The sequence below is a fragment of the Nicotiana tabacum genome, chromosome 12 (genome assembly GCF_000715075.1).
Source record: "Nicotiana tabacum cultivar K326 chromosome 12, ASM71507v2, whole genome shotgun sequence".
Classification (NCBI taxonomy): domain Eukaryota; kingdom Viridiplantae; phylum Streptophyta; class Magnoliopsida; order Solanales; family Solanaceae; genus Nicotiana; species Nicotiana tabacum.
Window position 1 is genome coordinate 110,290,171 of NC_134091.1, and position 72,089 is coordinate 110,362,259.

Sequence of the window (72,089 nt, forward strand, 5' to 3'; positions counted from 1 at the left end):
GAGGGTATGTATGGACTACAGAAAGTTGAACAAAGTGACCCGCAAAGACCACTTTCCATTGCCCTTTTTGGATGGGTACTCAGGGTACAACCATATTCTCATTGCATCGGAAGACCAAGAGAAAACCACCTTCACATGTCTGTATGGCACATTTGTATTCTCACGGATGCCGTTTGGTTTGTGTAATGCACCGGCTACCTTTCAGCGGTGTATGATGGCAATATTTATGGATATGGTGGAGAACTTCCTCGAAGTGTTCATGGATAATTTTAGTGTTGTGGGGGACTCATTTGAAGAATGCTTGGATAATCTTCACAAAGTGCTGGCCCGATGTGAAGAGACAAACCTAGTGCTTAGTTGGGAAAAATTTCAATTTATGGTCGAGGAGGGCATTGTCCTCGGCCATAAGATCTCAAAGAATGGTATTGAAGTGGACAAAGTGAAGATTGAAGTTATTTTAAAACTCCCTCCTCCTACTTCTGTCAAGGAAGTTAGGAGCTTTCTTGGGTACGCGGGGTTCTACCGGAGGTTCATCAAGGATTTCTCAAAAGTGGTGAACCCCTTGTGCAAGTTGCTAGAAAAGGATGCAAAGTTTGTGTTCAATGAAGATTGCATGAAAGCTTTTGAGATTCTCAAGTATAAATTGACAACCACTCCCATCATTACCACACCCAATTGGAGCTTACCATTGGAGCTCATGTGCGATGCTAGCAAAGTTGCGGTAGGAGCGGTTTTGGGGCAAAGGGTCAACAAGATATTTCATTCGATCTATTATGCAAGCAAAACGATGAATGACGGCCAAGCCAATTATACGGTGACTGAGAAAGAGTTATTAGCCATTGTCTTCACTATGGAAAAGTTCAGGCCATATCTCAAGGGTGCCAAAGTGATTATGCACATCGATCACGCGACACTCCGTTACTTGATGGCCAAAAGCGACTCGAAGGCTAGGTTGATGAGATGGGTTCTTCTGTTTCAAGAGTTTGACTATGAAATCATTGATAGAAAAGGAAGTGATAATCATGTAGAGTACCACTTGTCCAGCTTAAAAGAGGAGGGGAGGCCCCACGATGGCCTCAAAATTAATGATTTGTTCCCAGATGAACAACTCCTCTCCTTGTCTTTGAATGGTATGCCTTGGTTCATCGATGTGGCTAACTTTCTTATGACCGACATTATCCCGAGTGAGCTCTCTTCTAACCAAAGGAAGAAACTCAAATGGGACAGCTTGGATTATTATTGGGACGAGCCCTATTTTTTCTAGATTTGCAATGATGGTGTGATCCGGAGATGTGTCCCATAAGAGGAGCAAATGAATATTCTTGATGCTTGCCATTCCTCGCCCAATGGTGGTCATCATGGTGGGGCGAGAACTACTTCAAAGGTTCTTAGCTGTGAATTTTATTAGCCTACCCTGTATAAAGATGCAAGTGAGCTTGTTAAGAGGTGTGATGAAAGCCAAAGAGCTAGTGGAATTTCCAAGAAGGATGAAATGCCTCTCACCACTATTCTTGAGATCGATATTTTTGACGTGTGGGGCATAAACTTCATGGGGCCATTTGTAAGTTCCTGTGGCAACACTTACATTTTGGTTGATGTTGATTATGTTTCCAAGTGGGTTGAAGCTGTAGCTTTGCCCAATAATGAGGAACAGAGTATGGTGGAATTCTTAACGAAAAATATCTTCACAAGGTTTGGCACTCCTAGGGCGATCGTCAGTGATGGGGGTTCTCATTTTTGCAACAAGGCCTTCGACACTTTACTTTCCAAGTATGGTGTCAATCATAAGGTGTCAACCCCTTATCATCCCCAGGCTAGTGGACAAGGTGAGGTCTCCAACAGGGAGATAAAGAGCATATTATCAAAAACTGTCAATGCAAATCGGACGGATTGGTCAAGGAAACTTGACGATGTTTTGTGGGCTTATAGAACTGCGTACAAGACTCCAATTGGTATGTCTCCGTACCGGTTGGTATTTGGGAAAGCATGCCATCTTCCGGTTGAGTTAGAGCACAAGGCCATGTGGGCGCTCAAGAAATTAAACCTTGAATGAGATGTAGAAGCCAATCTCCGGGTAGAGCAACTCAATGAACTTGATGAATTCCGATTTCATGCCTATTCCAGCTCGTCCTTGTATAAGGACGAGACGAAGTACCTACAATACAAATATGCCCAAAATAAAGAATTCAATGAGGGTGACTTAGTTCTTCTATTCAACTCTCGGTTACGACTATTTTCGGGAAATCTCATGTCAAAATGGAGTGGCCCTTTTGAAGTGGTGCATGTAACTTCGTTTGGTGCTATTGATTTGAAAAACAAAAATGGTGAAATCTTCAGAGTTAATGGGCACCGAGTGAAGCATTACCTCGGAAAGTTTGATGACAGCCACGTGGTGGCCTTGATCAATTTCACATGATGATGGTAACATGCATCGTGCCGCGATGTTAAATCAGGCGCTTCTTGGGAGGCAACCCATGTTGTTCATTGTTTTGGACTAACTGGTTGTGAAGTTTGTGTAGGAATTGGTTTGACTAAGTGTGGGAATTTTGCGGACCACGCTCAAAATTTCGCGGTCCGCATTAGCATTTCACGGCGGCACATTTTATCCGTGGACGCGTACTTGAAGAGCCCAAAATATCAACTCTCTGAAGTTGAGTTCGCGTCCGCGTTCATAATTTGGCGGACCGCGGTGACATTCGCGGCCATGCCTAGTTTTCCGCGGACCGCACCAAGGATTTTGCAGCAGCTCTTCGAAAGGTAAAAAGCACGGACCGCGGTAGAATTCCACGGACCGCGCTAAGGTAAGTCGGTGGGTCCCCATCGGTTTGGTATAAATAGAAAGTCCTTAGGACTTTTACACTTTTCGAACCAAAAACATTCACCACATTAGAGCACTGTTCATCTTCCTCTTCTTTGACTGTCAATCTCATTTCATATCAATCAAGAATCCATTTTCCTCTACAATTTCACAACTGGTATGCTCAAATTTTTGCATTGATTTTATCTCTTTCTTTTCTTTTCTTCTAGTTTTAATTTATCTTTTTGGTTAGGGTTTAATACATGCCACAATCCCAAAATAATGCTTAATTGATGCTTAAATTCATGTCGGTAATTGTTTTACATGCCTAATGGGGGATAAGGTTATTAACTATGCATGTTAATTGCATTAATTTTTGCAGTTAGTGAAAACCCTAGGTTTCAAATGTGCCAGTGCCCGTTTTGTTTGAACTTCGCGGACCGTGGTCCATTTTACGCGGTCCGCATTCTTTAATTTCTGAGAGCTGAGTATGGTTGCATGATCGCGGATGCGGTGATTTTTGCGTCATCCGCGTCCTAAATTCGCGGTCTGTGCTCATGAGTTTCAGAGAGTTTGGCTATTGCTTCCACGGCTGCGTCCATTTTTACGCGGTCTGCGTTTGATCTTTCGCGGCCGCGTCCCAAATTTCATGGTCCGCGGAAGACCATGATCAGAGAGTTAGTAGTCTGAGTCCAACCTCCGCGTGGCCGGACCCATTTTTATGCGGTCCGCGGTGGCCCTTCCGTGGTCGCGCCCATTTTTTCGCGGTCCGCGGTGCACTATTTTGGGAAGCACTGTTTCATTTCATCTGCATTTCTTTAAGGATTCATTGAACCACAATACTAATGATCTTTCACTAAGTGTGTGTGTGTGCAGATAATGGTGACATCTCATGGTGGTCCCGACAAATCAAAAGGGAGGGGAGAATCCTCCCGAGGCCGAGGCAAAGGGAAGCAGACTGCACCCTTAGCACCTCAGAAGATTATTAGCAAAAAGTCCCCACCTGTGAGACCTCAGGCTGACTCCTCGGACACTAGTGAATACCTCCCTTCCCGGGAAATTTCCGAGGGCGAATCTGCACAATAACCCGAGGCTCAATCTCAACCTTTCCATCTCGTCAATCAACCCACCTCCTCATCTGAGTCGTCTGATGGCTCAGAAGGAGGTAGTGAGACTTCAGCACCATCTCCCCCACCTGCTGAAACTCCGGCCTCAACACCTGCTCTTATTGATATTGATTATGTAGAAGAGGTTCTGGATGATGCGAGAGGAGGCGATACCCATGGGGGGGTTGATTAGATCAAGGAAGATGGCAGTGTGGCAAGATAGGTTCGTGAGTGAGAAGGCCTGCCACAAATTCAGGGAATGGTGGCCACAAAGGTCTCTTACCCTTTAGCGACATTTCATAGAAAGAGACCTCCCTCACAACTCGAATGTGAATTTTTGCCTCTGTTGTTGAAAAGACAGGACCCGTTGGGGAATCTATTCTAGACCCGCCTGCCGGCCCTAAATCTATCTTACTCTTCCTTGGTCTCTTCCACGGATCGGTGGATATGAAATAGAATGAATTCAAGGACAACGTCCTAGGCGTAGGGGAGATCGGAGCAACAGGGAACGCCGAGACAATTTGATGAAAGAGTGGGGTGGAAATTCTTCACTAGCAAGTTTCCGGAAGCAAATGAGTACCTAGTCAAGGAATTCTACGCCAATGTTGCCCACATCAAAAAGGGTACCTATGTGACTAAGGTACGGAATAAGAAGATCCGGTTCGATGGAAAAACTTTGAATACATATGCCGGGTTTGATGATGTAGACACCGCTATATACATACAGAAGTTGGCATTAGATGAAGAAGCCCGTCCATGGATAGCAGAGATGATAGCCATACCAGGGACAACACCGGCCTGGCTTACACCGGGAGTCTCAATTGCCAAAAACACCCTTAGCTTTGAAGCCAAAGGGTGGTGCACCTTTGTCTGCAGCCGCCTTGATCTGTGCCAGCATGGCAGTGACATTCCGCTATCACGGGTGATCCTCACAGCGTCCATCATGGCGGGGTACACAATAAATATGGGGAACCTCATGGACCAGAACATATCTAAGGCAACCGGGAAGGAAGAAAGGTCCTACCCTTACCCCAATTTTATCACTATGTACCTAGAGGACTATGGGGTTGAGGGGAGACACTTTGACACAAAGGTGAAGCCGAAAAGGCCCTTCTCTTGGTACATCCTTCAGGGAGAAGACAACCCAAAGTCCAAAGGCAAAGCCACTACCTCCACTGGCCAGTCTGAAGAGCCAAGGGTAGTGGCCACTGGTTCCGAGCCTTCCACAGCGGAGGGTTCTTCGGCTGCTATGCCACCTCCCTCATCCGGGCCATCTGTCACAACCCCATTATTTATGCCCTCATCTTCCTCATATCCTCAGACTTCACTGCGGGTCTCTCAGATGTTATCCAGTGTCAACAACTGGTTGCAGGTAGCTACATCAAAGTTGTCTGTCTTATCCAGTGCAGTCGCAGCACAGGTAGCCCCAACACAGCTTCAGGTACCTCTATCAGTGGAGGATTCATTGAAGGAGCTTCTGGACAACCAGAAGAAGCTCCTGGACAACCAAAAGAAAATCCTGGAGATATTAGATACTCATAGGAAGGTGATCAAGGAGCTGGGCAAGCCGGTCAAAAAGATGAAGAAGACCTAAGCTTCAAAAGAGTCAGTGGAGCTGCTGAAGAAGGAGATAGAGAAGTTCACTTCTATCAGAGATATTCCACTGGACCTGCTTATGGAGGATACTGCCCCTGCAGCACAGACAGCACAGGCATCAGAGCAGGAGGCTGATAGAGAGTCGGTGAGAGGATTTGTGGTGCCCCAATCAGAGGACCTGGAGATACAGTTGGAGGACCCGGAAGGAGTTGATGATCCTATGCAGTCCGAGGTCCCTACTAGTGAGCCTGACCCCATGCATACAGAGACCACATAGGGAGTTTTCTTTACTCTTTATCCCTTCCCTAATCTTATTTTTGCTTTTAGCATTGGGGATAATGCTATCTTTTATTTGTGGGGTGGTCTTATTTTGATTTTATGACTAGCATGTAATAATTATGATACTATTTTTATTTATTTTTACTTATCGTTATTTTTACTTTTGGTATATATATAACTTTACATTCCATGTATATATTCATCTCCATTTTGTATATATTCGGTTCACTCCATTATTGTACATATTCATTTTACTTTCTATAGTTTACTTTATAACTTCTTTTGCATTTTTCCTTAATAACTTAGCTTCTTATTTCCTTTAGTAGCTTCTTTTGAGTTTTTAGCTTGTTTTCACATTTTTTGCGTGATCAATAAGCCTTTGGTTTTCTTAATGCCACGGTTCTTTTCAAAGGTGGATATTGTGTGAACCGGGTGGCTCTTCCCAACGGTGGATGGCGTGACAACCTTCTTAAGGGATTAAGTCTGTTTTTCCTTTTGCTCTGATATGTAGTAGTAATGAATAAAAGTGTCTCAAGCAGGCTTCACTTGTTACTAACACATTTACCTTCGACCTCATGGTTAGAAACAAGTTGATTGAAAAAGAATAGCTCTAGTTTTGACGTTTAGACTCTTGAGTTGACTAAAACTATCATCAAGTGGTTTCTTTGAGCCATCTGTGATCTTCAATCTTAGCTAGGGTTGTTGTGGGCCCTCGACTCTGTTCTCTTTAACAATCGATTAGCTTGAGATAGAGGTGAGGTATTGAGTTGCAAGTCCAAGTCCCGTGCCAATAAGTCTAGAACTTGCCCTAAATGTTTGTCTAGGCAAAATTCTAAGTGTAGCTCGACTTGAGAAGTGAGTGTAGGCTCTCCTTGGTCCCATTTGAACTGTGAAAGCTTTAGTAGCCTACCAATATGATATCCCTAGTCAACCCCTTTGAGCCTAAGCCTTTTTTCATTCAATAGCCACATTACAAGCCTTCATTCGTTTTATAATGACCCTCTCTTGGCACCCAATCTTTCCTTAGCATTCATGATGAGCAATTAGCAAAAATATAAGTTTGGGGGAGAGACGAGGAATTTCAAAGTGATGAAAGGTACAAAGAACAAAAAGAATTGATGAAAAGGAAAGGCAAAGAAAAGGATGCAGAGTTAAAAAGAAATATGTCAAAAAGAAAGAAAAGGTTGAAGGGATTCAAAGAAAACAATGTTGAAAGGCATGGAATGATGAGAAAAGGAGAAAAATCATTGTCATGAACAAGAAAGAGTGACAATGTGTCTCTCTAGTTCCCCTGAGAAAGAAGAAAATGACTCAAAGAGTCGAGATAGTATGAACCGAAATGAGAAAATGGAGTGCTTAAGGAAAGATGAAACCATTATAGTTCATTATGTCCTACCTTGATCCAAAAAGCCTTCATTACATCCCGCTAAAGCCCTATATGATTTCAAGTTGAGTGAGATTACATTAGTGATGATTTACATAAGGGGCAAGCTTATGGTACTTAGAGCCGTACTTGTGGCCTTCTTTTGAGAGTGATGAGCGCACTTCTTTACAATCCTTGTTTTGAGTGTCACATTCTATAAAGTGAGATTTGCTCATGGAGGGTAGAGGAGGAGGAGTTTGGGATCCAGAATGACCTACATGAGAGAGCGAGCTTCGTTGATGAATTGAGTTTACTCTTGATGCTTTTGTGTCACATTAGAACTATGGAACTCAAAACGTCATAGCATGATGTTGTTGATAATGCATTTGTGTTGAGGGTAATTGTTAGTCCCAATTGATGCTTGATGAAGTCACCTTAGGACAACTGAAATTTTCATTTATTTTTCTTGTGGAGGTGGGAATTACCTTGTTTGCTTGAGGACAAGCAAAAGCTTAAGTTTGGGGGAGTTGATAAGTAGGGATTTTAGCCTATTATTTGCTCTCTTTTAGTTAGGTTTTGGGCCAAAAATGCGTGAAGGTATTCCCAGAAACTAACTTAATGTGCTTGCTTGCAGGGTTTTGTTCAAAATGAGCCAAATAAGCCATAACCAACTCATAAAGGAGTCAAACTTGAACATAAACCAAGTCTGGACCAATACTATGGAACGTGGATCGCGATAGAAAAGGGCGGCCACAAAATTATCATCGCTGAGGCGGCCATTACTCCGTTGACAACAAAATAGAGATTCAGAGAGGCTATTTTGAGAACTAAAATTGAGCGCTGACAGCGACAGAAAGACGCGACCGCGAAGTAACTGGCGCGGCCGCGGTTGGAATTTAGCGGACAACGTTTGTCGAGGTTCAGAGAATTTGTAAGATGGGCATAAATGAAGAAGGCGGTCCGCGTCCAAATAGCGCGGCCACGAAAGAATCTCACGCGGACACGGTGAACATTACGCGATCCGCGAAACGAAGATCTACCCAGGCCCAAATATGAAGAAACGCGGACTGCGCTCACTATTACGCGGCCGCGAAAGCCCAAGCACGGACGCGGTCAAAATTATGCGTCCGCGAAACCTCTACAAGGGCATTTTTGTCCGAAATTTTCAGCCTAGTATAAATAGACCCTTTTATCAATTTTAGGTTAAGTTTTGTTTAGCAGAGCACGTGAACGGCTGGTTTTTCTCTTTTTGGGAAAATTTAGAGTAGATTTACCTTCAAACATTAGATTTTCATTCTGTACTCTAATATTATGGCTTATATTGCATCTTTATCTTTGATTTCTATTGATATTATGAGTAGCTAGACCCCATAGTTAGGGTTGTGACCCAACCCTAGTGTGGTTATTTAATGGATCTTGAAATTTAGGGCTTAATTGTTTATGGGTTAGTGATATTTAGCCTAATTCATGCTAAAATTGTAGAATTAATGGTTGCAAACACTGACTCATGCCTTTATGACTTAGGATCTTCTTGAGAAAGAGGGACTAAGTGTAGGAAAATTAGGCTAACAAGGAAGTGGGGTGAACTCAAGAGATTGATAGCCCCAATTAAAGGTTTAAACCTAGAGATAGTAATACCCGACTTGAGCCAATTTCACTTGTATTGTATGAACACCCATTTGGGCTTGAGAAAGCCAAATCGGGCAAAGTCACTCAAACTACTGAGAGGTATAGAATGAGCACTTATGTGTGATGGTTACATCACGACCCCAATCATAACAAGCTTGTCCTAGATTCTTGATACCCATTAGATACTCCCCTAGGCGGAAGTCACTTCCCTAGTGCCTTTTAACACTTGAAAACTTTCACCAAAAATTTTGTACTTAGCTTACACTTAGCATAAAATAGTATAAAATTAGAATAGAATCATTCGCAACAATGTTTGGAAGCGCAATTAGGAATAACACGTATATCTAGATTAGATAGATACCCAACTCCAAGCCAAATTAAATCTCTGTGGAAATCGATCCCGACCTCGTTGGGTAAACCTGCATCGACCATCCTCGCTACTCTATAGTGGTGTAGGTTTGGCCTCGATCAGCGTTCGCAGCGTTGTCTTTCCTGATACCACTCATATCATCCATCTTAGCTTTTCCTTTTTTCTTGGGATCACTTGGAGGAGGAGGAGGTGGAGGACCTCTAGATCTGGTATGATATGCTGATGATGACAGTATGCACGAACCAATCTTAGGGGATGGGAATAAACAAAGAAAAGAATAAAAACAAAAGGTAAACAAGTCAGTAAGGGGTATTAAAAAGATATTTACGATATTTAAACACGTATTGCGGAATTATAAATTCGCGTCCTAATTTGGGGACCTCATCATGCCCAAGGTAGGCCTAGCAACATATAGCTTTAGAGAAAACTCAATACCGATAACTGCATCATTTCATTAATATGATAAATACACCAAATCTCTACTAAAACGATAATAATTATAAATAGTCATTAGTGGCATTTGCCTTATTACAATCAAATTCTAAAATGAATCTAGAAAACATCATTCCTAATCTACTCGGTCTCAGAGGGACCTTCTCCAAGCTTGGCCTTCTTAGCCCCGTCAATCAGACTCCCCAGGTCGAGCATGTCCAACAGCAGATACACCCTTGCTAGATGTCCTCCTTCATTGCTCTCTGCGTTCTGACAATCTGAGACCCTTTTCCTCATCTTTCCCTAAAGTTCCATCAAACCCCGCTCCAAATACTCCAACCTTTCTGTTGATTTAGTAGCGATTCCCCTCCATTCATTGATTGCTTCCATGTCTACTTTATGTTATTCCAAATGCCTGGCCTCAGATTATAAGACCCTTTGCGCAACCTCCTGTATTTGACTTGTGCTTCAGGAGCATAGTCTATGACCATATTTCTCAAATCAACCCCTGGCTTGGCCTCTCCTGCTATGTCATCGACCAACCATAATGGGTAGAAGTACACATGGACGACATGATACCTGTCTGGCTCGATTGTATCTTTCTGCACAATAATATTTTGATGCCACATGTGCTGTGCCTCAAACTTGAATGGAATGGAATTCCCTTGGAAGTCTGCTTTGTAATGAACCATTTTGGAAACTCGTGGTATAATCTATTTTCTCCCAGCTTGCCTCATGACTCTGATAAGAGCATAAGGATAGATTCTCCTTAATCCGATTAGTACTAGATGAGGAACATTTCTCGACCTGATAATGAATTCACTTCTAGGGAACCAGTCGAACATCCAATGTACCTTGTCATCAGTCAAATTGCTAAAGAAATGTAACCAGCTCACAGTGTTTCCCGGATGTGCAAACCTATCTGGGATAAAAGTCATTCTCTTCGAATCGTGATAAGCTATGTGTTCATTCCATGGTCGTCACGGAAATTCTTGATGGTATTGTCCTCTATGAAGGTGTTCCAACAACCATATTTGCAGCAACAGATTGCAACCCTCGAAATGCCAATATCCCTTTTTGCAATGGTCTAAAGCTCGGTACATCTCAACCACGATCATTGGAACAATAGTGTAATTTTGCCCCTCAATTCCTTCCATTAGGGTCTTAGTGAACATAGCTAGGCGAGTGTTGATCCTTTCTCCTTGTATCGGGAATATCAGCATCCCCAGAAAATAGACAATGAATATAAAAACTGGGCGATGAGTCCAACCCAAAGAAGTGATGGAAAATACATCATGGTAAAGACGATATGACTTGTTGTGGCCATAACGCTCGTAAAGGAAGTCGAATGGTATGTAAGATTTCTTCAGACAGACTAACTCATCATTTTTCCTGAAACCTATCATTTTTAGGAAACCTTGAGAAGTACGGTTTTCCGGTACCAACAAGCCAGGGCTATCCCACGGGAGCTCAGCGAAGCCTCCTATTTCCTCTAGAAGGGGAGTCATTTCTATATCACCAAAACGGAAGACGACCCTCTTCTCATCCCGGAACATGGTGGCAACCTCAATTAACACATTGTTAGGCTGAATATCTAACAAAGAAGGAAAATTCCCGAGAACTCTTTTCACATGGTTTTTGTCACTTGGCGAGAGATTTTCCCACCAATCTAGCAACAAAGGTGGGATACTTCGAACCATGCCGAACCTGGGGACTTCGTGCCTCATTTCTACAAAATAAATGAAGTTAGCCCTTTCCCCCTACGGATTCGACTATTTACATATTAATGATTAGCATATCGGCACGTTTTCTCCAAATAATGCACATATCATGATTGTACCCATTGGGATTTAAGGAAATCCCGACGGGCTTTGGACAAGGCTTACCTTAGAGAGTTATTACACGGACAGTGTTCTAACCCATACTAGGTTTAGACATGATGCATGCACAGTGGGTTTCTAAAAGAGTCTAGATCGGTACCCTCAAGTGGCAACTTGAGAGGGGAAGTCACGGAACCGTCGATTTCACCACTGATTAGACTAGTTTTACCTCAAATAAGCCTTACCAAATTTAAAAGGGTGATTTAGGAAGAGAGCGGACACTCATCAAGCGCCGCTATGGTATTAATTACGCACAAGTGGAATATGGTGTGGATCATGCTTTATTTAAAAATAAAACAATGCGTTGTCAACTATTGTGCATGATGAAGACAATAAACGCAGTATTAAATGGAGCGTAAAGACATAAAAAGAAAGGAAAACAAGGAAGAAGTTAGTTCGCGCAATGTGAAAGAATTGCAATAAAGCAATCAAGGGGGTAGGGGTAAGGAGAGACATGATGTAGCAAATTTAAAAAAGATTCGGAGCAAGTGAACATGACTAGAAAGGAAAACACATATTGTAACCAAATTAAGCAAAGATTTGCATATTAATACAAATTCAGAATAGAGGGAAATAGGGGAAAGGGTGTGTATGTAGCAATAAAAGGGAAACGGGAGCGGGATATTCATGTAACAGCAAAATAACAAAGACACGCTTATCAGAGAACACTAATTCATATAGACCAAGTTCGTTATGGTAAGAGCCTAAAAAATATCCCCAGCAGAGTCGACATATTGTCGCGCCCCTCTTTCTCACGAAGTCGGGTTTCGACATATGACAACTCTTTTAAAGGAAGGGGTTAAAAGAGAGAGAGTCGCCACCTAACGGGTTTGAGGTGCGTTAGGGCACCTATTTGCAAGTAATTCTGGTTTATCCAGTTTGCGTCACCAAAGATCGGGTAAGGGCTCAAATTACCTCGAGGAGAAGCTGTTAGGCATTCCTCGAGGTCCACAACTGTGGGTCCCAGTCGAACTCGAATTATATGAATTAGTCAAAAACAAGAGGGAAAGACAAGAAGTTTGCAATTATTATCATAAGTCTACAAAGAAACACAAATAATTGAATTTAAGACAAGATTGGGGGTCCAAAGTTTTCTAGCCTAAAGGATTACCCCGTGCAATATAAATAATACTTCGTAACTCTCTCGAGGTGGGGTGTTACTCGTATTATTCAGCGGGCATAGACTATCATCTCCTGCTATCCGATTACTATCTTTATGTTTTTACCTAAAGCGCACTAGTTGATTCTAAATCGTGCCCTATGCGTATGCTACCTATCCCATGCCTATGGCCTAGGAGGTGTTTGGACCTCTATTTTGGATGGTTTCTAGACTTAGCTTAGGCTGCTCAGAAATGATAAAACTAGGCAACATACAAAACAAATTGGACTTCATGTGAAAACAATTAAGGGCTCAAGTTAGCCTCCACACTTAGATAACAAATGCACGCGAACAAATTTTTACATTAAACGTTAGACAATTTCAGGATTGAGGCAAATTAAAGCCATCAGGCCCTATAGGCATGGTTTCTATGTGACCTGGATTCAAACGTGCAGGCAGTTTCAGAGCAAGATGCCATTTTAGATACAATTTCTAAGCGACTACACAGTCTGCCTGTTGATTACAGATTATAAGTGATTAAACCTATAGGCATGATATCTAGGTGATTTACACAGTAGTTGGCAGTGATAACTATTGAAGATACTAAGAATTACTCAGTTTGATCCTATAGGCATGCTTTCTAATTGTGGCAACGAAACAATGTTGAAAGTTCAATATTAACACGTAAAAGCGAGTGGTATTACCCTATAGGCAGAATTTCTAACGATTAACGATTGAAATTAAATTTTTATACTTAGCTCCTACATGCATGTCTCCTAGGTGGGCAGTATAACAGCGAATTAACAAATTTAAACCCTATAGGCATAATTTCTAAATGCAGATTTTGTAGAACATAAGCTAACATATCCCTATAGTCATAGTATCTAATGAATATGCTGCAGTTATGTAAATTGAAAGATTGGTCATTTTTATTTCCTATGGGCATGGTATCTAATAACACATAGGAGCAGAACATGTTGAGTAAATTAAACACCTATAGGCAGGATTTCTACCCATTCATGCAAATATTAGAATAAACCCATTTTTCCAATTTTACTAACACCCCAATTATTATTACATCATTATTACAGGCCCAATGAATGAATCAAATTAAAAAGTTACAAAATCACTACAGTGGGCCTAAGACAGGCCCAAAGTACACCCAGCCTGGCCAATCCTTCAAATTTCGTATCCATACAGGTTTCACCACAGCCCATAAGTCATAGCCAGTCAAACCTAGAAAACAATCTTCATTTACACAAAATAGCCAAAACCCAATAACCACAGCTGATCAACAACCATTTACACAAACCAATTGGTTCATTCAGTAGGTGAAAAGGGAGGCAGAATTGAGTAATTGGGACAAAGTGGCCATAGAACCTTATACCCTAGTGTGTTAGGGTTCCCAAGGGTTTCAAGAACCCGGGGCAGTGCTCACACTAGGGAGGTTAATATAGAAGATTTAGGGGGCCTTGGCTTTCAGCCGACCCAAAATTAGACTCATAACAAGAAACAATCAAAGAAATAGTAATAAAGTAATAGGTTTGGAAAAGCATTTGCAGACACTTTAAGACAATCACATAATGAACATGAACTCAAGAAGTAAACTAATACGTCGGGGCAGAGTTACATATGATAAGAAATAAGGAGCCTGGGATTGCAAAGTTAACAGGCAGGGAGATTAGACTAGTAAAACCAATTAATACAACCAGTTTAGAACTTAAAGGATCAGATTATACCAAACTCAGGATTAAACAAGATAATACAAACAGGATCAGGTACCATAGAGGGCCTCAGTCAAGGAAGAAAGGATAACAGGTTATTAGAGGAACATAATTAGATATGGAAAGAACACATAGAGTGACAATCATAGTCGTAGGGGCACACTATACATTTAGAATGAAGGTCTTAAACAAGCTGAGTCATATTAATGACAAAAACTGATCACTAGAGATTCAGAATTAGGCAGAACACATGGATTAAGCCATATGATCAAGGCAGAACATTCAAATTATCAGCAATCACCAAGGTAAACATGCTTCAATCTTTCCAAATTGACTAAGCTAGGTGCAAAGGCATTATTAGGCTAGTAATTATAGGCAGAATTAGACAGGAAAAAAGTCAAGGGAATACATGAAGTTATGCAGTTTTATAAAACATGCTAACATAATGGAATAAACATTGTGAAGGTTTAGAAACTAACCAATGATTGTTCAATAAGCAAGAAAGAACAACAAGGACCCAGAGTCTCAATTGTGTCAAGTTCCCAAGGGTTTCAAGAACTCAGGGTAGTGCTCACACCCAAGAGAGGTCGAAAAAATAGAAATCTAGTGGCCTTGGCTTTCAGCCTGCCAAGAGCCCAAAACAGAATAAGATACTCAACGAGCACAGTGTTAAGCTTCAATTTTAGTGGAAAAATAGTGATTGAAATTCTCCAAAAAGGGGAAGGGGAATGGTTTTTTATAGTAGTAGGAATTAAACAAACAAACAAGGAAATATAATCAATCAGACATAAAAATAAGGAAAGAAGAGCATGCAGAATCAATTAGAACCAATCTAGGAGAAAATCAGGCCAAACCCTAGTTTTTAGGGAAAATAAATATCAACGGAATATACACAAAAACAGTACCATAGGAAGAATATAGATATAATAACACTTAAAATCAGAGAATCGAACCAATTTTGGTTCGATTTGAAGAGATCTGAAAACCCTAGCTTTAGGGTAAGTAAGAATCAACAGAATATAAACAAATATTTGGACTCATAGTAACATAGCATGTACATAGACGGAATAACATTCAAAAATCAGGGATTTGAACCATTTTTGGTTCTATTTTGATGAGATCTGCTTGCCAAGTTTAGGCAAGTACTATAGGAGAGTAGCCAGTACCAGAAGGGGGTCGAGTATGGTAAGTAATAGCCATTGAATCCCATATTAGGTGGGATTATGAGAAGATTTAGGGGGCGGTCGGCTAAGGTTCTTTAGGAGGGAGAAGGGAGGTGAGGGGATGCAGAGGCGGCGGATGAGGGGGAATGAGATTAGGGTTATGGGTTTTGGTAGTTAAATGGGAGGGTTTGATATGGGTCGTTGATCTCAGAGATCAACGGCCATGATTAAAGGAGAGTTAGGTCGGGTTATTAGAAATGGGTCATGACCGGGTTGTGGGTAATGGGGTTATAGGTTTGGGCTGGGGGTTATTTAGGCTAGTGTATTAGATGCTATGGGCCAATATTTGGTCCGAAAAATAGGTTTAGGAATTTAGGCTAGTTTTTAAATGTACAATAGGTAACAAAATAATTTATAAAAGTAATTAGTAAATAACAAAAATGTTGTTTGTGCACTAAAATGATTAATAATAATTAATTAACATTATAAAAATATAAAAAGTTATTTTTTGCATAAATAATATAATTATACATGAATATAGGCTATTATTGCAAAATATGCGATTAGCCTAAAAATGCAAATATAATTATGAAAAATACAGTAAAAATATTTAAAAACATACATGTTGGTATAAATGATAAGTTTGGATGATTAAATCATCATAAAAAATAATTTGAAGGATAATTATTGGATATTTACACAATAAAATGCAGAAAGATAGTAATTTAAAGCTTTTAAAAATTATGAAAAATTATGAAAAATGCTTGTATAGGTTTATAAACTAAATGATGATGCAAATATACTATTTTGAAAGTATATATATACATTTTAAAAAAAATGAGGGAAATATTGGGTATCAATAGCTGCCCCTCTTTACTCGGGAATGATGAAAGAGTTGTCGGGTAAAGAAATGATGACCGATTTTGACCGAATGGGATGATTTGAGAAATAGGGGCCGAACTCTAGACTGGGAGATCACATAAGCCAATACTCGACTCGGCTCAGAAACATCCAATCTAACAAACTGGCTAGCTAAGGCCTGAACATCTAATGTCAATGGCCTCTCTGCTACTGGAAGATATGCTAAGCTCCCCAAACTCTCCGCCCGACAACTCAAGGCATCGGTCACCACATTGGCCTTCCCGGGATGGTACAAAATGGTGATATCATAGTCCATAAGAAGATCCAACCGCCTCCGCTGATGCAAGTTAAGATCCTTCTGTTTGAACAGATGCTGCAAACTCCGATTATCAATGTAAATCTCACAATAGACACCATACAAATAGTGTCGCCAAATCTTCAAGGAGTGAAAAATAGTTGCTAATTCAAGGTCATGGACAAGATAGTTCTTCTCATGAGGCTTCAACTGGCCCGAAGCATAAGTAATCACTCTACCCTCCTGCATCAGAACACACCCAATACCGATTTGCGAGGCATCACAATACATTGTGTAAGAACCAGAAGCTGATGGTAGAACTAGAACTAGAGTCGTGGTCAAAGCAGTCTTGAGCTTCTGAAAGCTCTCTTCGCACTCATCCGACCACCTGAAAGGAGCAACCTTCAGGGTTAATTTAGTCAAGGGCGATGCAATAGATGAGAAACCCTCCACAAAACGACGGTAATAGCCCGCCAACCCAAGAAAGCTTTGAATCTTCATTGTCTAAGGATGGTCTGGGCCAACTCCGCATCCCTTCTATCTTCTTCGGATCCACCTGGATACCCTCACTGGACACACGTGCCTCAAGAACGTCACTGAACTGAGCCAAAACTCACACTTAGAGAACTTTGCATAAAGCTTCTCCTCCCTCAATCGCTGTAACACAATCCTCAGATGCTGAGCATGCTCTTCCTGGCTATGAGAGTACACCAGGATGTCATCAATTAATACAATAACGAACGAGTCAAGATAAGGCTGAAACACACTGTTCATCGGATGCATGAATGTTGCTGGGGCGTTGGTCAGCCCAAAAGACATCACAAGGAACTCATAATGGCCATATCGGGTCCTGAAAGTTGTCTTAAGAATATCTGAGTCCCGAATCTTCAGGTGGTGATACCCTGACCTCAAATCAATCTTGGAGAACACCATCGCTCCCTGAATCTGGTCAAACAAATCCTCAATACGCGGCAAAGGATACTTGTTCTTGATTGTGACCTTGTTCAACTATTTGTAATCAATGCACATTCTCATAGTACCATCCTTCTTCTTCACAATTAGTACTGGTGCACCCCAAGGTGACACGCTAGGCCGAATAAACCCCTTATCAAGGAGTTACTGAAGTTTCTCCTTTAACTCCATCAACTCAGCCGGTGCCATACGGTACGATGGAATAGAAATAGGCTGAGTGCCCGACACCAAATCAATACCAAAATCAATATCCCTGTCAGGCGGCATACCCGACAAGTCTGTAGGAAACACATCCATGAAATCACACACCACAAGAACATAATCAATAGTAGGGACCTCTGCACTAACATCCCTCATAAAATCCAAATAGGATAGACAACCCTTCTCAATAATCCGCTGAACCTTCAAGTATGAAATCACTCTGCTGGAAACATGGTCTATAAACCGCTCCACTCAACCCTCGCAACCTCGGCATCGCCAACGTCATGGTCTTAGCGTGACAGTCTAGAACAGCATGACATGGAGACAACCAATCCATACCCAAAATCACGTCAAACTCGACCATACTAAGCAACAAGAGATCCACTCTAGTCTCCAAACTCTCAATAGTCACCACACATGACCGATATACATGGTCCACAATAATAGTATCGCCCACCGTAGTAGATACATGAATAGATGAAACTAGAGACTCATGGGGCATATCCAAAAAATGAGCAAAATATGATGATACATATGAATAAGTAGAACCAGGGTTAAATAATACAGAGGCATCTCTGTGGCAAACTGAGACAATACCTATAATCACAGCATCTGAAGCAATGGCATCTGGTCTGGCAGGGAGATCATAGAAACGGGCATGGCCACCCCCTGATCGGCCTCCCCCTCTTGCGCGACCCCTAGCTGACTGAGCCCCACCTCGAGTTAGCTGGACGGGTGGTGGAGCTGTTAGTGCTGGTGCCATCGACCGAGTACTCTGCTGCGGAGCCCCACTCAACAACCTAGGGCAATCTCTTTTAATGTGTCCAAAATCTCTACACTCGAAACAACCCCTCCTCTGACGGAACTGCTGCTCCTGATGCCTAGAGGAACTACCCGTGGAAACCTGAGCTGACGAGGCATGGTGAGAATTCTGCGCTGGTAGTGCACTGAACGACGACTAGCCCTATTGATGACTGTGTGACCCGTGGCCAGATGATGCACCACGGTGGACTGGGCGAGCCGTTTGAGCATGTCTGAAAGGACGACCCCTACCGTGGTGGAACTGCCCCCAGAAAGAACACCGCTAAATCCACCCTGTTCACGAGGCCTCTTGGCCTCTCTCTCAACACACTCCTGGCTGCGAAACATCTCAATCTGATGAGCAATGTCGACAACCTCATCAAAAGTAGCACCAGACACTCTCTCTGTAGTCATAAGCAATCGCAGCTGAAAAGTGAGGCCATCTATGAACCTCCTAACCCTCTCTCTGTCTGTGGGAACCAACCAGATAGCATGACGGGCTAACTAAGAAAATATCATCTCATACTGCGTCACGGACATATCACCTTGATGAAGCTGTTCAAACTGCCTGCGCAACTCCTATCTGTAAGATTGAGGCACGAATTTCTCCAGGAAATGAACGGAGAACTGCTGCAATGTAAGGGGTGCTGCATCGAACGGCCTACACCTCTCGTAAACCTCCCACCAACTGAAGGCAGCCTCAGAGAACTGAAAAGTACTGAACGAGACCCCACTGGTCTCCAGAATACCTGCCATACGGAGTATCCTCTGACACATGTCCAAGAAACCCTGTTCATCCTCTCCCTATGCACCACTGAAAGATGGAGGTTGGAGTCTCCCAAACCTCTCCAATCGACGTTACTCATCATCAGGCATGACAGGAATCACATAGTCCTGAGAAGCTGCAACCGACTGGGATGGTGGTGCCCCCGGTGTCTGGAATCCCTATACCACCTGCTCTGGTGTGCGGGCAGAAGGAGTCTGAGCACCTCCCCTGGCCTGAGAAGTGGTTGCTGCGGCCGGAACAGAGACCGCCTGAGAAAACTGGTACACGCGGTCAGAATCTGAGCTAAGGCCTCCTGAAGGCGTGGAATCACAATAGGCACATGTGGTGCCTGAGCTGGTCCCACAGGCTCATCCACAACTGGTGACTGCTCTTGAACTAGGGCAACTGGTGGGTCTGCATGTACTGCCCCAGCTATTGTGCGGGCTGCACCTCTTCCCCTACCGCGACCTCGGCCTCTCGCGGCCCTGACTGATGGTACTGGTGGCAGTCCATCCTGCCCCGTAGTATGCATCCTCACTATCTGTGAGAGAATTAGAACAACATAAGTTTAGTTACCAGAATCAAAAGATTCGCACGATAAGAATTCAAGAATGTGAAGTTTCCTAATGGTTCGGTAGCCTCTCGAAGATAAGTACATACGTCTCTGTACCAATCCGCAAGACTACTAAACATGCTCAAGACTCGTGAGACCTATGTAACCTAGGCTCTGATACCAACTTGTCACGACTCAAAACCTAACCCGTCGTGATGGTGCCTATTGTGATACTAGGCAAGTCGACATCTCCAAAACACTTTAAACATTAAACAGAAATGAATTAATATATTTAAAATAATCAGAGTCTTTCTTAAAAACAGGGTCAAACCCAAAGCATAAGTGCAAAAAAATAGCCTGACATCGGGGTGTCACTAGTATCTAGATATCCAGTCTAATACAAACAGTGTCTGAGTATCAATACTGAAAAGAAAGAAAACATAGAAGGAGAGACAAGGTCTGCGGACGTCAGCAGCTACCTCATAGTCTCCGGTACTCGATCGCGCATGAACTCAAAGACATCCGTGATCAAACACACCTGGATCTGTACATGAAGTGTAGGGTGTAGCATGAGTACAACCAACTCAGCAAATAATAGAAATAAATAAGGAACTGAGAAGGTAGTGACGAGCTATACAAATATAGTTCATTTTCAATAATTCCAGCAAGGAATAGACATGCTTTCAAATCCGACAGTTCAAATCAAATCAGTTTATACAGTTACAGTGCAGGTAATCCGGATATAGAATCTTTCAAAAATTTCACAACAATGACAGATAGCAACTAAGTGCATCAACAAATGAAAAACAAGTACAAACTCTCAGGCCAACAGACATCCAACTCGTCACAACAGCTTCATCACTCGGCTCTCAGCCCTCAGTACTTACACTCAATAGATACCTGCACTCACTGGGGGTGTGCAGACTCCGGAAGGGGCTTCTTTCATCCCAAGCGCTATAATCCGCATGGACAACTCACGTGCTACACGGACAACCCACGTGCTATCGTACCAACAATGATAACATATGGCCTAAGCATGGTTTCTAACATGAATGGCAGTCAAATTTCTAGGAAACAGAGGGAACATGTAATTAACAATAAGCTATTCGACTTTACAGTCTCACGGGACGGACCAAGTCCCAATCCCCCACGGTGCACGCCCACATGCCCGTCACCTAGCATGTGCATCACCTCCAAAATAATCACATCATACCAACACCCGGGGTTTCATACTCTTAGGGCCAGATTTAAAACTGTTACTTACCTCAAACCGCGCAAAATCATACTTCGCAATGCCCTTTCCCCTCGAATCAATATCCAAACACCCCGAATCTAGCCACAAGCAGTACGATGTAATTAATATAAGCTGAAAGAATTAATTCCACAAGAAAAATATAAAATTATAAGCCAAAAATCCGAAATAGGCTCAACCCGGCCCCCAAGGCCCACGTCTCAAAATCCGACAAAAGTCACAAAATACGAAAGCCCATTCACTCACGAGCCTAACCATACCAAAGTTATTCAAATCCGATAACAAAATCCTATTCAAAACCTTAAAATTCTAACTCAAGAGTTCTTTCTCTTTTCCCAATTTCTCACCCCAAATCACAAATTAGATGATAAAATTAAAGATGAAATCATGGGATTTAACCAAAACCAAGTACGAATCACTTACCCTAATTAACTTCACAAAACTCCATTCAATAATAGCCCAATTCCGTGTTCTCTAGCTCAAAATATGAAAAATGGGTCCAAACCCTCATTTTTGAAATTAATACTACCTACCCAGATTTCCTTCTTCGCGAACGCGACAGTCCTCTCGCGTTCGCGTAGGCCAACTCAGATTGCCTCCTAGTTTACTCTTCGCGAACGCGATCAACGCTTCACGAACGCGAAGCTTTACAAGCTCAACTCATCGCGAACGCGGCCCATACCTCGCGAACGCGTAGACCAAAGACTTGGGGTCCCCAGCTGCCTCACTTCTCTTCGCGAACGCAACACCACTCACGCGTTCGCGATGCACACGCAGACTACACCTTCACATTCGCGTCCTCTTCTTCGCAAACGCGAAGAACAAAATCTTCCCAGCTCACATTAACCCTTCGTGAACGCGAGGCTCCTCTCGCGAACGCGTAAGAGGAAACCAGAAAATATACACCAGCAAATATCAGCCATCAACCAAATTCCAAAAATGATCTGTTAACCATTTGAAACTCACCCGAGGCCTCCGGGACCTCAACCAAACATACCATCAAGTCCCAAAATACTATATGAATTTAGTCGTATCCTCAAACTACCTCAAATAATATCAAAAACACAAATCACTCTCCAATCCAAATTTAATGAATATCGAAATTTTCAAATTCTACAAAGGATGCCGAATCATACCAAACCACGTCTGATTGACCTCTAATTTTGCACACAAGTCATATTCAACATTACGGACCTAGTCCAACTTCCAAAATCGGAATCGAAATCCGACCCGATATCAAAAAGTCAACCCCCGGTCAAACTTCCTAAAAATTCGACTTTCGCCATTTCAAGCCTAAATTAGCTACAGACCTCAAATTCATAATTCGGATGCGCTCCCATGTCCAAAATCACCCAACGGAGCTAATGGAACCAACGAAACTCCATTCCGGAGTCGTCTTTACACACTTCCGACTATAATCAAAATTCTAAGACTTAAGTTTTCGTTTTAAGAACTAAGTGTCCCAAAACACTCCGAAACCAAAAACAAGACCTCCGGCCGGCAAGTCACATAAGCAGAAACATATACGGGGAAAACAGTAAATAGGGGATCGGGGCTAATACAATCAAAATGACCGGCCGGACCGTTACAACAATGTTGGCACGGTCCATCCCTACCTAGTACATTAGATATGAACATTGCACCAAAACTTGTAGGTCAAATAGAATTGTGACCGTTAAGATCATTTTAAGTCTTAATTCCCTTGTTGATAAATACTGAGGAATCTTTTCGTTGATTAGAATATGATGAAATCAAAGTTTGTTTGTTGCGTGAAATATCAAATTATTTTACACCAGTTGCGTCTCGCCTTTTTAAACTTTAGATGAGGATAGGCTGTTAGATTCTATTTTTGGGCTTTGGCAGAAGTATATATAACAGACCAACAACCCAACAAAATGATAAAAGAAGAATTGGGGAAAAGTATAGATGATATGGTTTGTTATATTTTTTTTCCTCAAAATGCTAATAGTTTGCTATATAACACGGTTTGTTTTGTCACTTTTCTTAATAATCGCTTGTATTTGTCTTTCTTCATGTGGATTGAGATCAATGCAAAAAAAAACCTCAGAAAACGAAAAGGTACTAGGAGTTCGTCTACTCTGTTAATGGTGCTGTTCATCCGTACCAGGGTTCAATTCTTGCAAAATATAAGAGTGTGATATTCCAAGAAAAGATAAGTTTTATACGAAAAGACTAAAAAATAAATTTGAAAAGGAAAATAATCTACAATTTTGTAAATATTATATAAGTACAAAATAAACATGAAAATATACCCTAATGACGCTAACGGAAAATTATAGAGGCAGATTCGAGATTTAAGGACCTACGAGTGCCACTATTTTTAATGTAGGCCTACCATTAGTAAAGGAGGCTGAATTATAGTATACTAGAAAATTTGCCGTGCTTCGCGCCGGTTGTAAAACATCCATTTATGTAGAAATAATATTTTTATAAATTTTGTGGAGATAGAATAGATACTTTTTTCAGTATATATATATATATATGCATATGCCTAAAAACTGAAATCACAAATATACATGCATTTAGTAAAGTTAGAGCTCAAATAAACCAGTACATATATTATTATCAAAAATCTTGTAAAACGAAAAAGGGAAAAAATCTTGTAAAGCGAAAAAGGGGAAATTTTTACTTGTGTGTGTGTGAGGGGGGGCCTTTTCATTTTTATTCCTTAATCTTCCTCTAAATAAAACCCTATTGCTGACTTTGCCTTGGTCGTCTATTATTATTATTATTATTATTATTATTATTATTATTATTATTATTATTATTTTCATTCTTTTCCTACTGCTATTTCTTATATGACATTTTTTTGTTCCCTTTCTTTTATTCTCTTTTTAAAAAGAAAAATATTTTCCCCCTTCTTTATGCTTAGGAATCTCTATTCTCTTTTGTCAATGTTATACACGAATTAAATTAATTGTTGCTTTCTTTTTTAATATTTCTTGAACTCATCTTATCTTAAACAGAAACGATAAATTAAGAGAGTAGGCAGAAAAATATAACACATCGAATTTGATAATGCAAGAATAATGTTAAGATATGCCTGATCAATAAATGTGTTCATATGACCAACACCAAAAAATGAAGAGCAACTTGAATTTTAATTGGGTATAGTTTTTTGAAAAACGAACCAATATTGCTCAATAACTATTAAGATAGACAAACCGAAACAACTATTTTGTCAACTTTCTCTACTTTTCGCAGTAAATGTATCATTCTAAACTCTTCTTCGCACTAAAATATTTCTTTGAGATTGGGAGCAAATGGAGAGATCTTAGGTGAAAATATAAAGTTTTACAAAATAATTATGCAGAACTTGAAATAAAGATGAAGGAAAGTCAAATGAAAATAACAAATCATGGCACCAATTTCGCGCACTAAGAGCTTGTTTGGATGGTTGTTACGTATCGTTTCATAATGTATCGTATCGTACTATATTGTATTGCACTGTATCGTTTGATAAATACAATATTTGAATAGATTGTGTCATTGCCATCGTTTCATGATATCACGCACCAGCAATATGAAGAATAAACTTGCAATATTATAAAGAACAATTATGATGCATGATAAAATTATTATATAAAAAGGTAGGGTAAATGATAAAATAAAATTATTTAATAATAATGAAGGGTGAGATTTAAAGAAAAAGACAAGGTAACGACGCGACCACACCAAATCGATCGTTACATAAAGTGGCACATTTCGTCTTATGTAACGACGGATTTAACGATACGATACAATAAAATTTAAGTAATAATCAAAATAAATATCGTATTTAAAGTAACAATACGATACAATACAATGGGTAACAACCATCCAAACAAGCTGTAATATTCGATGATGGAATCAAATTGCAATTTTTGTCACTATTTTTCTTATTTATTTTTCTCTTTCCCTTCTTTCTTCTTTTCTTCGTTTCTTTCTTTTGTTTTCTAAAACACATCTGGCCTCTAATCTAACTAAAATATTCCTTTTTCACTTTTCTCCCAGGTTAGTAGGATATGAAAGCCCTTCTTCGCATCAGAAAGAGAATATTCCCCTCAATTAAGCACTATTATCTCAATTAAGCAGTATTATCTACATAAAAATACATGACCACTATTACGCGTGCCAAAAATAAAAAGGAAAACAAAACGCTTGTCCAATACAATAAAATTACTACAAGAGAAATAAAAAAAGAGTTAAATGAAAATGGATTCAAACACTATACGAAATTAACACACTTCATGCCGACCATTGTCTCCTCGTCCTCGCTAATATATATGCAGTAAATTGCATCTAAGCAGAAAATTTTCTGATATCATATTTTTGCAAAATCAAAAGCATAGATACATGCAAAAGACAAAGGGTAATGCAAGTGTTTTTTTTTTTTTTTTTGGTTGAAAGAACCATGTTACAATTTTATTCATTAGTGAAATATAAAAAGACATCAAACAACATCAAAAGATTCGATCTTCACTTGCCTTTCAAAGAGTTATTTGTCATGAAAGCAAGCCGAATTTTATTAATCTGTGTCTTTCTTTGGGAAAATATCCGGACCAAAGTGAACTTAAGCTATGATTTTACAGCGGTTTACCAAGAAGATTAGTGACGGGCATCCAGTGCATAAAGCTTGAATGTTGCAGTCCGATCAAAGTGTTTGATTATGATTTTCATCTCTCACTTTTGGCAGAGGAGTTAGTTGATATGATTGTAAAAGCCCTAACTCCTTTAATAGGAGGGAACCACCGCTTTCTTTACGGTTTCTTTTGAAACATCGCTTAGCCACCTCCGATAAAATAGGACAGGATCTTTTAAATGACTGTTAATTAAAATAGGAGTAGAAAGCAAAAAAAGGACAAAAAAGATAAATAGGATTCCTAGTTGATGGACGCTGCCACATCACTGCCTAATGCCCCTCAATTATATAAATATATAGATATATAGATGTTTGGTTGGTTGGACCCATTTGACTTAACTCGGTTCAGTTCGATCCTTTTTGAAATAATTCAATTCGAGTTACAAGACTTTTATGCATAAATAAATATATTACACCCCTTCTATATGTAGCTATTAACGTTTTGTCTATTGATGCCAAGATTCCAAAAAAAAATTGAATAATAATATTAGATTGTACAAAGAGAGGAAATACATAGATGAAGAAATAAAGGATTAAGAAAACGTACAAAAAGCAAAAGAAAGAAAATGAAAAATTGACTTAGGACTCGAGTATTGATCGGGAAGATGAGAATTTAATTAATTTTCTTAGGACTGAGATTTTTGGTGAACCCAAAGAGATTTAATCTGTTTGGCCAAGCTTCTCAAGAGGCTACAAGTGTTTTTTTCCCAAAAGCACATGTTTTCCTAACTTGAAGTGTTTGGCCAAGCTTTTTTGGGGAAAAAAGTGATTTTGGGAAGAAGCAGAAGCAGCTTCTGAGAAACAGAAAAAAGTAGCTTCTTTCCAAAAGCATAAGCAGAATCAGTTTTGACTTTTCTTATTACTAAAAATACCCTTAACAAAATATAGTATATACTAAAATAACCCACAAACTAATACTTAGGATATTAAGGTATAAATATTTCTTATTATTTTTAGGGTAGCTTTTGAATATATAATGACTTTAGGGGTGAATGCTTTTATATTTGTTGAATGATTTTTAATATATTTAACTTATATTAAAATAATTAAGTACTTTTAAATTTTATTTTCATATTGTACTTAAATAAAATGAAAAAATTTAATTATTGCATGTAATAACAAAATTTTAAAATTATTTATTTACTCATAATATTAACTATTAAGTAAATCTATTCATGGCATTATTCGTAATTTGATACTTAAAAGCACTTTTTGAAAAGTTTGGCCAAACACAAATTATTGCTCAAGAGTGATTTTCAGAGTGATTAGCCAAACACAAATTGCTTCTTTCCAAAAGTACTTTTTTCAAAAACACTTTTAAAAAAAATATTTCTCAAAATAAGCTGATTACTCCAGCTTGGCCAAACAGGCTATTAGTGTGAAAAGAAAGAGATTTTATATTATATATATGCACTAAATTTTATACTATTGTAAAACATGCGTACAGAGAGGGTGATACTGAAGCAGTATCAGATTACAACGACTACAACAGTTACGACTAAAGGATAAAGCAGGGACTACACCCTGTGCGAGTTCGTTACAAAATGAAGATTCTTTAGCAGTTTCATCATCTTTCTTCTTAGTTTTTTTTTTGGGGGGGGGGGGGGTGGGGGAGAGAGGGTCATGTCAGCATTTTGTGTCTAATATGCATATTTTGAATGGAAATCGGGTGCTCAATATGTTAGGAGTTCAGTAGAAGTGTGTAAATAACATTTTTGATAATGTTTTGTTGGGTTTTTAGTTAAAAAATAATGCGCATGGGAATGAAGGGGAAAAAAATGAAAATTTGAATTTTCAAACATTGTCCCATATTGAAGGAGGAAAGATCACTTGTTGGCTATATATAATTGCACTTCTTCTAACTCTTAAAGAGTTGAGAAGACGTCAAGCCTCGCGACATAGTCGCTCACTTGGTTCGGCTTCGTCAATTAAGTGATTTGATTAATTTAATTTTTTGGACCATTTTTATTTGTTAAATATAAAATTATATTAATATTTTTAATCCAAATAATAAACTGTGTATGTAACGGTAATTTAACTTTCCCTCCGATAATTTTATTTTCCCTTTTTATTTTGCGTAAATAGCAATTTGTGTTATAGTCGTTTTACGTGAAAGGCCATCTAAAAGAGTTACACCTCTTCGTTTGAACCCAAACTGTTGGCTGTAAATACCAGACCATTCCCCCAGATTTTTCTTACCAAAGTTCTGAAATCTCTTCTTGCTTTCTACATTATTTTCTTACAAAAATACGGCGTGATTCACTGCAGCCATTTGTATTCTCTATACAATGAGTTTTGAAGTACCGCTACACTAGTGTGGTTGTCCGTTCTATCCCGGGAGAAAATAATCATAAATCTCGGATACTAGAAGGGGATTAAGCTCCTTAAGGAACATTGTGAATTCAGTGGGCTCTACTAGAAAATTTAGTTTCCGAATATAGATTAATAACATGTTTCAGTCAATATGGGAAAAATTCAAGTTTGATATCAGCTAGTTAAAGCCTTGAATTATTTATTGCAGTGTCTATAGGTTATTCTTTCCCGCTTTAATTATGCCAGTTATTTAAGCTCTTACTTTTTTACCAGGGTGTGTTCGTAAAGAGTTATAAGGAACAGAAAAGAAGAGGAAAAGACTTTTTATGAGATTTGACATTGCACCAAAACTTGTAAGGTTAATTAGAATTGCGACATATTATTAAGCTCATTTAAGCCTTAGTTCTCTTATTCGTAAATGCAGATGAATCTTTTCATTGATTCGAATATGGTAAACCAAAGTCGTTAATTGCGTGATATATCAAAAATTTCATGAATTATGTTACATCATTTGTCTCAGCTTTTTAAATTTTAGACGAGGATAGGATGTTTGAATTCTTTTTTTCGACCTTTCAGTTTTGGCAGAGAGTATAACAGACCACAACAAACCCAACAAAACATAAAAGAAAATTGGGGGAAAGCATGTAACGATCCTATAGTTTGTTATATAACCCAGCCCTTTTTCTCTCTTTTCCTAATTATCGCTTGTTTTGGTTTTTCTTCATGCGGAAAATGCAAGAAGCAATGGAGAAAAAGAGAGAATAAAGAAGATGAAAACACATTTGTTGAGTTATGTGTTTTGATAATTAACAAGTGTATGCAATGAACATGTACTAAGAATCAGGTTCTCACAGTAACTGCAGAAGGATTCTTACAAAGCAGTAACTTTTTCTACAGAAGCTATCGCAGTCCGATATTCGTGGTAGCTTATCTTTAATGCGATAAGGAATGCTGGCTAAAGATATCTGCAGAATAGGAGTCACGAGGTTAAGGAGTCCTTATGGTCTTAGGACTTGCATATGGATTAGAGTTTGAGTGTACCTAAGATTCCCAGAGATCTCGGAGCTGCGACAACTTAAATACTTTGCCCAAGGACTGATCAAGACTATCCTTTTGATACACCCACTGAGTACAAGAAGCATAGCATGCATGTGCGTTTTTGTTAAATCACCTCTTTGAATACTAAGACATTCCTTTTGATGAAATAAAAAAAGTTATTTTCATAAAAATCATTACAAATTTATCTCTGTCTTTATTTATTCTTAATTTTTCTTTTTAGCAATCAAATTAATAAAAAACTCGCGTTCCGCAAACATGTAATGAAACCCTTGAGCAAAAAGATCCGGATTACGAAGAGTAAGAGTATGATGTCCGAGAACCTACCGCAAGAGATCGAACAACTAGAAAGCCAGAAGAAGCCCAACCTTAAAGAAACAGAGGTGATTAATCTGAGAAATGAAGAAGATGTAAAACAAACTCGAATCAGCATCCATCTGAAGGCAGAACAAAAGGAAGAATTGATAGAGCTCCTCTAACAATACGTCGATGTGTTTGCTTGGTCATATTATGACATGCCTAGACTAAGTACCGACATCGTCTCACACCGATTGCCCACTTATCCCGCGAAGCCACCAGTCAAATAGAAACCTAGAAAATTCAAGCCAGATCTGAGTCTAAGGATCAAGGAAGATGTAACCAAGCAGATAGAAGCAAATGTGGTAAGGGTCACTAATTATCCTACTTGGTTGGCGAACATCGTACTAGTGCCAAAGAAGGACGGGATGATTAGGATATGCATGGATTACCAAGATCTCAACAAAGCCTAGATTAAGTACCGATATCGTCTCGCACCGATTGCCCATTGATCCCACGAAGCCACCAGTTAAATAGAAACCCAGAATATTCAAGCCAGATCTGAGTCTAAGGATCAAGGAAGATGTAACCAAGCAGGTAGAAGCAAATGTGGTAAGGGTCACCAATTATCCTACTTGGTTGGCAGACATCGTACCGGTGTCGAAGAAGGATGGGGAATTAGGATATGCGTCGATTACTGAGATCTCAACAAAGCCAGTCCCAAGGATGACTTTCCTTTGCCAAATATCCATATCCTTATTTACAACTGTGCGAAACATGAATTGAAATCATTCGTGGATTGTTTTGCTGGTTATCACCAGATCCTAATGGACGAAGAATATAACATTCATCATGCCATAGAGAGTTTATTGCTACAGGGTTATATTGTTTGGTCTCAAAAACGCTAGTGCCACCTACATGAGGGTCATGACGACCCTCTTTCATGACATAATCCACAAGGAGATAGAAGTATACGTGGATGATATCATCATCAAATCTCAAAAGAGTGTGGATCATTTGAGTGATTTGAAGAAGTTCTTTGAATGGTTACGATGGTACAATTTGAGGTTGAATCCTGTGAAGTGTGCATTTGGAGTTCCCGCAGGAAAACTGTTAGGTTTCATCGTCAGCAGAAAGGGAATATAGCTGAACCCTTCAAAGATCAAGGCCATTCAAGACCTGCCTCCTCCCAAAAGCAAGAAGGATGTGATGAGTTTCCTCGGAAGATTGAATTACACTAGCAGGTTCATAGCCCAGTCAACAGTAATCTGTGAACCAATTTTCAAGCTATTGAAGAAAGATGTTGCTATAAAGTGGATAGAAAAATGTCAGAAAGCTTTCGACAGAATGAAGGAGTATTTGTCAAGTCCACTAGTGCTAGTTCCTCCTGAACCTGGGAAGGAGCCGCTACTATACTTGTCAGTATTAGATAATGCATTCGGATGCGTGTTTGGACAACACGATGAGATTGTGAAGAAGGAGCAAGCTATTTACTACCCGAGCAAGAAGTTCACCCACATAAAGCTAGATACACCTTGTTGGAGCGAACCTGTTGTGCTTTGACTTGGATCGCTCAGAAGCTAAGACATTACCTATCGGTATATACCACACATCTGATATCCTGACTCGACCCGCTCAAGTGCATCTTTCAAAAGTCGATGCCTACGGGAAAGTTAGCTAAATGGCAGATTTTTCTCAGTGAGTTCGAAATTGTGTATGTAACTTAAAAAGCTATCAAAGGACAGGCATTGGCCGATCATCTCGCAAAAACCACGGTGGACAAAGATTATGAGCCACTTACAACATATTTCCCAGATAAATAGGTGTTATTCGCTGGGGAGGACATTTCAGAATCATACCCAGAGTGGAGAAAGAATTAGGCCAGTCCTAATTTCCGAATCAAGACAACACTATCTGGTCTCAGCTAAGATAAGGTTCCTTGTACCAATAATATGGCGAAGTACGAGGCATGCATCCTGGGGATTAAGATAGCAGTTGATATGAATATTAAGGAACTTTTGGTGATAGGAGATTTTGATTTACTGATCCACCAAGTTCAAGGCGAATGCACCACTAAGAATATCAAGATCGTTCCATACTTGCATTATGTAAAGGAACTATGTAAGAAGTTCACCAAGATCGAGTTCAAGCATGTCCCCAGAATCTAGAATGAGTTTGCTGACGCTCTCGCAACTTTGTCATCTATGATCCAGCATCTGGACAAGAATTACATCAACCTCATCGAGATAGAAATTCGAGATTAGCATGCATACTATTTTCACGTGGATGAAGAGCCAGATGGCAAGCCTTGGTATCATGAAATCAAAAGGTTTCTCGAAGTAAGAGAATATCCAGAGGGTGCCACTAACGTCCAGAAGCTAGCATTAAGTAGATTAGCAAATCACTTTTTCCTTAATGGGGAATTTCTCTATAGGAGGACTCCAGACATGGGACTGGTAAGGTGTGTAGATACTGCTAAAGCAACAAAGTTATTGGAAGAAATACATGCAGGAACATGCAGGCCTCACATGAATGGTTTCACTCTGGCCAAGAAGATTCTGAGAGCTAGATACCTTTGGATGACCATGGAAAGGGATAGCATTCACTATGTGTAGAAATGTCACCAGTGTCAGAATCACAGGATTTCATCCGGGTTCTACCGAATGAGTTAAATGTAATGGGTTCTCCTTGGTCATTTTCCACTTAGAGCATGGATATGATTGACGTATAGAACCCACTGCATCGAATGGGCATCGTTTCATCTTGGTATCCATCGATTACTTCACTAAATGGGTCGAAGCTTCCAAATACAAGGATGTCACAAAGAAAGTGGTGGCCAATTTTGTCTTTAACAACATAGTTTGTCAATCTGGGATTCCGGAGTCAATCATAATTGACAATATAGCCAATCTCAACAGCGATATCATGAGGGACATTTGCGATAAGTTCAAAATTATCCGTTGTAACACCACAACATACATACCACAGATGAATGGAGTAGTTGAAGCAGCCAACAAAAATATTAAGAGGATCTTGCGGAAGATGGTGGACAATCACAAGCAATGGCATGAGAAATTATCCTTTGCACTACTTGGTTACCACATTTCCATGAGGACATCTAATGGAGCAACACCATACTTGTTGGTATATGGTACTAAAGCTGTAATACCCGTAAAGGTCGTGATACCTTCTTTGAGAATTATTCAAAAAAACAAGTTAGATGATGCAGAACAGATACATATCCGGAAAGAATAACTCATGCTCATTGATGAAAAGAGGTTGGACACAGTATGTCATGGTCAGCTGTATCAAAATAAGATGGCCAACACATTCAATAAGAAAGTGAAACCTCGGCGATTCGCACTGGGGTAGTTGGTTTTGAAGAAAATATTCCCCCAACAAGAAGAGGCCAAGGTAAAATTCCCGCCAAATTGGCAAGGTCCTTATGTGGTCCATCGAGTATTGTCGGGAGGAGTATTAATCCTAGCATAAATGGATGCAGAGTCAGTGCGAAACCCATCAATTCAGACGCAATCAAGAGATACAACATTTAAAGATAATTGAGTTTGGCTTTTGTTGTAATAGAAATACATCTGGCTTGACTTACCACGGTGGGATACGTAGGCAACCCATATAGGGTATGGTCCCACTTTTGTAATAGAAAATCTAAATGTTATTTTCATATATTCGGAACTACGCCACGACTTGATTTCCTTTAGTGGAATATGTAGGCAATCCACATTGAATTCAGTCATCTATTATAATTGAACTATGTTTTGGCCTGATTCCATTTGGATGCATAGGATGTTTGATTCAGACATGGCCATATCATTTCAAAATTCTATCATTTTGCATCGATTGTAATTGAACTACGTTTTGACCTGATTCAATTTGGATATATAGGCTACCTGAGTCAGGCTCGGTTATTTCATTTCATCATCCTCGAACTGTGTTCAAACTTGATTCCATTCAGATACATAGGCAACCTAAAAGGGTTCACTCATAACCCTAGGAAAAGCCTTTGTATTACATTGCCTAGATTAGGAAGTAATCACATTAGCAAGAAGCTACACCATTAGGGGCACATCCCGGAATGGGTCATCAACAAGACAAAGCTATCTAGAAATGATACTGGCATCGGAGGAAACTTATAAACATGTCATAATCCAGAACGACGGCATTTGCCATAAACTTAAATGAATTTTCAAAAAAGCTTTTTAGAAAATTCTACTTTTTTGCCTACTAAACTTCGTGGAATAACCCACCAAATTCGGGGCAAGGCCATGTCCACAATCAACACAAATCAACGCCCTTCCCCTACTAAGAATTTTTCTTTGATCGCAGGGTTGACATGAATCAAATGATGTTGGAATGCACCAGAATCAATGCTATACCCGCCACAATCTCATGAGCTCCTATCTCACCCTTAATTTTTCAATTCATTCTCTAGTATAGCTAAAGACTAGCTCTGAATTATTTGCAGGTATCCTGAAGCCAAGCCTCCGACACAATCAAAGCGATTTGTACATATCAAACTGCCTGCTCTACCCATCGTAGCATTTCATACATATCAAACTATTTGTTCTACCCATCGGAGCATCCTCTACATATCAAACCGTCTGCTCCGCTAATCGGTAGGGGTGAGGGACCGTCCCAGACTTAGGAGGGATATAACTCCATAGGGTACACATGTCATGGTTGCTGCTCCAGTCACTACTCCACCTGCATATCCAGCTAGGGTGGAGGTCAGGCAGGTATGGTATGACAGAGGTCATCCTAGAAGGGGAGCCCAGGCCCGTTGTTATGCTTTTCGTGGTATGACAGAGGTTGTCGCATCAGATGCTATCATCACAGGTATTGTTCTGGTTTGTCATAGGGATGTATCAGTACTATTTGATCCGGGTTCCACTTATTCGTATGTATAATCCTATTTTGGTTCATATTTGGATATGTCTCGTGATTCTTTAGATACACCTATTTTTGTGTCTATGCATGTTAGGGATTCTATTGTGGTAGAATGTGTCTATCGGTCGTGTATGGTCAGTTTTGGGGATTTTGAGACCAGGGTTGATCTAGTGCTATTCAATATGGTGGACTTTGATATGATTTTAAGCATGGATTGGTTGTCGCCCTATCATACTATTCTGGATTGTCAAGCTAAGACTGCGACATTGGCTATGCCGCATTTGCCGAGATTGGAGTGGAAAGGTACATTGGGTAATGTTCCGACTAGGGTGGTGTAACTTCTAAAGGCATAGCGGATGGTTGAGAGCCTATTTAGCCTTTGTGAGGGATGTCAGTGCTGATACTCCTACAATTGAGTCAGTTCCGGTAGTGAGGGAGTTTCCAGACGTGTTTCCAACAGACCTACCGGGCATGCTACCCGATATGGATATCGATTTTGGAATTGACTTGGTGCCAGTCACTCAACCCATATCTATTGAACCATATTGCATGGCACTAGTAGAGTTGAAGGAATTAAAGGAACAACTTCAGGAGTTGCTTGATAAGGATTTCATCCGATCGAGTGTATCGCCTTGGAGTTCTCTAGTTCGATTTGTGAAAAAGAAAGACGGCTCTATGAGAATGTGTATTGACTAAAGGCATCTGAACAAGGTTACCGTTAAGAACAGGTACCCAATACCGCATATTGATAATTTGTTTGATCAATTTCAGGGTGCTCGGGTACTTTCAAAGATTGACTTGAGGTCGGGTACCATTAGTTGAAGATCAGGATTTCAGATATTTCGAAGATGGCTTTCAGGAATCGCTATGGTCACTATGAGTTTCTGGTGATGTCTTTTGGGCTGACCAATGCCTCAACAACTTTTATGTACTTGATGAATAATTTATTCCATCCATATCTTGATTTCTTTGTCATCATGTTCATTGATGATATATTTGTGTATTGTTGTAGCCGGGAGGATCATGAGCAGCACTTGGGGATCATGCTCCAAACTTTGAGGGAGAAGAAGCTATATGCTGAATTCTCTAAGTGTGAGTGTTGACTTGACTCGGTGGAATTCTTGGGCCACGTGGTGTCCAGTAAGGGGATTAAGGTGGATCCGAAGAAGGTGGAGGCAGTTCAGAGTTGGTTCAGACCTTCTGTCACTACTGAGAACTGGAGTTTTCTAGTCTTGGCTGGGTATTATCGTTGTTTTATGGAGGGGTTTTCATCCATCGCATCTCCTTTGAATAGATTGACTTAGAAGGGATCCCTATTCAGGTGGTCTAACGAGTGTGAGGAGAGCTTTCAAAAGCTAAAGACTGTCTTGACCACAACTTCAGTTCTGGTCTTGCCTTCAGTATCGGGTTCTTATATAGTTTATTATGATGCTTCACAGATTTGCATTGGGTGCGTGTTAATGCATAAAGGTAGAGTGATTGCTTATGCTTCGCGTCAGTTAAAGCCCCATAAGAAGAACTACCCAGTACATGATTTAGAGTTGGCAGCTATTGTTCACGCACTGAAGATTTGGAGGCACTATCTCTACAGTGTGTCATATGAGGTGTTCATGGACCACATGATTCTACAATATTTATTCAAGCAAAAGGATCTGAACTTGAGGCAACGGAGGTGGTTAGAGCTAATAAAGGACTGTGATATCACCATTCTTTATCATCTTGGGAAGGCCAATGTGGTGGCCGATGCTTTGAGTAGGAAGGCTGAGAGCATGGATAGGGTTGCTTTTATTCCAGTTGGGGAGAGACAGTTTGCTTTAGATGTTCAGGCTTTGGCCAACAAGTTCATGAGGTTGGATGTTTTGGAGCCTAGCTGGGTTCTTATTTGTGTGGTTTCTTTGTCTTCTTTGTTTGAGCGTATCAAGGCACGTCAGTATGATGATCTCCACTTTCTTGTCCTTAAGGACATGATGTAACACGGTGATGCCAAGGAGGTTACTATTGGAGATGATGGGGTGATGATGATTGATAAGTGGGGATTTTGACCGATTATTTGCTCTCTTTTACTTGCGATTTAGCTCAAAAATGGTTAAAGGCATTCCCGGAAACTAACAAAATGTGCTTACTTGCAGGAATATTGAGACACGAGCCAAAGAAGTCAAAATCAACTCATAAAGGAGTCAAAAGTGAACAAGAACCAAAACAGGGCAAAAAGGCAAGCAGTGCGAATGCAGAGGGGAGATTCAGAGAGTAGTTTTTGGGCCAGCTAAAGGCATGCGGATCGCACCGAAATTGTGCGGCCGCATTCATTATTATGTGGTCCGCAAGGTTAAAGAATCAGAGAGCTATTTCAAGTCCAAAAAAGCAAGGAGTGTCGACCGCAGCAGTTTTGTGCGGCCGCATAATCATTAGTGCGGCCGCACCCATTTTTATGCGGACCGCAGAAGCCCCCAAGTTCCAAGCCCAAGTTCCCAAGAATACGGATCGCATGATAATTGTGAGGCCGCAGTAGCTCATTGTGCGGACCGCACCAGAATTATGCGGCCGCACAACCTTCGTAGGGGCATTTTTGTCAGATATTTTCAGCTTAGCATAAATAGAATGTTTTGTCATTTTTAGGTTAAGTTGAGTTTTCAGAAGTGCACCTTGGCCTTTTTCTTTACTGTATTGAGTAATTTTGTACTAGATCAACTTCTTAACATTAGATTTTCTTTGTCTAATCAATTATTATGCATTCTATCCTAATTTCTTCTTGTACTTCTTTATTTTACATGAGTAGCTAAATCTTTAGCTAGGGTTGTTACTCAACCCTAGTGTGGGTATTTGATGGGTGTTTAATTTAGGTCTTATTTTTGATTGGGTTAGTGATATTTAGCCTTGTTCATGATTGAACCCTAGAATCAATGGTTGCAATCATTGATTCATGCCTATTTGACTTAGCCTCTACTTGAGAGAGAGACTAAGTCTAGAAAAACTTGGCTAACAAGAAATTAGGGTGAACTTAAGAAATTGATAGCCCCAATTAAAGGGTTAAACCTAGAGATAATAATACCCGACTTGAGCTAATATCACTTGTATTGTGCAAATACCCAATTGGGCTTGAGAAAGCCAAATTGGGAAAAATTACTCAAACTACCGAGAGGTATAGAGTGAGTACCCGGATGTGATTGCTACATCACGACCTCAACTAATTAAATTTTCCCTGGAGTTTACAACCCATTGGATAACCACCTAGGTAGAAGTCACGACCCTAGTCCCTTTTATTCATTTGAAAAACTCAAAACCAAAAATATTATCCTTAGTTTTACACTTGCAAACAATAGAGTAAAGTAGAAGTAGAACACCAATCTAGTTTGTGGAAGTGTAATTGGAGTCAAAACTTACAATTAACTTAGATATACACCTAATCCCATATTCTAACTCCCTATGGATTTGATCCCGACCTTCGTTGGGTTTATTATTGCATCGACCGCCTCAGCACTAAATTGTGGTGTGGGTTTGGCCGAGATCAATTTTTGATGCCGTTGCCGGAGAGTTAAATGGATTTAGCTATATATCTAGGTATTTGTGTATTTTGTCTTTCTTTCCTTCCAAGTCAATAATTTTGTTTGTGAATTTCTTTTAGATACAAAATGTCCCTTAATAACGAGCCCCTCAGAAATTTACCATTGGGGGAGGAGGTAGATGATGATCAAGTGAAAGAGGTTCATCCCGAGCCTCAAGTAAACAGGCGAGGCCGGCCGCCTAATGATAATGTCCCAAACCCTTCTCCACCTCCACCAAGAGCTGCGCATCGGGTGTTGCCGAATGAGAGCTATGCAAGATAGTCCCACCCCGAATTAGGGCAGGCAACTTCCAAATAACTAACGTGATGCTTACACTACTTGAGCAGCGGGGTTTCTTCACCGGAGCTCCACACCAAAATGCCTACAAGCATCTCAAGGGTTTCGTCGATACTTATTTGGGGAGCAAGCAAATAAATGTTTGCGAGGATGCACTGTGGTTAAGGCTATTTCCCTTTTCTCTACGGGGAAAGGCTTTGGACTGGTTAGAGAGATTGCCCAATCATTCCATCCACACTTGGGATGAGTTGGCCGAGAAGTTCATTGCCAAATTCTTCTCTCCGGGGCACATGGCTATACTAAGGGATGAAATTCTAGCTTTCAAACAAGAGCCCAATGAGTCATTGCACGAGATTTGGGAAAAATATCGTACCATGGTCAAAGAATGCCCGAACAATGATATGACCGATGCCATGATCCAACAGACCTTCTACAGGGGGATCAACGCAACGAATCAGTGTGTGGTAAATCAACTCGCTGGGGGTAAGTTCATGAACATGCCTTATTCTGAAGCTTGTGAAATTTTGGATGATATGTCGGACACCTATTCGGCATGGCAAAGTAGAGCCAATGTTCCTCAGGGTGACCCAAATGTTATTCACCTACACAAGGAGCTACATGATCATGGTCAAGCTATTGCGGAGTTGACAACCACCATGAACTAATTGGCCAAGGCTCAGCTTCAATAGGTTCAAGGGTCGAAACAGGTGAATGTTAAGGAAGGGGTGAACATGATGGTAAACAAGAGACGACAACGAGGTCAACAAGTACAAAAACATCCGGAACAATTTGAGCAAAGTAATAGTGGGTATAATCAAGATGATTCATATAATGAGCAAGATGAATAGCTTCAATATGTCAACAATTATCAAGGTCAAACAAGCAATGCTCCAAATCAACAACAATGGAGATCACAAGGAAACCAAGAAAATTGGAACAACCAAGGCCACCAAGGAAATTGGAGTGGTGGCAATAACAGTAATCAAAGCAATTGGGGTAATCAAGGCAGTCAAGGCAATTGGGGAGGAAATAATCAAGGTAATTGGGGTGGCAACAATCAAAGAAATTGGGGAGGCAACAATAATCAAGGGGGTTGGAACAATAGCAACCAAGGAAATCGGGGGTCGGGCTTTCAGAGACCCACGATGTATCAACAACCAAACAATCCGCCTCCATATCCGTTGCAAGGTCCTAGTTCTTCCAATAGTGAAATGGGACGGATAGAAAACATGTTTAAGCAAATGATGGAGAAAAATGCAGACTCTGATGCCCAATTAGCCTCCCACAACACTTCTATCCGCAACTTGGAGGTTCAACTTGGCCAAATTTCTCAAGCTTTAAATACTCGGCCAAAGGGGGCACTACCTGGTGATACGGTGGTGAACCCGAAAGGTGGGAATACAGGGCATGCAATGGCCGTAACAACAAGAAGTGGGAGAGGTAGAGTTGCTAGTACCTCAAACCAAAGAAGACATGTGGGTGATGATGTGTTGGTGCAAGATGATGATGAGCCAAGCAATGAATTTTAAGCTAATGAAGAAGCAAGGATTGATATTGATGAAAATGTAGAGGAGACATAAGAAGATGTGAACCCGTCTAGGGAGAACGTGATTGACATGCCGGAGCCAGTAGTGCCAAAGGCTAAGGCACCAATGCCAAGGCCTCCGCCTCTATACCCTCAAAGACTTGCAAAGCAACACAATGAGAATCAATTCAAGAAATTCATTGATATGATGAAAAGTTTGTACATAAATGTGTCTTTGCTTGAAGCCTTAGAACAAATGCTGGGATATGCCAAGTTCATGAAGGATTTGGTAACAAAGAAGAGATCAATGAACTGTGAAACGATCAAAATGACACATCAAATGAGTGCTATTATGCACTCCATGGCTCCAAAGTTGGAAGACCCTAGTGATTTCACAATCCCGTGCACTATTAGGAGTGTCGATTTCGCCAAAGCTTTATGTGACTTGGGGGCAAGCATTAACTTGATGCCCTATTCTGTGTTCAAAATATTGGGGATTGGGCAACCAAGACCCACATCCATGAGGTTGCAAATGGCGGATCGAACAATAAAAAAGCCATTGGGGATAATTGATGATGTGTTAGTTCGAGTCGACAAGTTCATACTTCCCGTAGATTTTGTGATACTTGACTGTGAGGTTGACTACAATGTGTTAATCATTTTGGGGAGACCTTTCCTTGCTACAGGGAAGGCCTTAGTTAATGTGGAAGCTGGCGAGCTCACCTTCCGGGTGGGCAATGAAAAAGTGGTGTTCCATTTTTGTAAATCAATGAGGCAGCCAAATAGCAACGGAGTGTGCTCGTTCGTGGATCTTGTGACCGAAGTAATTGTTGATGACACTAGTGTTATGATAAATGTTGAAGATACCTTGGAAGCTGTGTTGTTGAATCATGATGAGGTTTGAAAGGAAGGCTTTGTAGATTTTGTCAATGCTTTGCAAGGAATGGGATCATATATTTATGAGCCCCAAAAACTTTCCTTGGATCTCGAAAACCAGAAGACTCCACCAACAAAGCCCTCAATCGAGGAGCCTCCCACCTTGGAGTTAAAGCATTTTCCTTCACACCTCAGGTATGAGTTTCTAGGCCTTTGTTCTACTTTACCTGTTATTCTTTCCTCGTGCTTAACTAACGTGCAGGTAGATTCCACCTTTGCAGTGCTCAAAAGGAGGAAAAAAGCAATAGGTTGGACATTGGCAGATATTCGGGGTATAAGCCCCGCCTTTTCATGCACAAAATCATTTTGGAGGAGGATGACAAACCCTCCGTGGAACATCAAAGACAATTGAATGAGGCCATGCAAGAGGTAGTAAAGAAAGAGATCATCAAGTGGTTGGATGCCGGGGTTGTTTACCCCATTTCTGATAGTTCTTGGACCTCTCCGATGCAATGTGTCCCAAAGAAAGGGAGCATGACTGTGATAACATATGACAAAAATTAATTTATCCCCACAAGAACTGTCACCGGGTGGAGAGTGTGCATGGATTATAGGAAGCTCAACAAAGTTACTCGAAAAGACCATTTTCCGCTTCCATATCTTGATCAAATATTTGATAGGTTAGCCGGACGTGCTTATTATTGCTTCCTTGATGGATATTCCGGATATAACCAGATTCTTATTGCTCCTGAAGATGAAGATAAGACCACTTTCACTTGTCCCTATGGCACTTTCGCATTCTCGCAGATGCCATTCGGGTTTTGCAATGTACCGACAACTTTTCAATGGTGCATGATGGTCATCTTCACTGATATGGTGGAGGACTTTCTCGAGGTTTTCATGGGTGATTTTTCTGTCGTGGGGAATTATTTTGAAGAGTTCTTGGATAACTTGGATAAGGTATTGGCACGTTGTACGAAAACTAACTTGGTGTTGAATTGGGAGAAATATCACTTTATGGTCGAGGAGGGCATTGTCCTCAATCACAAGATTTCCAAGAATGGTATTGAGGTTGATAAAGCAAAAATTGAAGTGATATCCAAACTCCCTCCCCTACTTCGGTAAAGGGAGTGAGGAGGTTTCTAGGTCATGCGGGGTTTTACCGCCGATTCATGAAGGACTTTTCTAAAGTGGTAAACCCCTTGTGCAAACTCTTGGAGAAAGATGCCAAGTTCCTTTTCAATGAAGATTGTATGAAAGCATTTGAACTACTCAAGTATAAGTTGACTATCACTCTTATTATCACCGCGCCAAATTAGAGCTTACCATTTGAGCTCATGTGTGATGCAAGCGATGTGGCGGTTGGAATGGTATTGGGGCAACAAATTAACAAGATCTTTCATCCGATCTACTATGCTAGAAAAACCATGAACGAGGCCCAAGTCAACTATACGGTGACCGAGAAAGAACTCCTAGCCATTGTCTTTGCTATGGAGAAGTTCCGCCCGTACCTAATGGGTACAAAGGTGATTGTTCACACCGACCATGCGGCACTTCGTTATTTGATGAGCAAGAAAGACTCTAAGGCAAGGTTGATGTGGTGGGTGCTTCTATTGCAAGAGTTTGATCTAGAGATTCAAGACTGAAAGGGTAGTGAGAATCAAGTGGCGAACCACTTGTCCCGATTGGAGGAGGAAGGGAGGCCACATGATGGCCTTGAGATTAATGATTCATTTCCTGACGAACAGCTCCTTTCCATTTCTATGACTGGGATGCCATGGTTTGCCGATGTGGCCAACTATCTTATGAGTGGCATTGTTCTGAATGAGCTCTCTTAAAACCAAAGGAAGAAGCTCAAATGGGACTGCCTGGACTACTATTGGGATGAACCATATCTCTTCAAAATTTGTACTGATGGTGTTATCCGAAGATGTGTACCAGAAGAAGAATAATTGGGTATTCTTGAAGCTTGCCACTCTTCGCCATATGGGGGTCACCATGGTGGAGCGAGAACTACTACAAAGGTGCTTAGCTGTGGATTCAATTGGCCTACCCTTTACAAGGACTCTAGCAATTTCGTTAAACATTGTGATGAATGCCAAAGGGCCGGTGGGATCTCCAAGAAAAATGAGATACCTCTTACCACCATCCTAGAGATTGATATTTTTTATGTTTAGGGCATTGATTTTATGGGTTCGTTTGTGAGCTCATGTGGGAATACCTATATATTGGTAGCTGTGGATTACGTGTCCAAATGGGTTGAAGCTGTGGCTTTGCCCAACAACGAAGCTCGGAGTGTGGTAGCTTTCTTGAAGAAGAACATATTCACAAGGTTTGGTACTCCAAGGGCCATCATTAGTGATGGGGGATCAGACTTTTGCAACAAAGATTTTGATACTTTACTCTCCAAGTATGGTGTCACTCACAAAGTTCAACCCTCTATCATCCTCAAGAAAGTGGACAGGTTGAAGTCTCCAACCGGGAGATCAAGAGTATTCTGTCAAAGACTGTGAATGCCAACCAGACAAATTGGTCGAAGAAACTTGACGATACTCTTTGGGCTTATAAAACAACTTACAAAACACCAATTGGTATGTCTCTGTATCGTTTAGTGTTCGGGAAATCTTGTCACCTTCCGGTGGAACTTGAGCATAAAGTTATGTGGGCATTGAAGAAGCTTAACCTTGAGTGGGATGTAGCTGCAAATCTTAGGGTGGAGCAATTGAATGAACTTAATGAGTTTTGATTCCATGCATACTCCAGTTCGTCCTTGTATAAAGACAATATGAAGTACCTCCATGACAAGTATATCCGGAACAAAGAATTCAAAGCAGATGATCTTGTGCTTTTGTTCAACTCTCGGTTGCGGATGTTTCCGGGAAAGCTGAAATCAAAGTGGAGCGGCCCATTTGAAGTTGTACATGTGACACCCTTTGGTGCTCTAGATTTGAAAAATAAGAATGATAAGGTATTTAGTGTCAACGGGCACCAGGTTAAATATTATCTTGGCAAGGTTAATGATGGCCACGTTGTGGCGTTACTCCATTTTAGGTGATTGATAGTAATATACATCGTGTCGCGACGTTAAATCAGGCGCTTCTTGGGAGGCAATCCATGTGTCTTTTTCTTTTTCTTGTTTTTCTTCTTTAGATTAGACAGGCTTTATGGTGTGCTAACTAGTTTTGAAGTGTATGCAGGAATGGGTGTGCATGGTAGGGACTGTGCAAGAAAAATTGGCTAAGTGTCAAAATGCATGGTCTTTGAAGTTTGGCCTGTCAAAAATGCTGAACAAATTACGGCCGCACACATTTTTGTGCGGTCCGCACTAATGCTGCAGTCGCACTCACTTTTGTGTGGTCCGCAGCGAGACTTCTCAAAGGCAGGTAAGGAGTGCGGTCCGCATCAAAATTATGCAGCCGCACTCAGGTAAAACATCTGGGCCCACGGGTAAAAGTATAAATAGGGCTTCTCTCATCATTTTACACTTTTCGATCTTCTAAGCCCTGAAGCTAGACTAGCACAGTAAATTTCCCCATTGCTCTCAAATTGTCCCTCATTTCATCACCTGCATCTTCACAACTGGTATGTTAATTCCATCTATAGATTTTTCATCTTTTGTTTTGTTTTGCTCTTTGATTTAGGGTTAATTACATGTCTAAAATGTTAATAATTAGTCTTTTTCTGCTTATAATCATATGGGTAGCATATTAAGTGTTAATTGGGGTCTGGGTGAGCTATCCATGTTTAATTGTGCAAACCATGTCTACATTATGAACATATTGCATGAACCTTAAAAAGTGCCCATGAATTTTGAAGTATGCTGCCGCACTCATATTTTTTGTGCGGTCCTCACTAGAGGCTATACGGCCCCATACACTTTTGTACGGTCCGCAGCTCTCCGAGTTAGGAAAATTGTGTGCTTGAATTGTTCGGCCGCACTCAAAATTGTGCGGTCCGCAGTGGACTTGTGCGGCCGTACAGATTTTTCTGCGGTCCGCACTGATGAAACATCAGAGACCCCAGTAGTCTAAACCTCAAGTTGTGCGGCCGCATTCAAAATTGTGCGGTCCGCATTGGACTTGTTCGGCCGCACTGATGAAATATCAGAGACCCCAGTAGTCTAAACCTGGACCTGTGTGGCCGCACTCAAAATTGTATGGTCCGAAATTTTTGTTATGCGGCTGCACTCACTTTTGTGTGGTCCGCACCGGGCAGTTTGCGGCCGCACTCACTTTTGTGCGGTCCGCACTGCCCCTTCTGAAACTACTTTATTGCAATTGTTATGCATGCACCTGTGGTTTACAAATCTAACTTACTCTAATCCTTATGCATTGCAGACAATGGTTCGCTCACGTGGTATAGGAGATACATTGCAAGGGAGGGCAGAACCCTCCCAAGGCCGAGGTCGATGTAAAAGTAACCTACCTATAGCACTTCAAAGGGTTATAAGTAAGAAATCTACAACCAACAGACCTCCCGAACCCTCAGAAACTAGTGAGTATGTCCCATATGGGGAAGCTTCAGAGGGTAACTCTGTGCAATCACAGCCGGAAGCCCAATCACAACAGTTTCCTGGTAGATTCCACCTCATAGATGAGTCATCTTCATCTGCCGGTTCCTCTGATGGTTTGGAAGAGGGTAGTCAAACCTCTGATCCAATTAATGTGGATGATAATGATGATGTCCTAGATGATGGGAGAGAGGGGGATACTAAAGTAGAAGGTTTGGAGAGATCAAAGAGACTAGAGATATGGGGGGACATATTCGTCAGTGTTGCTTCCTTTGCTAAATTTAGGGAATGGTGGTCGCAGCGGTCACTCACTCTTGAGGGGCAGTTCTTGATGAAAGATCTAGACAAGCACAACCCCAATATCCTCCGACAATTTCGGGAGCAAAAATGTTGGAGATAGTTCACCCACCGCATTATGGATGCCAATGAGCATTTGGTCAAGGAATTCCACACCAATGTACCTCATATCAAAAAGGCTACCAAGGTGAAATAAGTTCGAAATTTGAAAATCAAGTTTGATACCTGCACCTTGAACACATATGTGGGGTTTGAGGTAGTGGTGGCAGTCCAATACTTGGAGAAGCTGGCTATGGGTGACGCAGCTCACCCATGGCTAGCTGATATTCTGGCAATTCGAGGGTCAAGCTCCTCAGTGGCTCACAGCAGGAGTTCCAATAGTCCGAGCCACCCTAAACTTTGAAGCAAAATGGTGGCAAACATTTGTGTGTAGCCGCATTGACCCATGCCTCAATGAAAACATGCTTCCACTTCCCCGTGTAATCTTGGTGGCTTAAATTATGGCGGGGTATCCGATAAATATTGGTGCCATCATGTCCACCAACATCACTTTAGCTGTCCAGAAGGGTGAAAGATCCTATCTGTACCTGAACTTCCTCACAGAGTACTTCAAGGACCAAGGGGTGGAGCCAAGGCATTATGACATCGAGGTGAAGGCCAAGAAGCCTTTCTCTTGGTACCAACTTCAGGGAGCTGACAACCCGAAATTCAAGGGTAAAGCTACTACCTCCAATGGCCAGTCTGAGGAGCCAGCGGTAGTGGTTACCGATTCAGCTACGGAGCCATCCACCTCAGCCGGTACTTCTACCAGGACAGCAGCCATGCCACCTTCATCTTTCGGACCACCTAATTTTGGTAGACTATCAGTGCCATCTTCATCTACATATCCTCAGACTGCGTTGCGAGTCTCTCAGACATTGGCGAGTCTCAACAACTGGATGCAGGCAACTACTACAAAGCTGACTGATATATCCAGTGTTGTTGCAGCACAGTCCTCAGCCCCAGCAGAGCCACAGGTACCTCAGGTACCTTTGTCAGTGGAGGAAACATTGAAAAAGATTCTGGAGAACCAGAAGAACATTATTGATACTCTGGCAACATATGGGAAGGTCATTAAGGATTTGGCAAACATGTCAAGAAGATGCGTAGATCCCACGCATCAAAGAAGTCGGTAGAGAAGTTGAGCAAAGAGGTTGCAAAGATTGTATCTACTGGAGATCCTCCATTGGACTTGCTTATGGAGCAGACAGTCCCAGCACTAGAGGCAGCAGCCAGCCAGTCTGAGGAGCCGGTTGCGACTGCACACACTGCTGAGGAAATAATACAGATGCTCAGCAACCTAGTTGTCCCTCAGCCGAGAGATGATGACATACAGTTAGAGGAGACAGGGGGTGATGATGATCCTATGCAGACTGAGACCACATAGGGAGTTCTCTTAACTCTCTACCCTTTCCCTGTTCTTATTTTTGTTAAGCATTGAGGACGATGCTTATTTTCATTTTGGGGGTGGTCTATTATGATTATTTGACTTTGACATTTGACATTCGGGCTGTAATAACTCTGATACTATTTTTTCTTTCGTCTTTATCCTTTAGTATGTATATATTCTTCCCATTTGATGTAGATATTTATTTTCCTTATGTATATACTCATTTGACTTCGGTTTGTATATTCATTTATCTCGCTTTCCGTAGTTTATTTCATAGTTTCTTTAGTTTATTTTTCCTTAGTAGTATAACTTCTTATTTACGTTTTGTGAGAACAATAAGCCTTTGGTTTTCTTAATGCCTCGGTTCTTTCCAAATGTGGATTTTGTGTGAACCGGGTGGCTCTTCCCAATGATGGATGGCGTGACAACCTTCTTTAGGGATTGAGTCTGTTTTCTTTTATGTTTTGAAAAAATATAGTAGTAATTAATAAAAGTGTCTCGAGCATGCTTCACTTGGTACCAACACATTTACCTCTGACCTTATGGTTAAAAACAAAGTTGTTGGCATAAAATAGCTCTAGTTGTGACCTTTACACTCTTGTGTGGACCCAAACAGTCATCGAGTGGTTCAATCGAGCCATTTGTGATTCTCAATCTTAGCTAGGCTTGTTGTGGGTCCTCGACTCCGTTCTCTTTAGCAATCAAGCAGTGTGAGAGGTGAGGTATTGAATTGCAAGTCCAAGTTTCCTTGCCAATAGTCTAGAACTTGCCCTGAGTGTTTTTCTAGGCGAAATTCTAAGTGTAGCTTGGCTTGAGAAATGATTGTAGGCTCTCCTTGATCCAATTTGAAATTGAAATCTTCCATAGCCTACCAATGTGATATCCCTAGTCAACCCCTTTGAGCCGAAGCCTTTGTCTTTCAATAACCAAGTTACAAGCCTTTATCCGTTCTGAAATGACCCTCTCTTGGCACCCAATCTTTTCTTAGCATTCTCGAGAAACAATTGGTAAAAACATAAGTTTGGGGGAGAGACGAGGAGTTTGAAATGATAAAAGGTACAAAGAAGAGAAAGAAATGAAGAAAAGGGAAGGCAAAAAGAAAAGCAAGAAAGAACAAAAAGAAAGTGAATAAAGTGAAAAGTTGAAGGGAATTCAAAAGAAAATGAGGATAAAAGGCTGAAGTAAATAGAAAAGGAGAAGAATGAATGTCATGATCAAGAAAGAGCGACGTTACGTCTCTCTAGTTCCCCCGAGGAAGAAGAAAATGACTCAAAGAGTCGAGAAAGTATGAGCCAAAAAGAAAAAATGGAGTACTTAAGGAAAGATGAAACCATTCTATTCCAACAAATCCTACCTTGGTCTAAAAGCCTTCATTACATCCGGCAAAATCCCTACATGATTTCAAGTTGAGTGAGCTTACATTAGTGATGATTTACATGAGGATCAAGCTTATGGTACTTAGAGCCGTACTTGTGGCATTCTTTTGAGAGAGATGAGCGAACTTTTCGCAATCCTTGTATCAAGTGTTGCATTCTAAAGTGAGATGTGCTAATGGAGAGTAGAGGAGGAGGAGTTTGGGATCCATAATGACCTACGCGAAAGAACGAGCTTCCTTGATAAATAGAGTCAACTCTTGATTCTCTAGTGTCACATTAGAAAATCATTGCATTGTTGATAATTCATATGCGTTGTGGGTAATTTTTGGTCCCAATTAATGTGTGATTGATTCACCTTAGGCCAGCTGAAATATCTCTTTTTCTAGTGGAGGTGGGAATTGCCTTATTTGCTTGAGGACAAGCAAAAGCTTAAGTTTCGGGGAGTTGATAAGTGGAGATTTTGACCGATTATTTGCTCTCTTTAACTTGCGATTTAGCTCAAAAATGCTTAAAGGCATTCTCGGAAACTAACAAAATGTGCTTACTTACAGGAATATTGGGACACGAGCCAAAGAAGTCAAAATCAACTCATAAAGGAGTCAAAAGTGAACAAGAACGAAAACAGGGCAAAAAGGCAAGCAGTGCGGCTGCAGATGGGAGATTCAGAGAGTAGGTTTTAGCCAGCTAAAGGCATGTGGACTGCATCGAAATTGTGCGGCCGCAGGAGGCCAAGTGCAGCCGCATTCATTATTATGCGGTCCGCAAGGTTGAAGAATTAGAGAGCCGTGTCATGTCCAAAAAAGTAAGGAATGCAGACCGCAATAGTTTTGTGCGGCCGCATAATCATAAGTGTGGCCGCACCCATTTTTATGCAGACCGCAGAAGACCCCAAGTTCCAAGCCCAAGTTCCTAAGAATGCAGATCGCACAATAATTGTGCGGCCGCAGTAGCTCATTGTGCGACCGCACCAGAATTATGCGGTCGCACAACCTTCGTAGGAGCATTTTTTCAAATATTTTCAGCTTAGTATAAATAGAACTTTTTGTTATTTTTAGGTTAAGTTGAGTTTTCAGAAGTGCACCTTGGCCTTTTTCTTGACTGTATTGAGTAATTTTGTACTAGATCAACTTCTTAATATTATATTTGCTTTGTCTAATCAATTATTATGCATTCTATCTTAATTTCTTTTTGTACTTCTTTATTTTTCATGAGTACCTAAATATTTAGCTAGGGTTGTGGCCCAACCCTAGTGTGGGTATTTGATGGGTATTTAATTTAGGACTTATTTTGATTGGGTTAGTGATATTTAGCCTTGTTCATGATTGAACCCTAGAATTAATGGCTGCAAACATTGATTCATGCCTATTTGACTTAGCCTCTACTTGAAAAAGAGAGACTAAGTCTAGGAAAACTTGGCTAACAAGAAATTGGGGTGAACTCAAGAAATTGATAGCCCCAATTAAAGGGTTAAACCTAGAGATAGTAATACCCGACTTGAGCTAATATCACTTGTATTGTGCAAATACCCAATTGGGCTTGAGAAAGCCAAATTCGGCAAAATCACTCAAACTACCGAGAGGTATAGAATGAGTATCCGGATGTGATTGCTACATCACGACCTCAACTAATGAAATTTGCCCTGCAGTTTACAACCCATTAGATAACCACCAAGGTAGAAGTCACGACCCTAGTCCCTTTTAATCATTTGAAAAACTCAAAACCAAAAATATTATCCTTAGTTTTATACTTGCAAACAATAGAGTAATGTAGAAGTAGAACACCAATCAAGTTTTTGGAAGTGTAATTGGAGTTAAAACTTGCAATTATCTTAGATATACACCTAATCCCATATTCTAACTCCCTGTGGATTCGATCCCGACCTTCGATGGATTTATTATTGCATCGACTGCCTCACCACTAAATTGTGGTGTGGGTTTGGCCGAGATTAATGATGTAGGGTCGGATTTGTATGCCCAATATGGATAAGTTGCGTGAGTTGATTCTTGAGGAGGCCTATAGTTCACGGTATTCAGTTCATCCGGGTGTCGCTAAACACACTAGAACTTGAGGCAGTACTACTCGTGGCGAAGAATGAGGAAAGATATTGTGGAGTATGTAGTTAAGTGTTTGAACTGTCAGCAGGTGAAGTACGAGAATCAAAGATCAGGTGGTTTGCTTCATAGGCTAGACATTCCAGAGTGGAAGTGGGAGCGCATCAGTATAGATTTTGTAGTTGGATTTCCATAGACCTTGAGGAGATTCAACAATGTGTGGGTCATGGTGGACAGACTGACCAAGTCTGTGTACTTCATTCTAGTCATGACTACCTACTCTTCAGAGCAGCTGGCTCGGATTTATATTCGGGATGTTGTTCATCTTCATGATGTGCCGGTGTCTATTATCTCCAATCACGGACGGAGTCTGACATAGTAGCGTGAGTTGGGTACACATGTTGAACTGAGTCTGACATTTCATCCATTGACGGACGGGCAGTCCGGGTGCACTATTCAGATCTTGGAGGACATGTTAGGTGCCTGTGTTTTTTTATTTCGGAGATTCATGGGATATGTTTCTACCGCTGGCAGAGTTTGCCTACAATAACAGCTATCAATCGAGCATCCAAATGGATCCTTACGAGGCCTTATATGGAGGCGATGGCGTTCTATGGTTGGATGGTTTGTGCCTGGGAAGGCTAGGTTATTGGGGAGGGGTCAACCAATATAGGAGGCGACTTGGGAGACCGAGCATAATATGTGGAGCCATTATCCTCATCTTTTTGGAAATTTAGGTATGTCTCTATACTTGTTCGAGGACGGACATTTGTTTAAAAGGGAGAGAATGTAGCGACCCGACTGGTCGTTTTGAGTATTTGACCCTTGTTTCCCCTTACGAAGCTTCCCGTATGTGTATTTTTTTGTTTTATAACTTACGGGGATGGTTGGTTTCATTTCGGGGAGGTTTTGGAATGATTTGGATCCATTGGTTATTGGTTTATAAGTTTATGTTAAAAATATTGATCGAGGTTTGAGCTTTATGAAAAGGACCCCGAAACAGTATTTTGATGGTTCCAACAGGTACGTGTTGTGATTTTGGACTTAGGAGTATGCCCGAAATTAAATTCAGAGGTTACTAGATTGATTTGGCTTGTTTTGCCGAAAGTGGACAATTTAAAGGTTTAGAAATATCCTGGGTTTGGATTGTGATTTCGAAACTTAGAGTAGGTCGGTTTTATCATTTAGAACTTGTCTGCAAAGTTTGGTGTCATTCCAAGTTGGTTTGATAAAGATCGGACGCATGGTTGGGTTTCTATTGATTCTTGAGTTTATTGTAAGTTTCTATATGTTTTGGTGTCCAATTCATAGTTATGGATGTTATTTTGGCATTTTAATTGCATGAGCGAGTTTGTATGATGTTTTTATATTTGTATGAATGTTTGGTGTGGAGACCCAAGGGCTCGGGTGAGTTTCGAACGCGTTTCGGATTAGTTTGGCCATGTTTCATAGTTGTTGGGCAGATGTTGCAGTCTCGCAAATTCGAGACACTGTTCACATTTGTGAACCTTGCATTTGTGAGGAGGGGGTCACATTTGCAAGGTGGGATGGGAGGCTGTCAGGTTCCCTTTTGCGAACTATGGATCGCATTTGCGATTAGGCACCTAGGCAAGGGAAATCGCTTGGCAATAAATTGATCGCTTTTGCGGAAGGGGCATACTTCGCAAATGCGAAGTCTGTGTCACCTTTGCGACATCCCTAATGTTCAGCAGGCATCACATTTGCAATGAACTTGGCACATTTGCGGGGTTCGTATTTCTGAACCCCAGGTCGTATTTGCGACTTCTGCAGCTGAACAAAAGGGTTGGACTTCGGGACTTAGCTTCATTTATCACATTTTTGAACCCTACACTCGGTGGGAAGCGATTTTGATTAGAGATTTTCATATACACCTATCGGATAACTGATTTTGTTCTAATTTCAATTATATTACATGATTGTTTATGAGATTTAACATCTAATCCATGGAATTTAAAGAAAAGTTTTGGGAAATTTGGACTATGTTTTGAAAAAATAAAATTTTGAGATTTGAGAGTCGAATTTGACTCAGATTTGAAAATAAAATACATATATGGACTCGTGGGGTTATTGATAGTCGAGATCTACCCTTGAACTCGGATTTTGACCGGGCAAGCCTAAAGTTGACTTTTGTTGACTTATGGAGAATTGTGTAAATACCTTAACTTTAATTATCAGAGTTGGTTTTTCTTGCATTGTTTGATGATATTAAGTCATTTTTTGTTAGATTGAGCCTTGCGGAGGCGAATTTTAAAGAAAAATCTATTTTTGAATGTTGATTTGGCCTAATTGAGGTAAGTATATTGCCTAACTTTGCGTGGGAGAACTTCCCGTAGGATTTGGTCTAATTTAATTATTTGAATTATGTTAAAGACATATACATGAGGTGACAAGTGTGTATACGGGCTTATATATGATAATTTACCGGTTTAGACGCTTAGGTTATTAATATACCTTGAATTGAAGTTTAACGCAACACATTTCATTGTTGAGTTATTCCCCGTTTCATTGCGTTGATATTGAAATTCGTGTACACATTGTTGTTGAGTCGTGGGCTATGTATTTTTGTGAAATTGGTATTGTTATTTTAGCAATGTTATGGCATATGGGAATGTGTGGTGCGAGTTATTTTGTGTTGTGATGAGATGCGCATGCGGCGGGATAAGGATGGTGTTATTAATGCGCATGTGGCGATATAAGGGGGTTTTATACGCGTATTGCTAGTAAGGGGGAATTACTTCATTTGAACCACACGGGGCGAGATAAGGGGTTTATGCGCATGAAGCTATTTCAAAAAAAGTATTTTTAAAATGTGAAGCCCACACAACGTTATAAGGAAAATTTGTGATTTGTGACTTGTAAACTGTGATTATAAGGTGTGGTACTTCGGATTAGTTCTTGTTGTAAATCCTGTGTTGGAACGACTTGATTATTTGAACTGTTATTACTTTCCTTAATTTATTTTTCTTGTATTTAACTGTATTTTTTTAATATTATTTTTGTTGTTTTATCATATGTTTACTCATTATTTCAATTTATTTATTTTGCTTCCCGTTGTTAGCTTTATGCTTATATTCTGCACAGGTTTTCATGTCTAGTGAGTGTCTTGACTTGAACCTCATCACTACTCTATCGAGATTAGTCTTGATACTTATTGGGTATCATTATGGTATACTCATACAATGCTTCTGCACATTTTTGTGCAGATCCAAGTACCTCGGAGCGTGCTGGACGCTAGCTAGCTGTTTGAGTTGTTGAGGAGACTTCAAGGTATACCTACCTTCCCGCTCGCAGGCCTCGCAGCCACCTTCTGATGTTTACCATTACTATTGTTTTATTTTCATTCCAAAACAACGTTGTAATGAGATTTCTAGTTTACTCTCAGTAGAGCTTATGACTTCGTACTACCAATTTTGGGAATGTAAGACTATTGATCAGCTTCGACTTTATTATGTCATTTATTAGTTGTATGCTTAATAGTTAAGTTGATTTTTTTGCTAAATATCATCATGTGTTAGGATTACCTAGTCTTAGAGAATAGATTCCATCATGATCCTAAAAGTGAGATTTTGGGGTCGTGATAGATAGATATGATTATGTTAACATGTATGATTTAACGTGCTCAAACAAATCTGAGCATACTTTGATATGATTAATTGTTTTTAGTAATATTTGCATATCGCGCGAGTACTAATATTATTCTATATTAATAAGTGATAAGAAATGCATAAGAAGTAACTTTGGGGAGATCGAAGTTGGGGAGAGGGATGTGAGAAAGAGGGTGGGAGAAAAAGCTGAAGATTGGAGCTTAAAATCAAGAAGTTAAAATACTTTGGAAACCTTGCTATGTTACAGAATTAAGTGTCGAATCCATAATAGTAGTAATTCGAATTCCAATTTTGCATATCTTGGAAAATTTACCTATATATGCAAAATTCTAAGGGCAAAATATAAAATTGGTCGGTCGGCCAAAATTAATTACATTCGCTAGTAAAAAAAGAGTAAGATTAATGCTCAGGAGTGGGGGAGATGTTGTTGTCCATTGGGGCCTGGAGGAATAGTGGGGATGCGAGTAGCATGTGGACCACGATAGCGAACTGCATTAGGGAGGCTGCTAGAGAGGTACTAGGGGTAACGAAGGGTTATTCGGGAGGCCACAAAGGTGACTGGTGGTGGAATGCGGAGGTCCAAGGAAATGTGGAAGCTAAGAAAGCGGAATATTTGAAGCTAGTGAAGAGCACGGACGAGGAGTAGAAGAGGACATGTATGGAGTGTTACAAGAAGGCAAGGAAAGAGGCAAAATTGGCAGTCATGGAGGCTAAGACTGCAGCTTTTGAGCGATTGTACGAGGATCTTGGGGGAAAATGAGGCGAGAAGAAGTTGTTCAGGTTAGCCAAGATTAGGGAGAGGAAGGCTCGGGACCTGGACCACGTACGGTACATCAAGGACGAAGATGGAAAGGTTCTGGTGGAGGCGTAGATGGCAGGAGGTCTTCCATAGGCTCTTGAATGAGGAAGGGGACAGGAACATTATGCTAGGTAAGTTAGAGAATTCAGGGAGTCAGAGGGATTATGAGTTTTGTAGGCGTATTAGAAACGTAGAGGTGGAGGGGGCAATGCCGAAGATGAGCAGGGGTAAGGCTACTGGGCCAAATGAGATCCTAATGGAATTTTGGAAGGTAGTGGGTCGGGTAGGCTTAGAGACTTACTAGTTTGTTTAATATCATTTTCAGGACGAAGAAGATGCCTGAAGATTGGCGGCAGAGTTTGATGATCCCGTTATATAAAAACAAATATGATATCCAAGACTATAACAACTATAGGGTATCAAGTTGTTGAGTCATACTATGAAACTTTGGGAGAGGGTAAGGGAGATGAGGGTGCGATGTAGTGTTACTATTTCCAAGAACGAGTTCAAATTTATGCCGGGACGGTCTACTATAGAAGCCATTCACCTTGTGAGGAGATTGGTGGAGCAATATAAGGGAGAGGAACAAGGAATTGCATTTGGTATTCATTGACTTAGATAAGGCATATGATAAAGTCCCGCGAGAGGTCCTATGGAGATGTATGAAGGCTAGTGGTGTCCCGGTAGCGAACATTAGGACGATTAAGGACATGTACGAGAAAGCCAAGACTCGGGTGAGGACTGCAGGAGGAGAATCGGATAATTTCCCAGTGGAGATGGGGTTACATCAGGGATCGACTCTTAGCCCATTTTTATTTGCCGTAGCATTAGATGTGCTGACGTGTAACATACCAGGGGAGGTGCCATGGTGTATGCTATTTGCTGATGACATAGTCCTGATTGACGATGTGCGAGGCGGAGTTAATGCTAAGTTGGAAGTTTGGAGACAAACGCTGGAGTCTAAAGGTTTCAAGTTGAGTAGGTCAAAAATTAAGTACTTGGAGTGCAAGTTCAGTAAGGGGATGCATGAAGAAGAAGTGGAAGTGAGGATTGGTACTCAGGTTATCCTAAAAGAGATAGTTTCAAGTATCTTGGGTCTATTATTCAAGGCAACAAGGAGATTGACGAGGATATTACTCATCGTATTGGAGCGGGGTGGATGAGATGGAGGCTAGCCTCAGGGGTTTTGTATAATAAGGATGTGCCACCTGGACTTAAGGGCAAGTTCTATAGAGTGGTGGTTAGACCGACTATGTTGTATGGAGCTGAGTGTTGTCCCGTCAAGAAATCCCATGTCCAAAAGATAAATGTGGCTGAAATGAGGATATTAAGATGGATGTGTGAGCATACTAGGAAAGACGGGATTAGGAATAAAGTTATTAGGGATAAGGTAGGAGTTGCATCTGTGGAGGACAAGTTGCGGGAATCGAGGCTGAGATGGTTCGGGCATGTGAAGAGGAGAGACATAGATGCTCCGGTGAGGAGGTGTGAGAGGTTATCCATGGCGGGTCTGAGGAAGGGAAGGGGTAGGCCTAAGAAGTATTGGGGAGAGGTAATTAGGCAGGACATGTCATTGCTTTAGCTTACCGAGGATATGACCCACGATAGGAAGGTGTGGAGGTCGAGAATTAGGGTTGTAGGTTGACAGATAGTAGTGTGTTCCTCCTAGGCCGATCAGTAGTATTAGGACTATTTTTGTAATTTTCTGTTTATGGTTCTTTATTATGCATGTCGTGGCATTCACGCCCGTTACCATGTTACATTGTTGCTAATATTCTTTGCTACTTGGTTGCTTTATCTTCATTGTTCCTTGAGTCGAGGGTCTATCGAAAACAACATCTCTATCTTTATAAGGTAGAGGGTAAAGTCTACGTATATACTACCCTCCCCAGACCCCATTTATGGGATCAAACTCGATTTTTTATTATTGTTGTTTTAGTCAAAAAAGAGTATAACATATGTATATTATATGTATATAATACACATATATACAAAAAGTATATATTTTATCGGTTATTAACTTTGTAACGGCTAAACATATATATTTCTCAAATTATAAATCTAGTTACCACTATTTGAAAGGTTCCCATTTAATTGCCTAACATATATTTAACCATTTGTATAGGGATTATGCTCCAATCTTCCTCATTAGCTCCAATCCTCTCCATTTTCCCTTCCCCTTGTAGCTAAACAGATGGTTGTCCGATTACAGCATCCTTTTGTACACATTCATTCTGCCATACATGTATAACAGTTAAGCCAATGTATCAGCGTCTACTGTGCCTAAGAATTTTCCAACATAGTTCACGTGAATCAAAATTCCAAGCTGCTCATTTCCGCATTTCAGCTAAGAATGATGAATTTAATGGACGAATATTTAACAAAGGTAAACAGGAAAGATGAAAGGGATGAAATGAATAAGTTTTTTTAATAATAAACATAAAATTTTATTAGATAGCTCTATTGAAATACATTAAAAAGCTTTAAAACTTTAAATTCGATAACCAGATTTTGCAAGAATTTTATTTTCTTGGATTGGGTGTTGTTGCAAATGATTGAGAATATCCTTTGGAGTTTATATCTCAATTTTGAGGCTATTTGGTAAAGATTAGAGTTGGTTTTGGTTGGAATTCCAGATTAAAACTCGAAGAGCAAGATAAAATACATATAACAAGATAATTGTATGTAGGTCGTTGTCACGACTACAAAATCCCACCTTTAGAATCGTGATGGCACCTAGTACCTAGTATTAGGTAAGCCTATCACATAGCAAGATCATCAGAACCAAACACCAACTTAAACAATAATGAAAGCTGAAAAGAGCCTTAATCTATATTATTATAAAAGTATGAATACATTGTCGGTTTATAAAAATAACCTTATAATATTAAGCATAATAACTTATAATAAAAGAACATAACCAGAATTCTAGATATTAGCCTTATAATTCTATTAGTTTTAGAACATAATACTACACGTTAGGAATCCTACATGATTACCTTTAGGAATCCTATTAGTATAATTACTTTACGGCTGTCTAATTCATATAAAATTGAACAAGTAAATATATTTAGTCATGTAATCCTATTACTTTTAGGATATACTTCTTAAAAATTTCTATTACTAATTTAATTTGAAAACGTATTATAATGTCCTATTACTAATTTAATTTGAGAATGTATTATATTGTCCAAATCCATTTAGAAAAAGGAGAGCCTATATCATTATAAAAGTATAAATACAATATTAATATACCAGAATAGCCCAAAAATATTAAACGGGAGAACTCATAGAGAAAGAACATAACTGAAATAACTTATTTTTGGACTACAATACCTTCTATGCTAATTTTTAATATTTAATGTTTTAAAATTAATAAAATTTGTCTCTTAAATTCTTATTAAAAATATGTAGGAAGGTTTAATAAAATCAATTTCATCAGAATCCTCCGTATTGGCAATACGATACCACTCCATAATGTCCAACACACAAAAAAAAAGTAACATTAAATGGACGGCATAAAGAGTTGACATTGAGAAAAAAAGATACGCCCACGATAATATATTTTTATTATATTTAAACTGTTTTCCTACTCAAATAATATTTTTTTTATCAATTTTCGTGTAATATTTAAAAATACCCACTTATTAAACTACAACTAAGAAAATATTTAAGAATATAAATGTGTGAGAAAGAGAGAAAAAAATGATTGGTAAGAGTCAATACCACTAATGATTGTACAGACATAAAGATCTAAAAGTGAAATGTCATATCAATCTTTTACTCTTTGAAAATAATATTTTTGGTGGATAAAATTATAATTAAGACTAAATATTCAAAACAAGAGATGAACTAATATTAAGATCTAAATCATCATAGAATAAATTATTTTTTATGTTAAAATTAAATAATTAAATCTTTTAATTAATTATTTAGCAAGAGAAACCAATTCAATTATCTTTTTAAATTCATCACATGAATAAAATTCTTATTCAAGTTAAAAATAAATCTTAGGGTACATAAATTTATTCCATAAAAAGAGCCTTAGAACACAAAGTAAAAAGGTCAATATATTATTAAGAATCAAAATGTTATACAAGTGTCTGAGGAAGTACAATCAAAGCTAAATATTAAACAAGAATAAGCTTTCAAGACTATATTATAAAGAGTCGACTCTGCTATAACGGAATTATTCTTTGTAGATGCATCCGGTGGAATCGAAATAATATTTCTATGTCATGAATTACTTGCAAATATCATATTAAGAAGCATGACACAGTTAGCAATAATAGCAAGTGGTATACCAACAACGATTTTATTGGGAGGCCACCCACTTTAGATTTGATATACCTCTTCAAACAACTTAAATAACCATCACAAATATATCAAAGCAGAGAAATAGTGCTAAATTTATAAGGAAAGCAAAATTGATAGTATGGGATAAAGCACTTATGGCTAAGTGGCAAACGGAGTTCTAGAGATATATTGGATATTAATGAACCGTTTAGCGAAAAATTAATGGTTTGGAAGGTGATTTATGTCAAGTACTATCAGTAGTTCCAAAATCGACAAAAGCAGAGACTGTAAAAGGTAGCTTCCCAAAGTTATACTTCTGGCCTCAAATGAAAAAGATTCAACTAACAAAAAATATAAACTAAGAACAGATCCAGTATTCAGTGTCTTCTTGCTTTGTGTCAGAAACGAATAAGAGTATCCAATAAAAGATGATTTGATTCTTCATAAACACTTGATTGTCAATCCCAATAGTAATAGTAGTGCATTTAATAAGAGAAATATTTATATCATTAGATTAAAACGCAATTTGTGCAAATCGCATGATAGAATTAAAAAGACATCTTAGCTAGCAGAAATGAATATGTTGATCAACTAAATTTATAGGTCGATTGCAAAATTTTATAGTAAAAATAAAATATTTTTCAGTTTTTGACTCGACAGAAAATGATACCAATAATTACTACCAAGAAGAATATTTAAATACTTTAATATCAAACGGCCTTCTACCATACATGTTTGTTGTCAGGTTTATTATTTCGTACGTATGTTAGTGTCACCGTATATATAATAGACTAAGTTGATCTTCCATTGTATATAGGTTGATTTTGAAGAAAAATATGCTCGTCATGCTACTGAAAAACTTAAATACGCCAAATAGCTTATGTAATATCACACAGATGGTATATAGAAGTTTTGACAATAACGTCATACATGCAAAAATTATGATACTAGTCAATGTGCTTCTAAGTATATTCTAATCCCTGAATTCAACTTTCGTCTTCCGAAACTAAGGAATATCCTTTTAAATTTGTGTGAAAATATTTTTTAGTATGTTTATCTTTTGCAAATATAATACATAAAGCACAAGGAAAAATATTTTAAATATTGGACTATATTTACCGCAATATATTTTCTTGCACGAACAACTGTATATTGCACTTTCAAGAGGGATATCAAGATCGACAACAACAGTTCTGGTTAAGGCAGAGCAACTAAAGCATTAGGAGGAAACATACACAAAAGAATAATGTCCACAAAGAAGTGTTCGTTAAGATACCATCACATTAAATACTTTTAAACTTTAATATATAATTATCTGACTAACATGACAAAATTGATCATTTGTGTAAGTTTTGATGATGTCCTTTTATTTTAAATATATGTATTATGCTAATGTAATAATATTTTTGGCATTTAGATGATTGTTGTATTATTATACATAAAATTTTTCTTATTAATTAAATTTTATTGTTTTTCCATATAAATAAATATTTAAATCATCATGTGTCATTATTAACGTGCAACGCATGTTCATAAATACTAGTTTAACTAAAAGCGGAAATACAAAATCACATAAATCCCAAAATCGGTGCTACCGAGTCATAAGCTCTGCAGAGAGTACATGTGACATCTCAAACACAATAATGTTTGAAAATGCAATAAACAGTAGGAAAAAAATTAGCAGAAGGTGGCTCTGAGGTCTGCGGGAAGAATAGCAGGTATACCTTGAAGTCTTCACAGCAATCTCAAATCAGCTCACTACCGACCGGTACGCTCAGAGGTACCTGGATCTGCAAACAAATATGCAAAAGTGTAGTATGAGATAGGTACCCAATAAGTATTAAGACTAACCTCGGTAAAGTAGTGACGAGGTTCAAGTCAAAATACTCATTAGACATAAAACCTGTGCAGGATATAACTATAAATCTAACAACAGAAAGCAAAATTAATAAATGAAAACAAAGAGTAAACATGTGATAAAACATCAAAATCAAAATACAAATGAAATTAACTAAGGAAATAATGAGTGCTCAAATCATCAAGCCGTTCCAACACAAGATTTACAACAAAAATCACCTTCAGGTACCACACCTCATCACAAATCACAAGTTACAAATCACAAATCTTCCTTATGACGCCGCGTGAGCTTCACATTTTTACAATATTTTCCCGAAATAGCTTCACACGCATAATCCCTCTTATCTCGTCGCATGTGCTTCACACTGAAGTAACTTCCCTTACTAGCAACGCGCGCATAAGCCCCCTTATCTAGCCGCATGCGCATCAATGTACACACCACCCTTATTCCGCCGCATGCGCGTCTCAATCACAATACAACAATAACAATCACTCGCACCTCGCGAAAATATGTGCCATAATATCACCACAATAACAATATCAATGCCACAATAAGATATAGAAAACGACTCAACAAAAATGTGCGCAAGAATCATCATAGTAATATAAGGGTGTGGCGAGTGAACAACAAAATAAAAGCATGTTTCATATAACAATCAACTCCAAAAAAATATATTAATAGTCCAAGATCTAATCCGGTCACAACCAATACATACGCCCGTGTACACACTCTTCACCTTATGTACACATCATTTTACATAGTACAAATAATACAAATTAGACCAAATCCTATAGGTAATTTTCCCCACACAAAGTTAACCAAGATATTTACTTCAAATAAGCTAAATCAATCGACTAATAAGCCCTTGCCATGCAAATCAACCTCTGGACGGCTCGAATTAAGCCAATATAACTTAGTATCATAAATAAAAGCCATAAAAAATGATTCAAAATAATAAATCTTCGATCTTTAACTAAAACAAAAAAAGTCAACTCAAAACGTTAACCCCGGGCTAGTGCCCTGGAACCAGACAAACTCAAAAATTTCGAACACACATTCAAATATGAGTCAAACTATACCAATTTCATCCAATTCCGACCTCAAATCGGCCTTCAAATCATCAATTTATGTTTTAGAAAAGTTTTTACTGAAACTATCAAAGTACAACTACATTCATCAATCAAACACCAAAATCGAGGTTGGAATCATGAAATAAAAGCAAATCTGAGTCAAAAATACTTACCCTAATCTAAATCGTGAAAATCCCCTCCAAAATCGCCCAAAATCGAGCTGTTCTAACTCAAGATGTGATAAATGAAATTAAACCCCTCGCTCAAAATATTTTTGCCCAACCTTTTCTCTTCTATAGTCCCTCAGTCACATCTGCGATGCTGCATCTGCGGAAAATTCATCGCAGATGCGGACTCCACTTAAGACTCACAAATTTCGCTTCTGCAGACCTTCACGCGCTCCTGCGGACCAAAAGGCGCACATGCGGTTGCGCTTTTGTGCACACATAGCCGTACCTAGAGAAATTCCTAGGCTCAGCCAACACTGCATCTGCGGTCCCTACCCGCTTCTATCGGCTCGCACCTGTGAACCAAATATCGCAGGTGCGAAAGTACCAGACCTGTCACGACCCAATTTCCCCTTCGTGTGACGGCGTGACGGCACCTAGTCTCTACAACTAGGTAAGCCTAATATTTTTGCGAAATAGTGAAATAAAAATATAAATTTAACCAACTATTCAAAAATACATAACAAATCCCAAAACCCGGAACATCGTGAATCACAAACTACAGAAAGAAAAATCTAGTGTCTTTATACATCAGATTCTAACAAGGAAAAATACATAAGATAATGGACATGAGAAAGAGTAGAAGGGGACTCCGAGGTCTGCGGACGCGGCAGATATACCTTTAAGTCTCCAAAGCTATCCCAGCTCACTGATAGTGCGGCTGATAAGGTACACCTGGATCTGCACACGAAAAAACATGTGCAGAGAGTAGCATGAGTACACCACAATCGGTACCCAGTAAGTATCAAGCTTAACCTCGGTCGAGTAGTGACGAGGTCAGGTCAAGGCCCTACTGGTAAATATGTAATAAAAGAATATAGAGTGAAATACCGCAATAAAATAAAGGCTGAAATTTAACAATAATGAAATCATAGAAGGTAACAGCTTAGTACACAAAAAACACAACAGGGGATATCCCGAGATACCGTCTCGTAGTCCCAAACATAAATGTGCAGGGGGATCTCCCGGAATACCGTTCCATAGTCCCAAAGTAAATGTGCAGGGGGATCTCCTGGAATACCCTCCCGGAATACCGTTCCGTAGTCCCAAAGTAAGTATGCAAGACAGAGGAATCTCCCGGAATACCGTTCCGTAGTCCCAAAGTAAATATGCAGTACATGGGGGATCTCCCGGAATACCGTTCCGTAGTCCCAAAGTAAATATGCAGCGCGAATGATAGAAATACAACTACATCATGAAATTCTTACAATTTAAACTAAGTACCAGTCAGGGAAGAAGCAGGAAATTCACTAAGCATGTTGCACATAATTAACATAAACAATTAAGACACGTAGACATATTGTATTAGACTAAACATGATAGCTATACAAATTTGGAGTAACTCAATTAAGAATGAAAATAGATTAGTACTCATTAAAATGGTATAACTCAAAATAACAGGAAAACATATTGCTGCTCAGTAAGAAAATCGGGTTTTACTACAACTAGTCCGTGTACGTACTCGTCACCTCACGTACACGACGCTCACATATCACAATAGTCCCAAATCATAAGGGGATTTCCCCCATACAAAGTTAGGCAAACCACTTACCTCGAACCAAGCTCAATCAATCGGTCACAATGCCTTTCTCACGAATATATGGCTCCGAATGGCCCAAATCTAGCCAAAAGTAATTACATATCATAAATATAACAATAATAGACTCATCTAATTAACGAAATCAACACATTAACGAAAATTCTGAAATTAACTCAAAATCGTCCGTGGGACCCACATCTCGAAATCGGGTAAAAGTCATAAAATAAGAAAGCCCGTTCACTCACGAGTCTAACCATATCAAATTTACTAAAATCCGACACCAAATGGTCCTCCAAATCCACAAATCAAAGTTCCAAATCCCTAGCCTCCAATTCCCAATTTTCACCTTAAATATACACTAACTAGGTGGAAAAATACATGGCAAAGCAAGATTATTGATCAAAATTAAGCATTGGGACTTACCTCAAGAAATGCCTCGAAAATGCTCTCACAAATCGCCCTAAACCGAGTTTGCAAAGTCAAAAATGACAAAAATCACGAAGCCCTTCGGTTTTAACCACTGCCCAGGTATTTCCGCACCTGCGGAACCTGGGCTCGCACCTGCGGGTGCGCTTGTGCGGAAATTGTGCGCATCTGCGCAATTCACTTGCTCCCTCTGCCTTCGCACCTGCAATGAAAGGGCCGCATATGCGCGTGTGCGCCTGCGGAATTCCCTTCTGCTTCTGCGGACCTTGCGCACCTGCGAAGACCCCTAACGCATCTGCGGGCATCACAGATGCGGAAATCACCTCGCACCTGCGACCCTGGCACACCTCCATTTTCCCGTTTCTGCGCCAATTTGCTCGCACCTGTGGGCAGCCTTGCACAGGTGCGATTACAACAGAACCAGCAAAAGTACCAGATTTTCCCAAGTCCAATTTCATTCCGTTAAGCATCCGAAACACACCTGAGGCCCCCGGGACCTCAACCAAACCTACCAACCAATCCTATAAAACCATACGAACTTAGTCGAGCCTTCAAACCACATCGAATAACATCAAAAATCATGAATTAAGCAGGGATTCAAGCCTAAAAACATAGAATTTTCCAAATTCTGCAAACGAAACTGAACTACGTCAAATCTATTCCAAATTACCTCAAAATTTACACACAGGTCATAAATGAAACTACGAACCTACAGCCACTTTCGGAAATCCATTCCGAGCTCGATATCAAAATTTCCAATATCGGTCGAAATCGCCGAAAATCTAACTTTCGCCAATTCAAGCCTAAATCTACAATAGACCTCCAAAACACATTTTGGACACGCTCCTAAGCTCAAAATCACTCAACGGAGCTAACAGAGTCGACGGAATTCTATTCTGGATCCGTCTTCATACATTTCCGACAATGGTCCAATTTCTAAAGCTTAAACTCACAACTAGGGACTAAGTGTCCCAAAACTCCCCGAATTCCATAACCAATCACTCCGGCAAATCCCAAAAATAGAAACAAATGTGGGGAAAGCAGATATTAGGGGATCGGATCTCTAATTCTCATAACGACCGGCCGGGTCGTTACAAGACCTGAGCTGCCAAAACCACTCCAAATGATACGAATCCCATCCGAAATTCACCCGAGTCCCCCCGGGACCTTGTCCACTCACACCAACTAATCCCAAAACATAACACAAACCTACTCAAGGCCTCAAATCACACAAAACAATATCGAAAATATGAACCGTACCTCAGTTCAAGCCTATTGAACTAATGAACTTTCAACTTCCAAAACTCATGTTGAACCATGATAAATCAAGTCGGAATGACCTCAAATTTTGCATGCAAGTCCCAAATGAGCAACGGACCTATACCAACAAACTTTCGTCCTTCAACGAGTATAGAGACATGCCTGAAAATTCCTAAAGGTGAGGATATCGGCTCCGCGTGTCATTCTTGGTCTCCTAAGTCGCCTCCTCAACCGGTTGACCTCTCCACTGAACCTTCACCGATGCAATATTCTTCGAACTCAACTTCCGGACTTCCCTATCCAAAATGGTCACTGGCTCCTCAACATAGATCAAATCCTTGTCCAATTGCACTGAGCTGAAATCTAACACATGTGACGACACCATAATACTTCCGCAACATGAAAACATGGAATACCGGGTGAACTCACGATAAGCTGGGTGGCAATGCAAGTCTGTAGGCTACCTCACCCACTCTCTCAAGAATCTCAAAAGGACCAATATACTGAGGGCTTAACTTGCCCTTCTTCCCGAATCTCATCACACCCTTCATCAGCGAAACTCTGAAGCAGAACCCTCTCACCCATGATGAATGCCACATCACGAGCCCTTCGATCAGCATAGCTTTTCTACATGGACTACGCTATATGAAGTCGATCCTGAATCAACTTTACCTTCTCCAAAGCATCACGTACCAAATCAGTTCACAATAACCTAGCCTCCGTAGGCTCAAACCAACCAACCAGAAAACGCCATCATCTCCCATATAAGGCCTCGTAAGGAGCTATTTGGATGCTCGACTCGTAGCTGTTGTTGTAGGCGAACTTTGCAAGCGGTAGAAACAGATCACATGAACCCTCAAAATTAATAACATAGGCACGTAACATGTCCTCTAATATCTGAATAGTGCGCTCGGACTGCTCATCCGTCTATGGATGAAATGTCGTACTTAGCTCGAGCTGTGTGCCCAACTCATGCTGCACGGCTCTCCAAAAATGCGATGTGAACTTTGTGCCTCGATCCAAGATAATAGACACTGACACACCATTAAGTAAAACAATCTCCCGAATATAAATCCGAGCCAGCTGCTCTGAAGAGTAGGTAGTCATGACTGGAATTAACTGTGCAGAGTTGGTCAGCCTCTCCACAATGACCCACACAACGTCGAATCTAATCAAGGTCCGTGGAAGCCCAACTACATAATCCATGGTGATACATTCCCACTTCCACTCCGGAATATCAAACCTCCGAAGCAAACTACCCGGTCTATGATTCGCGTACTTCACCTGCTAATAGTTCAAACACCGAGCAACATACTCAACAATATCTTTCTTCATCCTACGCCACCAATAGTGTTGCCTCAAGTCCTGGTACATCTTCGTGGCACCCAGATGAATGGAATACCGCAAACTATAGGCCTCCTTAAGTTTCAACTCACGCAACCCATCTACATTCGGAACGCACATCCGACCCTGCAACCTCAACACCCCATCATCCCCAATAGTCACCTCATTGGCATCACCGTGTTGCACTGTGTCCTTAAGGACAAGCAAGTGGGGATCATCATACTGATGCGCTCAAACAAATAAGATCGTGAAACCACACAAGCAAAAAACCCAGCTTGGCTCCGAAACATCCAACCTCATGAACTTGTTGGCCAAACCCTGAACATCCAAGGCTAATAGTCTCTCCCAACTGGAATAAAAGAAAGACTGCCCATGCTCTCAGTCTTCCTACTCAAAGCATCGGCCACCACATTGGCCTTCCCGGGATGATAAAGAATGGTGATATCATAGTCCTTTAGTAGCTCTAACACCTGCGTTGGTTCAAGTTCAGAACCTTTTGCTTGAATAGGTGTTGTAAACTCCTGTGATCTGTGAACACCTCACATGACATGCCGCAAATATAATGCCTCTAAATCTTCAGCGCATGAACAATGGCTGCCAACTCCAAATCGTGCACTGGGTAGTTTTTCTCATGGGACTTCATCTGACGTGAAGCATAAGCAATCACTCTACCCTCCTGCATCAACACACACCCAATGCCAATCCGTGAAGCATCACAATAGACTGTATAAGAACCCAATGATAAAGGAAAACCCAGAACTGGAGATGTGGTCAAGGGAGTCTTGAGCTTCTGAAAGCTCTCCTCACACTCATCAGACCACCTGAATGGGGCACACTTTTGGGTCAATCTAGTTAAAGGAGATGCGATGGATGAAAAACCCTCCATGAAATGATGATAATACCCAGCCAAGCCTAGAAAACTCCGGATCTCAATAGCAGTAGAAGGTCGGGGCCAACACTGAACTGCCTCAACCTTCTTTGGATCCACCGTAATCCACCATGTGGCTTAAGAATGCCACTTACTCAAGCCAAAACTCGCACTTGGAGAATTTAGCATATAGCTCATTCTCCCTCAAAGTTTGGAGTACGATTCTCAAGTGCTGCTCATGATCCTCCTGGCTGCGAGAATACACCAATATGTCATCAATACGCGGTAGTGAGTACTTGTTCTTGATTGTAACCTTGTTTAGCTTCTTGTAGTCACTACACATCCTCATAGAGCCGTCTTTCTTCTTAATAAATAAAACTGGATCACCCTAAGGTGAGACATTCTGTCTAATGAAACCTTATCAAGCAACTCCTGAAGTTGTTCCTTTAATTCCTTCAACTCCACTAGTACCATGCGATGTGGTAGAATAGAGATGGGCTGAGTGCCCGGCACCAAGTCAATACCAAAATCAATATTCATATCAGGTGGCATGCCCGTTAGGTTAGTTGGAAACACGTTTGGAAACTCTCTCACCACTGGAACTGACTCAATAGTAACACTATCAGCAGTGACATCTCTCACAAAGGCTAAATATCCCAAGCACCCCTTCTCACCATCCGTTGTGCCTTCAGAAATGACACCACCCTACTAGGAATATGACCCAATGTACCTCTCCACTCTGACCAACCCCCGCCAAACCAAGGAAGCTCATAATCTCCGTGGCTGAGGACAGTCTAGGCCAACTCTGCACCGCTTCTATCTTCTTCAGATCCACATGAATAACCTCACTGGACACCACGTGCCCCAAGAATGCTACTGAACTGAGCCAAAACTCACACGTGGAGAACTTTGCATAAAGCTTCTCCTCCCTCAATCTCTATAATACAATCCTCTGATGCTGAGCCTATTCCTCCTTGCTACGAGAGTACACCAGGATGTCATCAATAAATACAATAATGAATAAGTCCAAATAGGGCTGGAATACACTGTTTATCAAATGCATGAACGCTGCTGGGGCATTGGTTAGCCCAAAAGACATCACTAAGAACTCATAATGGCCATATCGGGTCCTGAAAGCTGTCTTAAGAGTATCCAAATCCCAAATCTTCAGCTGGTGTTATCCAGACCTCAAATCAATCTTGGAGAACACCCTCGCTCCCTGAATCAATACGAGGCAAATGATACTTGTTCTTGACTGTGACCTTGTTTAACTGCCTGTAATCAATGCACATACTCATAGAACTATCCTTCATCTTCACAAATAGGACCGGTGCACCCCAAGGTGACGCACTAGGCCGAATAAACCCCTTATCAAGGAGTTACTGAAGTTGTCCTTTCAATTCCTTCAACTCCGCCGGTGCCATACGATATGGTGGGATAGAAATGGGCTGAGTGCCCAATACCAAAGTCAATATCCCTGTCAGGCGGCATGCCCGACAGGTCTGCAGGAAAAATATCTGGAAAATCACGTACCACCGAAACAGAATCAATGGTAGGAGTCTCTGCACTAATATCCCTCACAAAAACCAAATAGGATAGGCAACCCTTCTCAACCATATGCTGAGCCTTCAAATATGAAATCACCCTACTAGGTACATAGTCTATAGAACCGCTCCACTCAACCCTTGGCAACTCCAGCATCGCCAACGTCACGGTCTTAGCGTGACAATCTAGAACAACATGACATGGAGACAACCAATACATACCTAATATCACATCAAAATCGACCATACTAAGCAACAAAAGATCCACTCTGGTCTCCAGGCCCCCACTGGTCACCACGCATGACCGATATACGCGGTCCACACTAATAGTACCCCCCATAGGAGTAGATACATGAACAGATGAAACTAAAGACTCACAGGGCATATCTAGAAAATGAGCAAAATACGAGGAAACATATGAATAAGTGGACCCAGGATCAAATAATACTGAGGCATCTCGGTGGCAAACCGAAACAATACCTATAATCACAGCATCTGAAGCAATGGCATCTGGTCTGGCTGGGAGGGCATAAAAACGGGCCTGGCCGCCCCCTGATCGAACTCCCCCTCTCAGACGACCCCTAGCTGACTGAGCTCCACCCCTAGTTGGCTGGGTGGGTGGTGGAGGAACTGGTGATGAAATCGAAGGCTGACTCCTCTGCTGAGATGAACCTCCCGTCAGGCGGGGACAAAACCTCTTGATATGACCCAAATCCCCACACTCAAAGCAACCTCTACTGGCTACTAGGGACTGAAGGGAACCCCGAGCACTGGAATAACCTCTAGAAGGTCCTGACACAGATGAACCCTGAGCTGATGGTGCATGCGACGAACTCTGAGCTGGTAGCGCACCGAATGATGTCTGGCCCTGCTGATAACCATGGGGCCCATGACCGGATGATGCACTTCGGTGCACTGGGTGAGCCGTCTGAGCATACCTGAAAAGACGACCTCTACCGTGCTATAACCGACCCCCAGAAGGAGCACCACTAAATCCCCCTGTCCACGAGGCCTTTTGGATTCCCTCTTGACCCGCTCCTGACTGCGAACCACCGCAATCTGCCGAGCAATGTCGACAACCTCATTAAAAGTAGCACCAGACACACTCACTAGTCATAAATAATCGCAGCTGATAAGTGGACATCTATAAACCTCCTAATCCTCTCCATGTCTGTGGGAACCAACCAGATTACATGACGGGCAACTTCGAGAATCGCATCTCATACTGTGTCACAGATATATCACCCTGACGAAACTGCTCAAATTGTCTGCGCAACTCCTCTCTGCGGTACTGAGGCACGACTTCTCCAAAAAGATAATGGAAACTGCTGCCAGGTAAGGGGCATTGCACCGACCGACCTACGCCTCTCGCAAGCCTCCCACCAACTGAATGCAACCCCAGAGAACTGAAAGGTAGTGAACGAGACCCCACTAGTCTCCAGAATACCTGTTGTACGGAGTATCCTCTAACACCTGCCCAAGAAACCCTGTGCATCCTCTCCCTCTGCACCATTGAAAGATGGAGGCTGGAGTCTCACAAACCTCTCCAATCTACGCTGCTCATCCTCTGTCATAGCAGGAACCACATAGTCCTGAGCAGCTGCAACCGGCTGGGCTGGTGGTGCCCTCGGTGTCTGGAATCTCTGTACCACCTGCTCTGGTGTGTGGGCAGCGGGAGTCTGAGCACCTCCTCGGGCCTGAGAAGTAGCTATTGCGGCCGGAAAAGAGACCGCCTGAGCAAGACTGGTACACGCGGTCAGAATCTGAGCTAAGGCCTCCTAAAGGCCTAGAATCACTATAGGCACAGGTGGTGCCTGAGCTGGTGCATCAACAACTGGAATCTGGTCCTAATCTGGGGCAACTAGTGGATCAGTAGGTACTACCCCAGCTGTTGTGCGGGCTACACCTTTGCCCCTATCGCGGCCTATACCACGCCCTCGGCCTCTCGCAGCCTTGACTGGTGGTACTGGTGGCTGTCCATCCTGCCCGGTAGTACGAGTCCTCACCACCTGTGAGAGAATGAAATAACAGATGTCAAAGATAAGTACACACGTCTACGTACCGATCCACAAGATTCTACTAAACCTGCTCATGAATCGTGAGACCTATGTAACCTAGGCTCTGATACCAACTTGTCACGACCCAAAATCAACCGTCGTGATGGCGCCTATCGTGTAACTAGGCCAGCCTCAACTCAACAACCCAACACCAACAACGATAAGTTTGAAAATATTAACGGAAGCATTTAACATTAAAGAAAAACTGTTTGAAACATAAGAAAATTCCAAAGTGATACAATCCAGCCCAAAACTAGGGTGTCACTGAGTACATGAGTGTCTAGATCAGAAATACAGTCTACTATAGTGTCTAGAGAAATAAACTGAAAGTACGATAAAGATAAAGAAGGAGAGTCAAGGCCCGCGAACGCAGTGCATCTACCTTGATAGTCTCCAAAACTCTAGGATCCTCAATCAGCAACCGCCGCTACTACCGGTATCGCTTGGATCTGCACACCAGGTACAGGGAGTAACGTGAGAACACAAACTCAGTAAGTAACAAGTCCAAACTTTGGACTGAAAGGTAGTGACGGACACAACCTTAATAGGTATAACAGAAATAAATGTGCAGAAACGTAGGCATGCTTTCAAGTCAAATATATAGCTCAAACAGTAAAGGAAATACAGATCTGAACAGTGTAAGGTATACAACTCAGCTATCTCTACATGTCAATGCACAGACTGTATGAAATGCATCATGTGCTCCACTCTCAAGTATTCAACCACTTGGTACTGTATATGTCTATCCGACCCAGGGAAATCCATCCCGGAACATATACAACACTGACTATAAGTCACCAATACCGAGGAAAAAGGGCAATCTAACCCTGTGGAGAAATCCATCTCCAGGTATCAAGTACTTCGGACAAATCCATGTCCAGGGAAATCCATCACTCAATAATATCATCCGCACTCACTG